The 66,349-nt window shown below is 43.5% G+C and overlaps 2 protein-coding genes across 3 annotated transcripts; one reads left to right on the forward strand and one right to left on the reverse strand.

Annotated features, from left to right (window-relative positions):
• The first annotated feature begins 32,327 nt into the window (after nucleotides 1-32,327).
• Nucleotides 32,328-47,906, forward strand: OSTN (osteocrin). Its single transcript, XM_083868660.1, has 5 exons — nucleotides 32,328-32,392; nucleotides 39,185-39,283; nucleotides 42,019-42,236; nucleotides 46,089-46,185; nucleotides 46,467-47,906. Exons 2-4 carry the CDS (start codon nucleotides 39,185-39,187, stop codon nucleotides 46,171-46,173), a joined length of 402 nt encoding a protein of 133 aa, XP_083724786.1. The 5' UTR covers nucleotides 32,328-32,392; the 3' UTR covers nucleotides 46,174-46,185; nucleotides 46,467-47,906.
• Nucleotides 47,907-51,066: 3,160 nt separating this feature from the next.
• On the reverse strand, nucleotides 51,067-60,322 carry UTS2B (urotensin 2B). 2 transcript variants are annotated; one of them, XR_014590836.1, is made up of 6 exons: nucleotides 60,120-60,322; nucleotides 57,829-57,930; nucleotides 54,905-54,942; nucleotides 53,409-53,502; nucleotides 51,605-51,685; nucleotides 51,067-51,456 (listed from the first exon to the last, which is right to left on the reverse strand). XR_014590836.1 is itself a non-coding variant. In XM_083869088.1 (5 exons), exons 1-5 carry the CDS (start codon nucleotides 60,241-60,243, stop codon nucleotides 51,660-51,662), a joined length of 384 nt encoding a protein of 127 aa, XP_083725214.1. In that variant the 5' UTR covers nucleotides 60,244-60,322; the 3' UTR covers nucleotides 51,067-51,659. The 2 variants fall into 2 exon arrangements, 1 of the variants encoding a protein (XP_083725214.1); XM_083869088.1 differs by having other exon boundaries at nucleotides 51,067-51,685.
• Nucleotides 60,323-66,349: the final 6,027 nt, after the last annotated feature.

Consider the following 66,349-nt stretch of genomic DNA (forward strand, 5'->3'; position numbering starts at 1 on the left):
GTAAATGGTTCAAAGTTGCTGATCTTTACTTGAGAAAGTAAGACAATTTCTGTGAACATGTGCTTTGATTGGTTTGCATTCTAAGCAAACCAATCAGGAGAATTTATCAAAAGACATTATATCCAGTATAGCCACTTACAGTTGGAGTTGACAAAAATGGGAAAATAGTGATTTCAGGTAATGCCAAAGCTGGTAAGTTTTCAGTTGCATTTCTGTCCATTTCAAGGTGATTAGCCAGAAATATAAAAAGTGAGCAAGAGAGACCTTAGCCACATAGGGAATTTGGGCCAAAATAGATAATCCCCATAAAAAATCCTTATTAAAATACGCCCAGTGTTGGAGGGTACTGCCAAGGAGTTGATTGGGCTAGTATGTACCATGCTGAGTACCAAGTTAGAGACCTGATCTAGCTCTGAACAAACACCTGTGTCACTCAGCACAGTGTCACACAGAGCATGGGGCTCTGCCACATTAGCCTGGCCAGCAGCAAATGGCTTCCCCATGTTTTTCCATGTACTGAATCTCCAGTACTGATTCACTGATGTGTTATTCACATTCATCTGCTGTGGAACTTCCACATGGAAGTTCCCTCAACATGACCATTTTTCTCTCTGATGTGGATGGGTGGTGGCTGGGAGAGTTTGGCTAGCAGAGATGAGTGTGAGCAGTGACAGGAGCTGGGCTTGTTTGGATGAAAGTCAACAAACAACACGTGGTGAGCTGAGCCCTGTGGAGATAAGTGGTCAAACTGTGAGGTCTTCAAGAACAAATTCTGTGCCCAGAGCCCAGAGCTGGGCAAGGTCCATGATCAGACTGGGGAACGGTCAGTAAGGTCAGATGGGATTGAGATTGCACCCCAATTTATAACAGCACAGAAGGGGCAAGAACACTGGGCAGCACCACCTGTGATCCAATATGATCTGTCCTTCACATCTCACCATCTTTGTGTTCTCCTGTTCCTTGTAGCTCCTCCTGCTCTCTTCCTGGTGCATGTATTAATCATCTCTTCATTGTGAGACTAATGAACCTATTACCAGAAATTCTGATAATGATTTGGGAAAATCAATGAAATAAAGACAGGCTGTTAGCACAATACCTTGGAAGGTCACTGCTAACAGGAGGAGTTATTTTCCTCTTGCCAATGGTAGGGCTGGAAGCTGTTAATGTTATGCAGCACTCTGCTGCATGAAATGAGTGATGTGGAACTTGCCAAGTTTTATTCCAAGGGCTGGAGTCTGTATCAGAAACCTTGCCACTCCAGTGAACTTACGGGAAGGAGTGGAAAAGGATGGGAAAAAAAAATATACAATATTTATGTGTGGTTGGTGTTTTAGCAAATTCTCTGGTTTTTTATATGAACTGCAACACCAATGGTGCAGCCTTGGGTGTTCAAACATTGGCTGTTCTCTGCCAATGTAAGTAAGTACAATCCAGGTAAGATTAGGCAGGTGACCTGTGGAGATAGGGATGTTTTCATGTTGCTGTACAAGGAACTGGCGAAATATCTGGAAACGGAGCTGCAGTGCACAGCAGTAAGGCTATGGAAACTATTTGAGTGCAGGCTGGCAGTGTTTGGGCAGTTCTGTAGGTCTGAGCAAGCAACTTGGACTGTAAGAGCAAACAGGCTCCCATGTTGTTTGTCACAAAGTGCTGGGAGACTCTCACCAGAGCAGCCCCTGCCGTGGCAGTGAGTGCTGCCCTCCATCCCCACCTCACCCTGGGGCCTTTGAAGCTGCCACAGACCATCTGGCAGGAGAGCCTGGAGATACTGCAGGAATGCCCCAGGGGCTCTCCTGCCAGCCTAGGGAAACAAGGGACAGGAGAGCCACCAAGATCAGAGCTGGGCTGAGCTGCTGAGTTCCCTAAGGCTACAGTTGCAGGACAACTGCCCTGGAACCTCAGCACTGGATTTGGGTAGTCTGCTGGGCTTCCTGTACACCTGTGTATTCTCACTGAGCATCATGAAAGCATTTTGGCAAGCACCACAGGTAAAAGTTCCCTTCTGTTACTAATATTCTTTTTCCTGCATTTTAATTTAATTTCCCCTATCATTCCTTCTTTTTCCACTGCGCGTTTCCCCTTGAAAGCTAAGATTGCATGAACGGATGGATATTTTTTCTTCCCAAGTGCATGTAGCCTTTTCTGGTGTTTGAAGAAATTAACATTTGAGTTGTAATGCACCTGTGATTCCCATTAATGTAGCAAAATGAAACCAATCCACTGGTGGAAGGAAATAAGCTCTGAACTCCCTTCCTCTGACAACAGATCTTGTGAGGAAAAGAAAAAGCCCCAGAAGATGGCAAAGAAATCTGCTTTCTGTGCCTGGGCAGTTTGTAGGGTGTATGGCTGCTGATGGAGCCTGCATGGCATCAGGAGCTTTGCTCTGGACAGGAATGCAGGGCAAACTCCCACGGTTCTTTTAAGTATTTAACTTGTACTGGTACCACCCATAGATATGTGACCCAGATGGATGAGCTAAAAACTTCTGCAAATGAAACTGTGTATGTGGAAGCTCTATAGGTTGGAGGAAAAGGAAAAATGAAGGGATGGGGTGAGGGAAGGGAAGTGCCTTCTTGAATTTAGTTCTGCTGCTGAGTGGTAGGAGGTTAGCAAGCAACTTTTCCTGTGTTTATGTCCTGATCAGCCATGTAGGGCACTTTATAGCTTACCCTACAGTTGCATTTTCGGATTTCTGTTTGGATAGAAATATGTTGCATACCAGCGAAGGAGTCTAAAACAAAGAGGAGGCACCCAAAGAGGAACAGTGGTAATTTTGCTGCTTAATAGTGCAGTGCTGGGGTGTAATTCTGCTTCAGTAAAAACGAGTTAAATTGTCACAGAATCTGTGCATGAGGAGCAAATGGAAAATAAAAGTTTTAGACAGTTTAAGTCCAATGTTCCAGTCAAATTATTCTTAGCAAAATGAGTCAAGTTATTTATTAAGAATGCATTTTGTGAGGAAACAACTCCTCTGTTTTGTCCTTGTCTATCTGTTCTTTCCCAATATACTTGTTTTTTGCCAGATAATTTGGACAAGCACAGATGTAGTGTGCTTCTGCTTTTGTTCATGTAAGCTGATCCTCATCCCATTTTTGTGGCATATCCAGATGATGGAGTATTTTCCTCCTTTCTGAAAGGAGTGACCCAAGTGCTGTGAAACTGCTGGTAAGGTTCACAGAAGAACAGTTTAATTGGTGTGAGGAATAAGATAAAGTCTCCAAATAAGACCATGGGTTCCAAGTGTTTTGCATATGTGTCCTGTTAGTTGATCAAGCCCTGAAAAGTTCCTGGGTACAGCAGGGGTGGAGGAAGGATGTCCATACTGTGCCATGTAATGTATATTAGGCTTTGCCTTCCAGTAAGGCTTGCCCTTCCTGCTCTCTTAGCACAAGATTGTGAAAATCCACCTGGTGTTTAGCTATCTTGCTGGCTCAGGTTACTAAAGACAAAACCAGTGTATAGGACAAGTTTTCTCTTACCCAAAAGGTGAATCTGTTTTGCTTCAGGTGCTGCAGGAACTGACTCATGGGGGAAAGATGAAAGAGTTCAGAAAGGAGATGGCACCAAACTGATTACAAAGTGGCCACAGAGTCTTTTGCAAGAATTGCAGGAAATAGGAATCTTCAGGCTCACCACCTATGCTATCTCATGTCTTGTTCTGAGAGCATGAGGGCTGTGTGTGTCCCTTCAGACCCTGGCAAAGTAGCTCGTGTTGATGAGATTCTGTGGAGGAGCTCATCTTCAGCCCTGGTTTATCCCAAACAATTATGTGCTTGCTACTTATTAAGATCTGTAATGTCCTGCTCCTGCTTTAGACATTCCCCTCAGACCTCTGCTGCTGACAATGCCTCGAGATTATTACATAAAAGGGCCTTGTCCTCAGCCCTTCTCCATGGTGGAGGCCTGTGAGATCCAAAATACTCTTCCAGCTCTCCTTTCTGTGCGCAGCTGGTAGAGAGTGCTGCCTCTTTGCCAGCTGGAGCAGATCATCATCTTTCACCTCACACCCTGTATCTTTTCCAAAGGATGGGTCTTGGTGCTTTGTGCTGGCACATCACTTGGGGATTGAATTCAAGGTAGGATTGCACATCTCCATGGTGGGCAGCAGCCTCAAGAACCAGCTGCTGCAGCACTTTCCCTTTTCTGTGCAGAATTGCAGTTGTACTTGCACGAGAGTCTTCACTGTGTCAGGCACCCAGAGGATTTTACTCTGATGTAGGAAGGGTGGGTAGGACAATATTGTACCAACACAGAACTTTGTGAGTGGTAGATATGATGCACATTTGTGTAGTTTGAATTTCAGCCTCTCAGCAGTTCATCTGAAAATAGGCAGAAGGAGCAGAGGAGGCTGCAGCATGGGAAGGAAAAAATGCAGAACAGAATTTCAGCCTGCAAGATAGCTGGATCCAAACTGTGTGTTTTTTCTTTTCTTTTTCTTCCTTTAGAATAGGAAATGAACCCTGATTCAAAACTGTGTTCCTCATATAAATCAGCAGTAGCTGTTGAAGCTGAAAGGCTGCAAACAGGAGCAAACCTGGACCTTTGAAGTTCAATGGGAATTGTGGCTAGTGAGCGCAGGCTGTTAAAGGCAGGATTCCTGGTATCTCAAATTGCTGCTCACTGTTGCATTGGCTCTCAGTTGCAGGGACTGATGCAGCAATGCAGTCTGGGTTTGCAGTTTCTAGATCAGGGCATTTGCAGACCCCAGCAAGCCAGAACACAGGATCTGAAAGGAGAACAAGGGAAAAGAAAATTGAGAAAGAAAAATAAATGGCATAGTCCAGCTGGCAAATATTCCCAGGCCACAATTGTCTTTGGCACCCCTCCGCCCCCCAAGGTCTCCAGTGGTTCTCTGGCCTCTACCACAAGAAAATCAAGGGTTTAAATATGCAATAATTAAAGAAAATCTTGATGTCATTAGGGTTTGGGAGTATTTGGACATTAGTGCTGTGTGAGCGTGTTTGCACGTGTACACCCTGCTTTGCTGAAGCCTGAGCTGTTCAATGGCTGAAAATGTCTACCCTGGGGGAGAGGGAGGATGTTCCCACCTGTTCTCATTCTGAGGATCTGGGAACTGGGGGGACGTTAAGGCACTTTTTGTGGAAGAACTTTTAAGGTGACAAGTCCCCCACCTTACTTTGTGCCAGCCCCACCCTACAGGGCCTTGGTTCCTTTGCAGAGGTGAATAAAATGTGTACTACACTCATGGCATGGTGGCACAGTCACCTTGATCCAGGTGAAGTTGGCTTGTGGTTCCCTCAAATGTGTACAGAAGCAGAAAGGTGATGGGAAGGGTTCTGTTTGTACATAACTTGTGGAGCAGACCCGTGGTGGTGGTGTTCACCAGTGCATGTGCTGGAATGAAATAGCTGAGTTTTCATTGGGAAGGTGTAGAGCCTTTTGCAGCTAATCCCTGACTGGCCCATCAGTATTTCTGCACTGACAGAGGGAGGGCCCTGGAGAAGAGGTGAGCTGTATGAAATACAGGAATTCCCTTTTTTCCCTCCATTACAGGTGATGTGTAAATGGGACCAGATCTCCACTTCTTTCATCTTGTGCTTTTATGAGCTTTAAAACTTTCTTGCCTTTTTTTTTTTTTTTTTTTTTTTGGTGAGGATATCATCTAGAGTAGTCACCTGCTGATAGTTTAAAACAGTCTTAAAGCATTGATTGCTGTAAAAAGCCAAAGTAGAGCCAGAAGATGACAAAGGAGATAACTGGGTGCAGCTCTGTCTCTTCCATGGTTCAGATGGGCACAAGCCACTGTCTCCCATGGCTGTGAGGAGCTGCCAGGCTGCTGGAGCAAACCTCTGGGAGAACCAGTTCAGCCTCTGTTGCTCCTGCTTATGGGTATAGGCAACTGTTCCCTCTGTGGAAGTGCCATAAATGTGAAAGAGCAATTTTACCATTTAAAATACTAAAATCTTCCATATGGAAGAAAGGGTTTGACTTTTTGTGTGTGTGTTTTGATTGCTATTTATTTTTCTCATTGTGCCCTAAATATACATAGCACCATCCAGCTGGCTGAACCACAGAGCAGAATTAAATATCTGCCCCATCCATAAAAGCACAAACCTATAAAGTGCAGATGACAGTCTGAAATTTCAAATCTTTGCTCTATTCATATATATGGAATTTTTACCATTGGCTTCAATGAGATCAGAACCAGGAATTGGCTTACATGAAAAGAGTGTTTGTCAAATGAGCACAAGCACATGAGTCAGAAGTTTTGGGTTGATTCCTGATGTTCCCACTGTTTGGCTGATTTCTTCACTGCTTTCAGCCTCAGTTTCCCCTACTAATCAGTGCATAACAGGCTGAGGATATCTCACCTATTTACTAATTTAATTAGAATAACAAAACTCACTTTACATCTACTACTGGTTTGTGAAAGGCTTTTGAAACTCCACAGAAGGTGCAATTTGGTTGGCGTAAAACATGTTTGCATCATAAGCATGATCACCTCTGCCATGAATTTGTTATTCCTACAGTTGTGTCTACAAAAAGACCATGGCATTGTTTATACTGCAGATGTTCAGGTTACAAAGAAGCTGCAGTTACTACTTGGAGTAAGTGTCTGATTTTCTAGAAACGGATGAGAGCAAGGAGCTTTCCATTTCCCCCACAGATTGTAGGTTGGTTTTGAGAGGTGTCCAGCTGCAGAGGCTCTGCAGCCACAGCTCCAAGTGAGATGAGGTCACCACTGCAGGGCTGTGGTCAGCACAGACACCACTGTGACCATCTGAGGGCTGAAATCCACATCCATGGCTTCCTAGAGAAAGCAAAGTGGAAGAAGCCACTCAGTGTGGTGTTATTGTTGGCAGATTTCAGCTTCTCTCTCAGATGCCATCTTTGTGCTTAGTGCATGGTTTATCTGAGTGTATTTCTGTGGTTAGAGTGCAATGCACAGGACAGCAGAGTTTGTGTTAATAAGGCAGTAATTTAGTAATTGTTATTCCTTGATTCAAGCGCAGCATCTCTACTGCTGAGATAGAAGCATTTTTTTTCTGCACTCCAGAGGCTTTGTGTCACACTTCAAAAGCATTATTTTCCTATTTTTTTAAGCTTTATTATTCAAGGTCCTCAGATCTCCTGCCAGGCTTAGATTATCTTTTTTTCTATATATATTTATTTGGCTCCCCATTTAAACCATCCATTCATTCAGTTTCCATAAAACCCCTAATAACTATTTTAAAGTTTTTGTTCTTGGCTCTTTCCAAACCTATAAATGCTGGTTTGAAAACCCAAGCTGAGTTCTGTGCAAATAATCCTCTCTACCATCTCTTTTCCTCTGGTTACAAGAGGGTCCTTTATTGTTTTCCTTCCCAGCACTTGTTAGCTATCAGTGGTCCACGTGCCTCTTGTTTGGGGGTGAAAAAGTAGATGTAGCATATAATCCACCTGACAGAGGAAATGTGAAATATGATGGTTGTGGCAAAAAAAGGAAAATAGCAGCAGTTAAAGTAGTTTAAAACACAGTTGCACTCCAAAGGTGCCTTTTCTTTCTGCCTTAGTGCAGCCCCACTTTTGCCATGTGCAAGCCGCTGAGTGAGGAGACAATTCTGCTTTGCAGCCGCTCTCAGCTTTTGTGTGGTAAACCCTAACCAAGCCCACACCTGTGCAGTGAGTGGGGAAAGCCCTGAGGGACTCTTGACCTGCCCTCAGAGATCTGAATTCAGTCTTGGGATGTGTTGGGTGTGTGTAGTGAGAGGAGACAGCCCTGCCATGCCCAGGAGCTGACCTGTGCTGCTGTGCAGCTTGGGGCTCAGCATGGAGGGAGGAGCAGTAAAGAAGTTCCATCAGAATATCAGTGCCTTGGAGACACGGGAGGGGCTTTTTGGATGAGAAGTTAGCCCTGTTATCTTTTTCCCTGAGATTAAGGCTTGGCTTTGATAGCTAAGATGATGTCTGCTTATTATGGGACAGTTTTTTGTTCTTGTCAAAGAGCAGAGCCTTTCCTGCAAAGCTCATCCCTTGGAGATTTCTCACTACACTTGTACCAGGGATGGTATCCTAAATCAGGATGCAGAGAGAACTGGCATGGATTTCATGACAAGTCTGTCAGGAGAAGATTAGAATCAGGCTCTTCCCTTTTCTTTGTGTTGTGTTGGCCCTTTGCATTGTGAAGGTGCTGGGATGTTGGCTCCTGATGGCAATGGAATTGCCTTTACAGAGTCATTTAGGCTGGAACAGACCTCTGAGACTGTGGAGTCCAACCTTGGATCCAACACCACCATGTCAACTAAACCACAGCACTAAGTGCCATGTCCAGTAATTTCTTGGACACCTTCAGGAATTGTGACTCCACTGCCTCCCTGAGCAGCCCATTCCAGTGTTTAACAACCCTTTTCATGAAGAAATTCTGCCTGTTCTTGCAGCCATGGACACTGGATTTACTGTAGCTGTCAGAGGCAGCTCTTCACTTAGCAAGTGCCTGAAGTGAGGTGGATCCACACATCCATTTCAGGCCCTCCACAGAGGCTCAGACTAACTGGTATCACAAGCAGGAGGCCAGACCTGGAGCTATGGAGCTCAGTGGAAAGAAATCCATATGTCTTCAGATCTTTGGATCTGTACCAGGCACTAAAAAAAAAAAAAAAAAAAAAAAAAAAGTCTTCCAATACACTTTTTCCGTGTAGAGACCAAGTGGGGCCTCAGGCCAACATCTCAAAAACCAGGGCCTAAAATTAGACCCCTAAAATACTAAGAGCAGTGTGTGGTTCCAACTGATACCAAGTTAGGAAAAAGGGCCTGAAATAAACAGATTCCTCAGTAACCAAGATCCTGTTTTTGAGACAAGTGTTCATTCTCACAAGTCAAAACAAGAAGAAACCAAAAAGAAAAAAAGAATGAAAACATCAAATCAAATCCCAGCAAACCAATGATATTATCAGCCAAAGCATGTCTTACTAGAATGTTTTCCAAAATTCCTCTGGGAGTACCAGTGAGCCATGAAGAGGATATTGCTCTTTTCTAAAGTATTAAATTTGGGGTCTTTTGGAACACACTGCATTTATGTGACAAATCCGTTCTTCTTTTAGATCCTGTATCTGCTCTATGATTTTTCTCCCGTGTGAAATTTCTTCCTTTTCCGGGCCTACGCTATTGTATAGATATTTAAACCTTTTTTCTTGTAGTCTTCCTGACTTTGTGATGGTTGGTGTGCTAATTTGTCTCTTTTGGCAGGTGAAGTGAGGAAGCACTTAGCTTCAATATATACTTTGTCAAGAGAATAAGGTTCCTGTCCAGGGACTATCTTGCTTTGAGAGGTGTGTGCAGACATTGTTCAGTGCAACCCTGTTCCCTGGCTAAAGCTGCTGGGAGTACTGGGATATGAACATCAGAAAATACTAATAGGGATGACAGCAGTCCTGAAAATATCTCTGACTCCTTTAGAAATAGCTGTTGAATCTGGTTTTCAGCCCTCTTCTAAGTTGGTGGTTTTGTTCGTTTCTGCATAGGATGAAACTGGCCATGGTACTGCATTTAGTATTATCTTTATGTCTCAATTAGGAATATCTATTTCATCAGTTCAGGATGAATGACCAAGCAATAAGGTATAGGAAGCCTTACAAAACTATTAACTCTCTTCCTGTTGTTGGTTTTTTTTTGTTTGGTTTTGCTTTTTTTTTTTTTTTTAAATTTTATACATAATGGTTTCAGTGGCTTGAGCATCTAGCATATATTTATTGTTGTACTTCAATTGCTGTATTGTCCCAGAACCCTGCTTGTAAGACAAGATCTCATGATTCAGTTGTACAACCAGAAGACAGCTCCTGATCCAGGAAATGAGGCTTGACTGTCCACCAAGGAAGGGAGGATTCACACCAGCCTCATTCATGCAGTTCCCCAGAGTGAGTGTATGGAACAGTGCAGGCAGCCTTGTGCATCAGCCTATTTTTGGTGTGAATCTGGAGAGAAATTGGGAGGCTGAGTGTGATTCCTGGCTTAGCCCTCAAGTTTTTTTTTTTTTTAAATATAGATTTATATAAGTGACATCTCTAAGAATATGCCCCATGAAATCCACATGTGAGGAAGCATGTTAAGGGCACCCTGAAAAAAGCAGCAAAGAAAAAAAGATGTCTCTGTGGCTGTTCAGTACCAGAAATACTAACTCTGCTCAGTTTTGCAATCTTTTGACATGGTAAGGCTGTGACCTGTTTTGGAACCACAGTGGGTGACTTAGCTTCTCATTGGCATCTTGCTCTTCTGCAAGCAAAATTGGCTTGTCACCTCCAGCTTCTGCACAAGAAATAAAATTTATGCTGTCCATCCAACTCCTTGTCCTTTAGTAGAGGCAGAGGCACCTGTTCTGCCTTGCAAGGACTATTCCTGAGAAGCACAGAGGCTTGAGTGTGAAATGCTAGGGCACCAACCAGCCCAGAGTTGGGTGTTGACCCCACACAGTGGCCATGGGTTAGGGTTTGCCAGCTGAACACACGGCAAAGAAGGGACACAGTAGGAGCCATTAATTTCTCGCCTGAGGGTGGAATAGCAAACATCCCCCTCTCACATCTGCTGAGCCAGCCCCTCTTCCAAAAGCCAGTGTGCTCATGTTACACAGGGCTCAAAAGCCCTCGCTGTTCCCAGAGTATTTCCTTAGCTCGTTTGTCCAGCGAGGGGCACAAGGGAAAGCAATTACTGCAGCAAAGGTGGAAAATGGAGGTAACGGTTCAGTCTAATCACCACCCCACCGTGGAGAAAGCTGCATCTCTCCTAACCACAGACGAGGTGTTTAGTGCTCAGGCTCAAGGCAAATATTTCCTCTTCGCTCAGCAGCAGTTAGATAGGATGTGCCAAAGCCAGCCGGGTCATGTGGCGTGAGGAAAATGAGCTGCATGGAACTGTCATCAGCAGCAAAGAGTCCCAGAGCTCAGTCAGCTCCTCATGGTGCTGAAACATGACAGCCACATTGCACAGATGCAGAGATTAAGCAGATCTGGGTGTAGAGCTATTGGCTGGTCTTGCATTTGACACTTTGAAGATGGCAAATGACACTTGCACCCTTCTAGCTAAAGTCTAAAAAACACCAACCAAGCATCCCTTCCAGTGGCAAATGGGCTGGTACAGAGGATCCCTTTTCCTCCAAATGCTTGCCTTTGTAAAGCATTACCAGGTTTGAGAAGGGCCAAGAGGGGTTTCTTAGGAGATGTGCTGTAGCCTGAAAGTGTTCTAACAAGGTGAATGTGTGGATGGCTCCAACGTGCTACAGCTGATCTGTGATCAAACTCTTACCCAGATCCAGCAGTGGGGATTTTGTGTACCACCAGAACTACATCGATATAACTGAGCAGGTTTTGACTAAAGTATTGTTCATTTTCTTCACAGCAGCTGGGGTGGGGCTGTGTTTTGGACCTGTGATGAGAAGTTCTGAAAATTCCAGGGATGTTTTAGAACCCTATTGCTGAGCAGCACTCACACAGAGCCAAGGCCTTTTCTGTCTCACCTCACCCCAGCAGAGTCTGGGGGTGCTGAAAAGCTGGGAGGGGACACAGCTGGGACAGGTGACCCCAACTGACCCAAGGGATATTCCAGACCAACTGACATCATGCTCAGCAAGAACCTGGAGAGAAGGTCAGGGTCAGGCAAGGCTGCTCAGGGACTGGCTGAGCATCTGTCTGTTGATGGTAAACTATTGTTTTCATTTGTATTGTTTGTCCTTCCTGAGGGTTATTTCTCTCATTTTGTCCACTTCCTTTTCATTAAAATTTATTATTGTTTTCCTATTTCAATTATGAAATTGATCTTAGCTCACTGATTTTTTTTACCTTTATCCTTGGAATTTTCTTTTCCCCCCTCTGGGGTCAGAGAGTGAGTGACTGTGGTGCTTTGTTTCCTGAGTGGGTTAAACCATGACAATGAGTAAAGTAAATGCACAGTAACAGCCTGGGTTCAGATCTGAGAATAAAGATACAGACCTGCATGTGCTTTAGACAAAGTATAGATTTTTTTCTTTGAAAATGTGGGTCTAAAGGTTAGGAAATCCTGCTTGCACTTTTGTAGACTATTGCATCATTTCAGACTGGTGTCCTGCATGTTGAACTCTTTCTGCTGGCCAGCAGTAGTTAGCTTCTTTACTTTCTCTCTGGATTAAGTCCCAGAGGTGGTATTTTATTCAGGAGTAAATTGCAACTCAAGTCCAATTTATGACAGAATATTTGATGTAGAGGGTGCTGAAAGAAAACCATCCAAGTGAACCTTCAAGAAACTTCAGTATAAAATATTGCTTCTCTGCAGATTGGTCTGCAGATTTATATACAGTGATGGCAGACTGCACTCACATACACTGACTGTTCATCAGGGAGGGATGCTGTATACCAGCTGTTGGTACCCCACAGGGAATTTTTAAAATTTGTAAGTCTCTAAATAGTTATTAAAAAGACCTCAGTAATTACAAAGGAATTGTATGAAGAGCGATTAAAGATGTCAGTTAGATATTTGCTATATCAAATGCCAAGCCACATAGTTTTGTTTAATGAAATCAGTTTCCAGTAGAGTTCCTAACATCATCAATGACCTAAGCAGTGCACCTGACAGCTCGGCTGCTTTCTCAAGCTGTAAATCTGGGTAACTAATGGTATATCAAAGAAGAAAAGGTCAATAAATGCAGAAATGTGTGGAGAATCTAATCTTTCCCTGGCACTTGTTATTCCTCCCTTCTCACTCCCCTTCTATAATCTGTCACATTAAACTAGTCACGCTTGGCCAGAGCCTGATCAGGACAAGTTCCTGATAAAGCTGCATCTGTTCTTGCCACACAGCATCTGATGGACAAAGGCAATACATGACTGCAGCCCTGGAATCCTCTCTTCTGGAAATGCATTTTAAGAAGGAGCCATTAATGTATGTATATAAATTAAATTTGAGAAAGAGAAGGGAGAGATTACAGATGTCATTCATCTCTTCATGCACAATTTCAAAAGTTTTTATGAGCTTGGTTTTGTTCTGAATAAAAGTGCTACTGTTGAAAACAGAAATGTCTTAGGCTTCTGAGCACTAGAGCTGGTAGTCTTTCTGTCTGCCAGCACATTTTTTCCTTGCTTCACCCAGTCCAGAAAGAAATGACTCAGTCAAAAGGACTTCCTTCCTGTCCCTTGGGTGATTATTCCACAGCCTATTAGGTCTCCCCATTAGGAAATATTTCCAGCATCATTTTCCCTGCACTTACTTTTAAAGCATCCTTCTATGACTAGAAATTATCCTAAACAGTTCCCTTCCATCATTAGTGTTTCCATTTCTCCTGTGCTTTCTGTGGTTATCACATGTCCTGTAGCATTTCACTGGAGTTTAGTTGGGCTGCAGATGTTTAATGTATTTAACCTTTCCCTGCATGCCAAGCACAGGACTGGCACCAGGACATTTATACACCATTAAACAAGGGAGGTGCCTGCTAAATGTAATGACTTTCTTCTGGTGCTTTCATGGTAGAGGTTGTGCCAGAGAACAAGGGCAGCTTCTATTCTAAACTGCATGGAAAAGGTGTAACTGCTGAAGAAGAATGACTTATAAACAGACTATATATAGAAATACATTATTTTAGCCTCCAGCCATGATTTAAGTCCACAGGGGAAGCAGTTAAATTTAATTCATGTTGGCCTCTCAAACAAAGATGTTGCATGTATATGTGCACACAAGAAATTCCAACCAAACTGAGGAATATTAGTAAGTTTACTAGGATTCTGTATTTTTACTGCAAAGGATACATCTAAAACCACCAGAGTCTTTTAGACTGTGGGAAACATTGCAAATGTCACCACACTATGTCTGGATGCATAATATGTATGTATTTTCATGTGTTGGTATATTTGAATTTCTTTAAATTTTAAGATTTTCTCTGAATTTCTTCAGCTCACTTCATGAGCAGTTATATAATTGCTGTATTGTGTATTACCCTGAATTGTTGATATGTCCTATCCATTTGGACTCCAATTAACTTTTTTAAAATTAAAGATAGGGCTAATAGCTCTGTCCCTTGTTGAACTTGTAAAAACGTAGCATTTCCCTTTCTTTGGTTGCTTATGAATTTACTAAATTTTAAGTCTTTGTGTTGAAATTTTCCGTGCCATCTCTGTCCATTGAACAAAATATGGGGCATGTGTGAACGTAAATGATCATTTCAGTGATTTATTTTTTTAGGTTTTTCTGAGAACAAGGCAACAGGAAAATGTGATACAAAAGTGTAGGAACAGTCATACCAGGTCAGCCCAGGCGTCTGTCTTGCTCAGAGTCCTCACTCTGACAGTGGCCAATCCTGCAGGCATATTTGACACTTCCTTCCAATATTCTCCCAGCCTCCAACAATTTGTGGCTTAGGGATTTTAGAACCAGACACAATATTTTGTGCTTAATAGTCCTTGAGGGATTTTCCTTTGGTGGCTTTGTTTTTGAATCTGTGTAAGCTTTTGGCATCTGGAATGTAATTTGGTGAGGAGTTCCACTGTTAAAATTCACTCTGGTTGAAAAGAGGTCCTTTCTGGTTTTTAAGTGTATTTCCTGTCATTTTCAATTCAAGATCCTGAGCTACATTGGAACCAATCATTCTGAGAGCCAGCCTCTGCCAAACCTCCTCTTGGTCCTCATTTTGGATCAGGAACAGTCAGCTCAAAGCCCTTTGCTATGCAGACCAAGTAGAAGTATTTAGGATTGTTTCTTCCTGTGTGGATCACTTCACATTTATTGACACTCAGTGTCATCTCTCCATTTTCTGGGCCAGACAAATCATCTTGTCACCTTCACCTAAAATTATCCATAATCATTCCTTAATACTTTGGAGTACCTAATTATTGGTAGCAAACTCTCTTCTAACTATTGTCTGTCTTTTCTAGATCATTGCACAAAGCTTGTTTTTTCAAGTTAAAAATGCCAAGAGGTTTTTTTTGAGCAGCTTTAGCCACTGCATATGATAAAAAACAGGAAGATGGGAGTCAGGACTGTCAGGAATATGCATATTGCTATGCCCATGAGCATCCCAAAATTTCATGAGCCATGTAAAAGGGAATGTAAATTCATGAGTCATGTAAAAGATTCTTGACAGCAATGGTTGAGCAAATCTGCAGCTGTTCTGTTTCAATGAAAGATAAGTACCTTTTATTTATGTAACTTTAAAGGGATGACTTGAGATACCAAAGACCAATAGTTTTGGTTAAAAAATTAAGTAGCAGACCCAGAGCTGACTGAAATTGAGATTAAAACTTGCTTAGAAATCAGTAGGGTGCTCTATCAAATGTAAAAATAATGTTCCTGTTGAGAATGAATAGGAACTAGTCCAGGACAAAGTTAAACGAACCTTCAACTGTACATGCTTGAGTAAATCTTTTCAGTGGGGACACATATTTTGAAATTGAAAATCATACCTAAATCCTCTACTGGACTCTTTGAGGAGTTGTATAGCTGTCTGCAAATATTGAATTTAGGTGAATTGTTTGAAATGTATAACCAATTTGAAAATAACTCCTTTCTCAGGGGGCTTCTGACTGATTATCGGTTGTTTGTTTGCTTTTCATGGATCTCTCCCAGGTTTCCTGTGAACTGCAAACTTTGAGAGTCTTCTCAGGGGTCTGGTTTGGGCCCTATGGAGGTTAAAAAGTGGCAAAGTTCACCAAAACAGTATCAATAATAGGATTTTATTTTTTTCCTTCAAAAGGAAGTTTTCTAATCTTCTCCATTCCTTCCCCCTGTTCCTCTCCAGGAGATCCATTCCACACAGCCCATTGTGGAATTTTGGCCTCTGGTTTATATGCGGAAGAAAAGCAAATTTCAGAATGTTGGAACTTCCCACAGATCAGAAATTCCCTTTTCCAGACAGTTCGTCATGAAAGTGTCCTGGTGGCTTCTGTGGCACTTGGCTTCCTTATATAGGATTGTCAGGCAGATGTAGGAATACCTGAACGGGGGAGAAGGAATTTTAAGGTTACAAACCCATCACCTTGCAGGAGGTGAAGCTCCCTCTGCCCCTGTGTTGAAACTGGGGACTCCCAAGCCTCCAAGCCTTTGTGAAATCTGTTCCAGACTCTGCTGAGTCAGTTTAACCTCTCCAGCTCTAAAGGAAGTGAATGTTTTCTTAAGAGATGGGATTCTCAGAAGTTCTGAGCAGGGCAGCTGTCACCTCTGAGCAGCTTTCACAGGGACTTTTCAGTCCTAGGCTGCCAGTGAGAGGGAATTTTGGAGTGTACCAGGAGGCATTGCTCCTTCTTCACATGACAGTTTTTCCCCAGCATAGAAGAAAAGAAATAACAACAGAAGCAGGAGATTTTAGTAGTTAGTAGAAAAGGAATTAAAATTATTCTAGTGTCTCCCTTTACATTGTCCCTGCTGCTTATATTTTTGTCTTCCAGTGTATTATTTTTGCTATTCACTCTCCAGACTTCTCTGTTAAATTTCTTGTAGGAATCTAAGAAAGTAAAATTTCACTGAAATGCAGTAGAAACAGAGATAAGGGGAGACAGGAAGCTCATTTTATGTATAAAAAAGGTAGAATTCAAATCATCTAAGAAATGTGTCTGGTGGCAAGGCATGGACAGTGTGAGGGAGATCCTGAAGGGGTTCTGCTCCTCTGCTGCCACATCCTTTCCACAACAATTGTGACTCTGCACACGCAGTACTTGAGTGTAGGGGACACTGCTCCTCATTCTCTGTAGTCATTTCCATGAGTAGGAGAATGGGTAAAAAGCTACAATTTCACTGTTTTTGATTTCTCTGTTTTCCATAGAAGAGGGCAGTTAAAGTTCACACTTATACAGATGACAAAGGCACCAGAGCAAATTTTAAAGCGCTTTCTTTCACAAATGAAAATGATTGGCCTTTTCTGTGCTGGAAAATAATAATTAGAGGAGGTCAAGCTGGCCTCATTTTGTTTGCAGCACCCTTAGTCTATGACAAAGTCCATCATGAAATGTTCTTACAGAAGTAGAGCAGTGAGGAAGGAATAATGAAATATTGACTAATGGAGAAAAAAAGAAATAAAATTATTTCCAATGTGTCTTAAGGAACAACAGCAGATACCTCTGGCCTCCCTGGGTTTTCTACCTTGCACTTAGGGAACATAAATATTTTGACCTTCATGAGCATCTTTGTGAAAGACTTATCACCAGTGGTTGAAGGACCTTGCACAGTTCTAGAAGGGAAAAGGAATTCAATCCCCCACAGTAGCAACTTCATGAGCATTTAGTCTAACTTTAAAAATGTTCAGAGAGGAGAGATAAAGACAAAACCAAGGAAATTAATCAAATTCCCAGAGGGAGGATATGAGGGATGGTGGGATGAAGGTACGTGCCCTTCAGAGCCTTTAAACAAGGATCAGAAGAGATTCTTTGGATATGCCTTTCAGATCACTGCCTGGCACTGTAAACTCTGATTGTGATACCCCAAAACCTGGCTGGCTGCACTTTTAATAGAACTGCCTCAGAGCTGTCCCTGAGGACATGATATTGGAAAGGGAGACAGAAAATGGTTGTCTCCATCTATTCTAGTGCAGATTATCCATGGAAAATGCCACTGTTGTAAGGCAGAAGCTGCTTTATATGGCTCAGTTCAGGCTTCAGTCTGCTTTTATCCAGGGCTAACTCCTTGAATTTCAGAAATTTTTGTTTTTCTAATCTACACCAGTATGAAGAGAAGAAAATCAAGTGATAAAAATCTCTTCCAGTAAGTGATCCTGGAGCTGTCTTTGCCATTAAAGTCTCTCTTCACAGCAGGATCTTAAGCAAGTTCAAGGCAGGGATGTCTGTCAATTCAGGAACAGGCACAAGAAGTGCCTTCCTGAACCACTGTCTTAAAATAACTCCCCCAATGGCCCTTGTGCAGTGACATTTTGGAAATATGCACCACCTTATTAGAAAATCTGACTGTGAGTACCAGGCACTCCACTGAGGTTCCTGGGATGTCAGCCCAGGATCTCAGCAGCCTTCTCACTTCAGCATAGCTCAGAGAGGCAGGTTTAAAACTAAAATCTTTGTGTAAAATAATAGACATTGTGACATGGGAAGCCTCATAAATTGAAAAATGTCAGTTGGTTTTGCAGAGGTTGCTTACTAATTTTCACCTCATAAAGAATTCTGAAGGGATTCTAGCACTCTGTTAAACTGCTGCAGTGAAGTCTTCCATGTTTATTCATACACACCTAGTAAACTCCCTGAAGTAGCCAAAGGGCCTGATTTCATCAACAACAGCTGGGGACTTCTCTTGTTTTTCTTGTGCTGAATTAATGTTCTCAAATGTGAGCAAAGTGTGTACATTAAATGCAGATGTTTGTTCCCAGAGGAGGTGTGAGAGCCCAGCTCACCTCTCTAGTGCAGGTGCTCTTGTCCAAAGAGGGCTGGTGGTTAAATGCCCTCCTTTGTGTATCCTTACTTTTGCAGCTGCAGCCAAATCTGTTTTCTCTTTGGAGCTATTGGCTTGATTTCAGCCCCTGTCCCCTCAGCATCTTCCCTGTCACACTCAGCACAGGTGGGTCTACACTCTGCTCAAGAACTTAGAGGGCAGGATCCCAGCCTAGCACAGTTTGGCTCAGCTCCAGCCAAGTCTATGGCCCAAAATCTCATCTGTTGGGAAGTTCAGCTGATTCAACATCACTGAGAAAATCTCTGCAGTGATTTGTTTCCCCTTTCAGGATACATGCCCCATGGAAAGCTGCTTAAGCTGGTGGAGTAAAGTAGTGTTTTCTCTGTTTTCAGCTGGTCTCAGAGTCCTCCAACCCTCCTGAGCCATGTTTTCATTTCAGTTACACCAAAGTAAATGCTACCGAGGACAGAGGAGCTACAACACCAAAATAATACTGTGAGAGACAAGAAACCTTAGACTTATTTTGCTAGTTTATTCTTCACCCTCTGCTTGTGTGTCCCTCACCCTTGTCCAGCAGGATCTCCTCAGTGTTCCTGCCCCAAGCCTCCCCTGGCAGTGATCCTTCTCAGCCAGACAAGGGTTTGCTCTGGGGTCACTCACAGGAGCACTCAGGGTGCCCCTCCTGAACACCCCCAAATGCATTTTTAAGGTAATTTCAGTGGTTAAGCTTTCCCCCAGTGCAAGTAAGCAGGAGCCAGCAAAGTGAGCAGTTTGGGGCCAGTGACAGGGAGAGAAGTGTCAGGGTTAAGCTGCAGTGCAGGAGGTTTTTGCATGGGTGTTAAGGGCTGTACTCCTGGCAGACTCAGCCAGGGTAGCTTAACTGTCTGGACAACATCTCCTGCATCTGTGAGGATTTTCTGCTTCATTTTTTCTGTTGAGCCATATACCTCCCTCATCTGGAATGCCTCCATTGATTTTCGTGAATTTCTCAGGATTTTCATCCCCTCTAAAGAACATTTAGTTCATTGCTCACAGTACTAACACTACCTCAACCATGCAACAACTGTGGCAGATGGGCCAAAGGCAGAGTTGGGGTAGGCAAGAATATCCTCCACTGGAAATTTTGGGGCAGACTTTGCAATCGTCTTTGTGCAAGTTGGACCAAGTCAATGTGTAAGCTGGCCAGAAAAAAGTATCTAAACAAAGCTGGTATGAAGTGGGTGTGCAAAATGAGTGGGACTTCCATTTCACTGGGGCCAAGGGGAGGTATTGAACAGCATGAAAGGAGAAATATAATGCAGACATATGTCTGGGCATTTAGCTGCATGAAGAACAAGGGAAATTAAAACCTTGTATAGAATTATTCTATTGGTGGATCTAGCTGCTGGTATTTTGGTGAATTATTGTTGCTATTACAGCCATCTGGAGCACGGAAAAGGGATGAAACTTGTCCTTTTTTAAATTTTTTTTTAAGGGCATTTAGGACAATTTTCTTAGTTGCCAGCTCTTTGGAGGGCAGTACCCAAAGCATTTCCCTGCCCACTGTGGCAGGGAAGGGGCAGGTGACCCTGGAGGAGTCTGCTGGTGACTCCTGGGGGTGCAGCTCTGGCTGCACTCCTGGGCTCCCCAGAAAGCTGCAATGTCTGCCTGGGTGCCAGTGCTCAGTGTGCTCAGGGGCTGTTCCCAGCAAGGTACATCGGTCCTGCCAGCCCTGAAATCCATCTCTGCCACTCAAGTTTGACGCTGGTCCTTGTGCTGTGCTGAGGACTGACTGTGGAGCAGGTAAGGAACATTCCCTCTCTCCCCTACTCCAGAGGGTGTGACCTCTGCTGCCCCGGTGGAAGGGGAAGGGAATGTGTTAATGGCTCTGCGTGCAGAAGGATGATTTTTTCCTGGCAGCATTTTTAGGTTTGCTTCCAGAATATGTACAGTTATCATTTATGTGCCTTTAAATTCTTTCCTTTGCTCAGAAGAGGTCAGTGCATAGAAAGAGAATTTGGATTATTAGGCTGCTGGCACTGACTTGCATTTTCCACTCTGTGTACTTGGAATACAGGTTGGTGCTTCACCTCATTTGTTTCCTTTTTCCCTTCCCCTCTTTCTGCTCCCCCCCCCTCAATAAGATGCTGGATTTCTCTTTTAATGATACATATTTTAAAATTTTAAGTGACCCATTAAATCACTTCTTTAATTTCTCTGGGAAACTTTAAGGTTGTGCATTGGATGTCCTGAAATGTGAAGAGCCCTGTGAAATGACTGAGGCATATTAGTGCTTCAGTCCTCAGTGTGTTCAGAAGACACCAAATTTGTGTCCTTGCTACTGGAACAAGAGCTTTGAAAATGTGGGATCTAATCCTGTGAGGTGCCATAGCTGTCACTCTGAGCTGGTCATTTTGCAGATGGGGAATCTGCTGGTGGGTCTCTGGGAAGGGAGAACTCCTGGTCTTGTAGTTTTGAACCACTTTTAATGTCATGATAAAGGCCACCTTGGTCTATGTGATATTTCTGCTACTTGGAATCAATTTTTTTCAGAAAGTAGTTTTATTTAAAGGTAGGAAAGTTATTTTTTATCATGAAGATAGATATAACTAGGGAATCTCTGTGGTGCAATCCATCAGCACGTTCAGCTCATAACTGAAAACCTGAGATTTGAGCCCATGCTCAAAAGATGAGTTTTCCCTTTCCTCTGCCCATGTCAGGAAGGTTGGAATTAGATCACCTTTAAGGCCCTGTTCAGCCCAACCCATTCTATGATTTTGGGCTACAGGGGTTTGTCTATACAAGGCTGTCTGTTGTAAAGTGGGATCTGTGTTTCTGATGGCAGTTCCCAGTACAGAGGAGAAAAGGAGTTGCCCCTATACCCCCACAGTGTTCTCAGGGCTTGGGAGTGGGGAGACAGTGGATATTCTGCCATATGAAATGACCAGAGATGCCTATGATGGGATGATAATAAGTTGTGGTTCCTATGAACCAGTCCTATTTCAGAGCACACAATGGAAATAATACTGCTGCTGCTACTGTTTTGCTCTAAAAGAGATATTAATGTAAAAATTAGAGTAATTTAGAAATAACTGTCTTCTCCCAGCTGGCTGTCATGACAGGAAAAGCCCCATAACAGAGCCATTCCCTGAGCCAAGGTTATTTCTAAACTGCTTTTAGTTCGTGGAAAACAATTTGCAAAATTTTCAGTGGTTTGGGAAGAAGAAAAGTCATTTTACAAATCATTGTCTGCTGCAGGAAAAGCAATTGTCATGGACATAAAAACACAATATGGGTGTTTTTAGTGTAGCAGGTCACGTGCCAAATCAGAGGCTACCAGAGAACATAATTTCAGCTCTGTCAAACAGCTTCTGCTCTGCCTGTGCAATGATTATCCTCTCAGTTTCCACAGATCTTTGCATTCCTGTGGTGCTTTAACAACATCACTGTAACCCCCTGACATTTGGGTAATGTGAGGAGCAGGGAACTCTCGCAGCACCTACAGTCATCAGTCACTGTCAGCCCTGGGCTGAGGTTTCTTCTCTCTAACCATGGGGTTGCAGGGCTCAGAGAGCTCTTTCTGACATTGCTTCCCATGGCCCCCAGGAAACAACCTGGAGAGTTTCTGGATGATGTGCCTGGCTGTCCACAGGTAGCAGGGGAAGGGGAAGGCTTCAGTTCATGAACCCTGGCTGCTCCTCAGGGTAACTGACACTGGTCATATCCAGTTGTTTGTGTGGCAGGAGAGTGAGGGACCTGCTTGGGATGGAGGGGAGGGGGGGAAACCCCCTTTGGTCCAAGGAACTTACAGGACCAAGTGGAAAAAAGAGATGAAAGAAGGGCAGGATTGAGGTGCTTCAGATAGCGACTGTGTGGATAAATACCTTGAAGAAAAGGGGTTTGACTTTTTCTCCATTCAGTCTCTGCAGCCAGGCTCTGGCCTTGTTTGTACAAGGTGTCAGTCACAGTGCCTCTGCTGACCGCAGGGCAATGGCAGCATCCTCTGCTATCAAGGTACTCACTTGAGAGCAGTTATTCCACTTCTCATGAATAGAATAAAAGCCTGAATAGAAGCCAGTCCCTTGTCTGGGCTGGGAAGAGCCAGGGATGGTTAGTAGCTGGCTGGTTTTTCTGCCTCTTTGTTGTGTATTTGGTCTACTGTGAACTAAATTAATTTGTTCACAAATCAGGCACTCCCTGCTCCTGAGAGCATTGGAACTCCCCAAGCATTTTGTATGAGCAGGACTGACACCAATGGCATTGCTGTGTGCCCAGACATGGCTCCACCCAGGGCAGGGTTCCTGCCCCATGGGATGAGCAGAGATGAGTTATCTGTGGCAGTGTGCCAGGTCTGTCACTCTCTCAGTAGCAGCCTTAGTACCCTGCCTCACTTTTTTTGTTGTTGTTGTTTAATATGCTCCTTGTGTTATTTATTGTGTATTTTTATTATCTGTTATTTTATTGCAGATTTTGGAAAAAAAAAAAAAAAAAAAAAAATCAGCCACTTCTTCTTTGTTTACCTTAAGCACATCTGATGTTCACAGTTTCCATGCTCTCCCAATGCCATTTTTTTCTCGAAGACAACCAGGCTTTGCTGTGGCAAGGCTGGGCTGTGGTGAGTGCAGATGCTTCACATCCCAGAAGGATCCTTTCATAATGCAACATCCCAGTCTGTGTTACATAATTTAGCTCATAACCCAGCTCCAGATCCTCTCTGACTGGTCACTGCAGTGGTGTGCTTGGTGGCAATGTGCTTGATCTGGGGCTGTGAGACAGGGACTGGGGTGCTTAGTCAGTAGTATCTGTTCTGCCTCACTCCTCTGGTTGGTTAGTTCCAAATGTAGTTTGGATACCTAATGATTCCAGAAGAAATTTCTAGAAGAACCTCAGAAAAACCGTCCCCAGTGTATAAATTGCTGTGTTAATGTGACTGAGCTCCTGTGGCTGAGATTGAAAATCATTTTCAGATGCTGTCAGCATCTTTTTTTTGTGCTTTGTCCCTGTCCTCCCGTGACCATTGCTTGGAGAGCCGTGTACACACTCAAAGGAATTGCTTTGAGGGGAGAGCTCAAATATCAAAGTGGAAAAAAAGCATTCAAACCTAAAAGCTGACCATAAAGCCCAGCACATCATTTTCAGGAGTGGAACATTATTGTTACTCTGCTGACAAACTTCTTTTGAGGGCAGCAGCACGGTCCAGCACCATTTTAGATTTGTCTCGAAGCCGCACGTAACCAAAATAAATATATGGTTACATAAGAAACTATATTATATTCTTGCTCCATGATTCCAAGTGTAATTGTAAAGTAAGCACAAATGCAGTGTGTCTGCCCTTGTGGAGGTTGAGGGCAAACCTCCTTCCACACACAGTTCTGTGGATTCACACCTGGGAATAATGAGCCAAGCAGTGCAAGGGAGGGGGGTTTGTCCCCTCTTTTTAGGTCTTTGTATAAGATGTGGAGGCCTCCTCTGGAGGTGAAGACAAGTTAGGGAGAGGCACCAAACAGGCTCCAGAGAGCAGCCACGTTGCAGGGAGGGCACTGTGTGGATTTTGGACATCGCTCAGCTTGGTGTGAATAACTGAAGCCCAGAGGATTGCAAGGCTCACATGAATCTCTGGTGATTTATGCAGCTGGTTCACATGCCAGCAGCAATGCCTGTAGTTCCAGGGACTTGCTGCTGGATGGTACAAGCCTGCTCCTCACTGTGTGTGACCAGGGGAAGAGTTATGCTGAGGAATTGTGGCAAACCTGCTTTTCTAGAGCTGGGCTTTGAAATTTGGCACGGGATCATTGTGCTTCTTTGCCCCTGAAGGTGTTGTGAAAATATATGAATCATTGTTTATTTTCAAAGGACTTGGACACTATAAATTTGAACAGGATAACACTATAAATTTGAACAGGATAGAAAAACCCATGAAGGAGCCATGAAAGACAAACCTTGGCCTGCAGAGAGGAAAGGTCTGACTGTGGCTGGCACAGGGCAGAGGTGGACAAGGAAACACACAGCAGGAGTAAGCAGGCAATTTAGAACCTTGAGTTTTCTGAAGCTGTTTTCTGAACTGAGAAGTCTCTCAGTTTTAATCAAACATGAATTGTTCAGTTCCATGCAGCAGGAATTGCACAATGTTCACTGCCCTGTACTCCCTATGGGATTAAAACTGGGGTTTCTCCCTCACTTTTTGTCTAGAATACAGCAGCCAGAGAGGGGAAAAAATCTGGTAGGATGAAAGGGCATTTTTCATGTCATAATGTTCTGAACAGGACTTTATAGCCCTTGGCCATAGGATATTATACAGTGCTCAGTCTTCTGTTCCAGTCTCTAGACTTCTAGTGTGGTATAATAACATGTGCGTAAGCACCTAAAGAAAACATAAATTAAATACACTCTGAGGCAGCTGAGCAGGACAGTGACTCCTATAAAAGCCCACATGGAAGTGAATGTTGTTAATATGAGGAGCCACACATTAAAGGAAGATGATATTTACCTATGAAAGACAAATGAAATAAAAACTACTTCAGATAAACAAAGTTTGGAATTGCTTTACAAAAGAGATCACTGGTATCAACACTGTGGAAAGCAAGGCCCAGAGAACTGAATCCAAGGGCAGCTGGTCAAGGCAGAAGTGAAGCTGAAACTAACCCTGTGCACCTACACAAGCTGAGGGCTGAATATCTGGAAAAGAGCTTTTAGAAAAGACCTGGGGGTCCTGGTATGTGCATTGACCATGAGCCAGCAGTGACCTTGCAGCAAAGAAGGCCAACAGCACCCTGGGCTGGGTGAGTGTGTGCACACCTGGCATGCTGGGATTCCCCAGTGTAAGAGAGGTGTGGGCATACTGGGAGGGCCACATCTTGGAGCATTTGTCATGTGTGAGCAGAGGGTGAGAGAGCTGGGGTTGTATAGCAGAGGTGATCTTATCAATGCATATAAACACCTCATGGGGAGGAAAATACAGAGCCAGAGTCTTTTCAGTGGTGTGCACTAAAAGAGGCAAAGGGCACAAACTGAGTACAAGAAATTACATTTAAACATCAGATTTTTTTTTTTTTTTTTTTTTTTTTTTTTTTTTTTTTTTTTTTTTTTTTTTTTTTTTTTTTTTTTTTTTTTTTTTACTGTGGCAGTGACTGAAAAATGAACAGGCTGCCCAGAGAGGTTGTGGAGAGCACTGGCAAAAAGCTGCTTTTGTTGACCCTGCTTTGAGGAGTGGTGTTGCACTAATCAATCTCCAGAGGTCCCTGCCAAGCTCCACCACACTGTGATTCTGTAACAGAACACAGCTCTCCTGAATCCCAGGGTAATGCTTGAAATGAAATGTTTGCTGGATCCTGGGCATCTCCTCTATTTTGATTAAATACTGCACACAGGAGTATGTGATCAGTTATGGGGCTGCACATGCACAGGTGGTCAGTGTATATGCATGGTTACCTCCATATGCAGGCAAACCAGCACATCCAGCCAGGCTGTCAGAAGAAAACGTAAAAGACTGCTAAATTCCACCTAGACAGAATTTCCAGCTGGAAAAAAAAGAGGAAGGATGTGTCTGGGGAAACCAGGCCATGTGCTATTCCTGCCTCCGGGATCTTGTGTTAAGTCTCTGTACAGAGCAGTTTCTCCTTAAATACTCACCTAATCAAAGAGAGTCTTTGCACACCAGGAGCAGTACATTCATCACTTGATTATGTGGTGGGTTACTTACTATTCATCACTCCTTGTATTCTTCTCTTTAAAACTTCCAAGCTGTTCCAGACAAGGGAAAGTAATGTGAGTGTGTAGTTATAGAGAAAGGCTTGCTGCTTTTCTCATACCAGCACACACAGCTCATGCAGCTGTGCCACTGCTTTAGTTTATGCATGTTGCTTGAGAAAAAAAATAAGCTGTAACAAGAGTTTAGTCTGGCAGTTATTTTTACTGTGTTTTATTGCAGTTGTGTCTTACAGTTCTCTGTCATTTTATGTTTCACTCCTCTCTGCAGTAGCACGGCTGCAAAATGCGTGAAGGCAAAATGCTGCCAAGCTGGGTGAGCTCAAAGGTGGAGAGGGAAGGAATAACGGAGGAGCTGGGAACCGGCACCCAGCCCTTTGTACCCATGAGCGTACCTGGATCTATTCAAGCCATCCAACACCTTTCTCCCGCTCCCTGCAGGAATGCCGGGGCTGTGGGATGGCCAGATTGCAGCAAACCCCGCTCAGCCCCACGCTCCTCTAGAGGGCGGTGATGGCCTGACGGACGTTCTGCTGTAACGGGATGATGCCCGAAATATCCCGCACTGATCAGCTGGGGAGCCGCAGCTGTTTGGGGAATTGCAGCTTCCCTGCAGAAAGGAGCAGTCTAGCAGAGACAGGTCTCTGTCCAGCTGAAGTGATAGAGGAGGTGAAGCGGACACGTTATGTACCAGAATTTGACTCAAGTGTTAGGACAAGTTTACAAACTGTTGTGAGATAGTTAACTCCCAGAAACAACAGAGACCCTCATTTCTGTAACAGCATTGGTTTGCTTTTTCCCTTGTTTGCTGGTTCCCTTGAAAGAACCAATCCATAAGCACATGTATGCTAGAGAAAAGCAGGGAAAAAATCAAATCAGCCAGCACAAAATCCTCTGAACTCCTGGGTTTACACTAACAGCATGCTCTGTTTGGATTCCAGCACAGCACAATCCTGCCCTGCAAGTCATCATCCCAGGGGTGGACTTACCAGGAATGAGGGGACTGAACCTCCCTTATTAATACCATTTGGTTCAGGAATTATTTCCATGGAGAAACAGCTTCCCAGCCCTACCTTTCACATGTCTTCCTTTACCTGCATGTAAGGTAGGAAATGAGTGGTGAGATTTCCTGCAGCATCCTGTGATGCTGTGAGTGTGCACATGGCTCTGCCCAGCTTCCACACCTTGATTGAAGAATATCACTATCCTTCCTCTTTTCCCCCAGTCAGTTGTCATCATTGTGCTGATTAGCTGCTTTCTTTACTTCTGCATCTCTTGTCCTAGTGCCAATAAACAAAACTCCACTGTACTCAGTTCTGCAAGAAAATGATGAAAGTTGTTTGAAATAAAGTGTGAGGTGAGGACAGTGTTTCAGGGCAGACACATCTTTTCTTCTTTGAGCATTTCTAAATTTGAGCTGCTGCTGCACATTCAGTGCTGTGCTGCATGGCCACATTTGTGCCTGGCTCTGGAGCTGAAGTGTGTGCTCTGCACACTTTGCTGTTCTGTGCTCTGTGTGCTGTGGCACCAGGGTTCATGGGCCACAAAGAGTTTGTTTCAGTGGCAGGGGCCATCAGCACACACGCCTTTGACAAGGCAGGCAGTGTGACAACATCAAGACCCTTCCCTCCCAGCACAGAAAGATGGGGCTGGTTCCCAGCTTGTTATCTTTATATTTAGCATCAACCCCAAGGAGTGTAGTTACAGGGGATGGAAACACAATCTACTCATTTTCATTTCTGTGTTGCCAGTTGGACCAGGCTGACACTGGCCCAGAACAATTACCATTTGCTTGGTACATTGAGAGATCTGTGTGTTTTTGTTACCCCTTGTCCATTAGCTCATGGACCACTGTGTCCACAGCACAAAAGGTCCTGTTGCTTTTCTTGGCCATCTTCACTCCTCACGTCCATCTTGGGCTGGGAGCCAATGGTGTGGGCACCAGAGATAAAACATCTTGTATTTCCAAACACAAACGCCTGCATCAGAGCATGCCTTGCCTTTCAAGAAGCTGTCCTTTTTGGGACTTTTGCTTTGTTTTTTTAAGAGCTTTTTATGGATTCATAGATGTCATGACCCAGCACCTATCACAAGCACATAATTCCAGCACAAAGGATTTTTAAAAGGTACATATATAGAAATTGCTAGTAGGAAGCCTAACATTCCTAAAGATTGTTACTGTCTTCAGTGCTATTTTCTACCTTCACTTTATGGGTTTTGTTTCTCCCACTCTATCTAGCTGCAAGGATTCATCTTAAATGGAAGTGACACAGCAAAACCTACTTTGATAGTTTACAGATTTAAAAACAACTGTCTTAAATAGGTTTTCCTTCCAAGGTAGAATGTACCTTCTATTGGAAAACATTCATGCACATTGTTAATATAGGGTCTCTTTTCCACAGTCTGTCTTACAGTGAGTCATCTGCTCTCTGGCTCTGTGTATCTACATGCAAATAAGTGAGAATTACCTTGATTTCTGAAATTCTCTCTTTTGTATTGACTGAAAATCTGGGGTGGTTATTTTTAAATGTTTCCCATTCTCCAGACCAGATATGAATGTAACAGCAACAAAAGTAATGTTGGATGTTCTCCCTGTACCAATAATGTAGCTGTAAAATCCTGTGTTTTGATTAATCTGGTGGAATGCTATTCCTCTTTCAGACTGGTGTCAGATTTGGGCCAATTTTTTCTGAAGAGTTTATTGTCTCAAGAGATAAAAATAAATTAAAGTCACTGTAATTTGGGATGTCTCAGTTTTTTATCTCAGAGCTATATGAATCAGTATCAGCTGAGCACCTGGCTCGTGGAAATCCTCTCTATATTTTGAAGAATATAGTTTTTAGTCTAAAAAGAAAAGAAAAAAGCACTTGGATTATTTCTTAGAATATTTCTTAGAATTCTGGCGCAAACCTTGCAAACCTGGACAAAATGTCCACTTTTGCTAACTTCACTGTGGTGCTGTTCTCCCATGTTAAACCGAGAACTGGACTGTTCCTGATGACATACTCAGTGTTTAATAAAAATATGTCTAATCCCAGTAATCAGAATGGCTCAGGTCACAAGCCTTTACTCCATGCCATATGAATCAAAAATTCCTGAGGAAAGTTCTTTTGCTTTGGCCATAACACCTGCTGGACCCTGCCCTGTTCATGTTGATTTGTGAGTGACAGATGTGTGATGCTGTGTGAGGAATCAGTGGTTGCTGGAGAGGGTTACACACTTGGAAGAGCCTGGAAGGTGAAGTTCCCATGGGATAACTTAGTGACAGAAGGAGGAGGCTCCTGTGGCTTGGATCACAGGGAGGGAACAGCACTGCTGCATGTTTTAGTGGGAGAAGGGAAGGACTAAAAGTGCAAAAATATCAAGTATGGTGTATTCATGTGCCATTCCTAAGCCTTTACAAACAAGGTCTGACAACCCCAAATATAGTTTCCACAGGCAAGGGTGCTGAAGAGCAGGATTGCTCAACCCCTACACAAGTGAACCCCTGCTAACTCCAGCTCTCTGAATCAGAACCTGTCTACTTAAGGAAAACAGCCAGCTCGACTGATTTGAAAACAAGTGTTGAAAGATTTATGGAAGTTCTTGTCAGACCATGAGGGCAGCAGGGAGGTGAGTTTGTCTTTCTCTTGGATGGTAACAAAAAGAGCTTCATGTCTTGTGTCCTTACCTCCTCCAATTTCCTTTTTTTTTTTTTTTTTTTTTCTTCATAGTTGAGAAAAATTACATTATATTTGTTTATTTATTCATGGGTAAGACAATAATGACTCCTTCCAAACTCTTGGTTGCCCTAATTTAATTATATTGTAAGTATAATTAAACCACAGTGTTGTTGAGGATATCTGTTCCTCAGATGCTCTGCCAGCAGAGTAACCACCATATAGCTTTTTCATTGTCTGGGAAGTTTCCTTGGCAGTCTTCACTAGACGGTGTCAAAAAGGTGTTAATAAATCAAAGTCAATTTAGAGCAGGAAATTAAATGTTAACACTCTAACACACTATTCATTTTATTAGTAATATTTTGGGGGTTTTGTTTGCTTATTTATGTGCTTTGTTGGAGTTTCTTTTTACCCAGAGAGAAAACCCACATGTGTGCTGGTAAAATATCTTATGCTAAGGCCAGAAGCAGCCCATGAAGATGACAAATTATCCAGATCTGAGTCTCTCACACCTCCTAGTCAGAGCTGATGATAGTTGTGGGTATCAGCAACCATTTCTGAAACGTTTTAGATTTTGTAGGAAGGATACAGTGATAAATTGTGAAATAGAAAATAACTTTTCTTGAAGGAAGAGCCTCAACCTCAGAGTAGGTCCAATAAGAACAAAAGTGGCTGGAGCTTTGCTATAGCATCATTGATCTATAGAGAGCATAAGACAGTAGACATCCTCTTGGAGCCAAAGGAGGTGACACTATGGCTGCACTTCTGCTGTTTTCTCTGCAATCCTCTCACCTCTCCCCCACTCTTGTGAGGTGCTGAGTTGTAGATGGCTGAATCTCAGCTGTTCTCCAGACTTTCCCCTGTGTTGTGAAACATCAAAACACCTTTGCTGCCAGCACTCAGCTCTCTGTCATCACTGACTCACAGTGTCACAGCCCAGGTCTCCCACCAGCCACATCAACACCAAGCATGGTGGCAGAATGGAGTCCTGCAGAGATTCTGCTTGAAGACCTCAAGATAGGACCTGTAAAATTCTCAAGAGGAGTAAATGCCTGTGAGTGCCACCTTGTGTCTTTCCAACAGAAGAAAGAAGAAGAAAGTGAGTGCCTGGAACAGCAGTAGCTGGTCAGGAGCACCTTGTGGTCATATGTCACTAAGGTACCCCATGAACTAATAATACCTCATTGTTAGATTGTTGTTATCTTCCCCCCCCACCACTTTTTTTTTTTTTTTTTTTTTTTTTTTTTACTAAATGCAGTAAAATGGACCTCAGTCCAGTTCTCTGTGCAGCAGCATTTTCAGCTGTGTTTCAGCAGTCTGGTGATGTTTGGCTCTGCTCTTTTGGCTCTCTTGCTCCTCCAGTACCCACAGAGCTCATTTGAACTTGTGCAGCTGCCATCACTACTCTGTTACACCCTGCAGTGGGGAAGAGTCTCAACCTGCCTGACACTGATGTGGCTGCTTCTGTGGCCAACACATTTGTGTATTTCTGCACTATTTCTGCACTATTTCTGCAGATCTGCTCTGGGCCACATTCCCATATCAGCCTGTACTGAGAGGTGCTGTAGAAACACAGAACCTCTTGGGCTGGAAGGGACCTTAAATATCACCCAGTGCCACCCCTCCTTGCTGTGGGTAGGGGCACCTTCCCCCAGACCAGGTTGCTCAGAGCCCCATCCAGCCTTGCCTGGAACATGTTCAGGGATGGGGCAGAAGTCCTTGCTTTGCCTCAATATGACTAAACTCTTATTTTTCTCTAATCAGTTTGATCAAGACAAATGAAATCAAAGCATTTCCTTCCTGGCTGGCATTTTTTCCCATATACTGCAGATTTCCTTTTATTGTCCATGGCTGGTAGGAACAGCTTTTGGCGAGTCAGAGTAAAAACTACTGTGAAAGTACTGTGCCTATCTATTTAGGGAATAAAATTACTGTGAATTAACTCTGAAGGAGTGAGTCTGCCCTGGTTAGAATTTTAAACCCCAAAACAGGTCTAAAAATCTATTAAAACCTGAGATTTTTAAAAAGGGGCAAAAAAGAAGATAGACTTATTCTAGGGAGGCAAACAGGGAAATAAATAAGTCCTCTGGTACTGCCTAGGAAGGAGAGGCACCTCCACAGCTCATGCTTTACAATTCAATAACTTAACATTTCAATAACAGAAATGAAGTGTCTGAAAGACTTCAGTTATTGTCACTTGCTTTACAAAGCACACTCCTTTTCTAATGCTTAGCTTACAGTGGTGTTTGGTCTGCTAAAAACACACTAATTTCTTTCTGAAGCTAACACAGTCCTTCTGATGCCCCCAAGAAACAAAGCTTTAAAAAACCCCTCAATAATAACTCAGGACATCATGTTTCTGTGCTGCAGTTTACAAGAGTGAGAGTTTAGAGGAATGGTGATGCTGCTGAAAATCTTTCTACTCCCATGACTGTCTGAATCTTGAAATTAAATTTTAAAAAAAAGAAAAAAAAAACCCAGAACAAACCTCTAGACCTTTAATTATAATCTAATCATTTTGATCACAGCAATAAATATATCAAATGTGAGGCAAGTATGTGTGTGAGAGTGCAGGACAGAGAAAGGTTTAGGGCAAGGATCAGTGGAAAATCTTTAGAAATGATGTAAGAGAAAGCAAAGGCAGGGATTGGAGTTTGTAGCCTACACCAGAGACTATAAAAACTCTGAAAGAAAGCTGAACATTAAGGATAAGTTAGGAGGAAGAACATAGCAGGACCATTAAGGTTGGAATTGATTGCATCCAATGCAAGGTAAGAGGAGTGAGGGCAGAATGTGTTTGGGATGTTTTGTGTCTTCTGCTCTCTTTACAGAAGCTTTCTTCCCTTCTGTGTTTTCCTCTTTTTGATGTTTTCTTCAATTTCTTTTTTATTAACAGACATGGAAAAGGTATAAAGATGCCCAGATCTGATGGGAAAAGCACAACTACTTTTTCCAGTTTGGAATTAAGATAATAAGGTGCCTATCACCTAGGATTTTTGGTAGTAAAACTGAGCTAATATTCAGTGGAAACTTATTTCCTTCAGTTAATCAGCCAATATTTAAACAGGATGTGTCAGTGCATTTTACAACAGTGACAAATTACTTTCATGCCCTTGCAGTGCTTTGCAGTAAACTGCTGTCTGTGAATATTGTTATGGATTTTCCTTTTGTGTAAGTTATTGTCAAATGCATATTACTTCCTAAAATAATCTGAAGAGCTGTGACAGAATAATTCTTTTGCATTACTAAATATCATGTGTGGTAGACAAGTTTGCTACATCTAACATATTGGAAAACATGAGATAAATGATTTAGGAAAAGTCTTTAATTTATGGATCTGCAAAAGGGTTTTACTATATCCCATATTAGACAAATGTTGATCCAGAATCTGCTGCATTCCTGCAATAGTAGAATAACTGCAAAAACATTCCTACACTAACTGAGTAATTATCATTATCCAGTGATCTGACTAGTTCAGTTTTGTACCGCTGTAAGTGAGGGCAGATTCTGATTCTGTGATAGTCATTGTAATTTCTCCACTCTGAGCTCAAAACTATTTCACTGGTTTTTTTCCTCCCACACTGAAGTTGTACAAGTAAATACATGCAAATAACGTTCAGTTCAGATATCCAGAGGCTACAGTAAAGTTCAGAATCCACTAATTTTTGAAGCACTAGCATGCAGTGCCCTTAGCTTTCCTTACTTGCTTTTTCAATTTGAAATGATTGTTCTCTCATGGGGAGTGCAAAGCTGAAAGCTGAGGAACTAAGAGGACATTTTGTGCCTCTGCCCACTGCTTAACCCAGGAAACTTATTATTGCATTTATCTGTCTCTGCTCACCTGTATTCAAAATGCAGCTCAATCTACTTTTCCTGTAAAATACTTTGAACATTATGAGGAAGAACAGGCAAAACCCCTCAGCTCAAACCAAGCAAAGCTATAATGTAAATTATGGGAAAATAGCAAAATATATCTGACTGGACCAGGCATTCTTCATTTGTTAGAAATACCTGCCAATCTGATTTCAGCAGATTAGGACTTTGTTTTCACTCTTTGAATGAATTACAAGTCCCTTTCTGGGCTTCTTGAACAGCCAATTAAAACATACAAAATTTTAAGAGCTCTGTTAGACCCTGACAAAGATTGCAAGTGTTTGCAGCTTTCCTTTTCTTCTTATTTAACTCAGAGAGATGGGTTACTCTCCAATTTACATTTGCAGTGCATTTCCCCCAAGACTTTTCTTCTTCAAGTAATATCCTTGATTAGAATGTTTAAGTTTTATCCAGTAAATCAGTATTTGTGTTTGAATCTTGTTAAGAAATTCCAGTGCTATTCTTATCTCTTAAAATCTTATCTTGAGGGATATTTTTATTATACTTTAAATGATCTGGTTTTTATTGATAACCTATTTTGCTAATTATACTCTTTATACCTGGTGTGAAGATCTACTTGTCACTCCAATGCTTTTAGGAAAGAAAATTATTTTTCTAATACAGAAAACCACAATCTATTTCTTGATTTTTCTTGATGGAAAGATTTCTTATTTTTTGCTTCAAATGCTGAAGATGGCACTCTAACAATGAAAAGTTTTTGGGCCTTGTGGTAAAGAAGAAAAAAAGCTGAATGTCAAATTGTTAGAAATGTTAAGAGAAGCTGGCATGTTTAGTCAGTACATATATAAATAGTGTGGGGTTGAGAGCTTGTGGGCAATGAAGAATAGTCTAATAATGTTTTGTTTTCCATTGTACACACCAGTAATACTGCAGCTCACTCAATTATCTTTTGAGAAAAGGTGCAAATAGGTTTTTCTCACTAAGAGATACTTTCTTGCTCTTCATAGCATCCTTCTTTTTTAATAGCCCCTCAGCTTCTAGATGGGCTTCATCACTTCTGTTTGCCTGTTTCTTCATGGTCTCCTACTTTTATGGTATATATATGAGATTGGGGTTTTTAATTTTTGAAATCTGTTGCTAAAAATGGATTTATTACACAGTGTAATAGTGTAGAAGTGTAGGCAGCTTTGCAAGATGTCCAACCTGTGTCCTTCCTGCCTATTGTAAAGAAAATTGTCCCCATTTGTTCTGTCTGACCATTTGGTTTCATGCCCTGTTTTCAAAGGAAGAGATGAGAACCATGACTGACTAGTCTTTCACCAGTGTTCTCACACCTCTGTCAGTTAATTTGTTCCTGAATGATTTTTTTTCTGCTCAAAGGTGCCCTGGCAGGGCTGTGTTCATTTGTGCACTGCTTGAACTCCTCATGGGAATTAGAGGGTCGCCTCTCCATCCTTTTGTCACATGATGCCAGTGCTGCTCTCACACATGTTGTGTCCCTTGGGCACAGTCCAGCTGAGCCCTGCAGCAACTAAACCATGACTGAAACCATGACATAAAACTCTGTTTCATCTTAGTACAAGTGGTAGGAACAGCTCAAGCATCTTCTGAGCCAAAGCACAGCTGCCAAAGAGGCAAAGGTGACTAACGTGGTGATATGAGAACATGCCAGGACCAAACACTGCAAATCATCTTACAGGGAATGCAATGATTGAAATGAAGACTTTGGAAATCAATCAACAGACTTTGACTGCCTTGAGAAATCTTGAAGGAACTTCATTTTCAGGAAGTGGAACATGCTTGGCCTTGAAATGTTGTCTGACAAAAAGTTTGGTTTGGGACACAAAATACCTAGTTATCTCAAAATAACTGATCATAGGCCTCTTGCATAAGTTCATTAATTTAAAATTTTCGCTAGTTCCACTAGATAAAACCTGCCTGCCTCTATTTATCTATATAGTCAGGGAACAGAAAATAGAAGGAAATATACATTGTAGAAGTTGTCAGTGTCTGTGCTACATATAACAAAATATATGGCATTGTTTAAAAATCTACGTCTACTCCAGAAAACACATTATTAATAACATAAAGGTCCTGACACTGGCAGCTTACATTTCATTTTGTCACAAAAGTCCCATCTTGCAGTGTGTGGCCTCAGTATGTTTTAGAAAGCAATATGTGAGAAATGCTCCATATTTCATCTGTGGGATGAGGACAAAAACACCACTCTAACCTATTTTTAAGCTCTGCTTTTTTTTCTGAGGGTGGGATTAATTTTGATTTTTCTCCCTTTTCCTTGACATTTACATAACTACAGGACTGCACCTGAGAAGCACAGGGTCCCTCAGCAGTTCTGCAATCACTAGAACTGGTGGTAGGGGCAGTATTTTTGGCTTTGTGGTCATATACATGATCAGAGGACACCTTTTAAAACTGTTAAAAGTACGTCAAATTTGTTCCAGCAGGAGCAGCCAGAGCTTCACACAAGCCATTTTCAAGTTGTTCTTTTGGTGAGATAATCATCCATCATAATTTTTTTGGGCAAGGTATATTCCCATCAAGTGGGAAACATGAACACAGCAAGGCCAGTGTGAGTACCTGATTTGATTAATCAATTCAATTAATATAGGTTAATAGCAGCAGTTAATATTCTGTGTTGTGGTGCTGGAGTAAGTAAATAGCTCAGTAAGTGGCTTGCAGACACAGCTCTGATTTCCCCCAGCTGGCTGGAATCTGCACAGTCCCAGAGACCTTCCTGACCAAAGGGTGAAGAAGACTTCCCAGTGCCATCCTAGTGTTACAAGAGGAGCACTGGAGGCCAAAGAGGCACTGCCAGGAGATTCCCAATGCCTGTGGGACAGCCAAGCCTTGGCACCAGGTAATTTTGGCAGCGAGGGCAACCCCTCAGGTGTTTCTGGGCTTGGCCACAAGGTGCTCATTGCAGGACCAGGGTCCTCATTTGCAGTGACTTGGGCACATCCTGTGCTGGTGTCACAGCACCAAGCAGAGCACAGCCATCAATACAGACTGGCAGCTGGAGTGAAGGATTGCAGGGCAAGGCATGATGTCTTGCCTCAGTTCTCTTGCTAACAGGCCAGTAAGAAAAATAAGTCCCTTGTGATTTATGCTTGCAGAGTAATCTCCGCAGTAATGTGAAATATCGTAGTTCAAATGGGTAAGAACAATGATGGCTGTTACCATTTCTGACAGGCAATGGGTTTGGAGCTTGGTGATGAATTGCATTCTGTCTGGGGTTTGTTCAGCCCACTTATCTTCAGGATGTCATTTTGGCTTTTGTTTTTTTCTTTGTAAGAAAAACATCTTTTAAGTCCTTTGGTTTGATGTTGGAGACTTAACAGTTTCTGTTTGGTAAAGGGTTTTGCTTTCTTGTGATCTTTTCTTGGAAAATGGATCTGCACAGGTTCCCAAGTAAAAGTTTTGTATATTTATCCTCCTTTGATAAGGTAGAATACTGTTCCTTCTTTTATCTTTAATTTTATTTTAATTGGACCTGAAACAAAGATACCTAATTATATGAGGAATTTTAGTTTTGACACATTTCAAACTAAAGTATCACTAAGACACATAAATACGTCTGAATTTCAGACTTGCAATTACATTTAGAGAAGGGAAAAACATATTTTATGTCAGATAACACAAGACTCTGAGATACTACAGACATGGAATTACACACCAAACCCTTGACCTAGGTCTGTGAAGTTGGTGGTGGAGAATTTTCTGGAAGGATGGAATTTCAATACATATAGTAAGAGTGCATCTTGAAAAGCTTGTCAGAGTTTTGCTTATTCTCCTTCAGTAACAAATACTGTCCAGCCTCTCTTAAATCCTCTCTTGGAATGTGTCAAGGTAAAATATGGATGGGGTGAAGCAACAGCCATTGCGTGGCTGGGAAAACCCCTTTTTGGCCAGAGGGCTCTGCTTGGCCAACTGCAACAAATGAGCTCAAGGAGAAATACCAATAACTTCTTTAATAACTAAGGTCCTATGACACGGTTGAAAGTGGTATAACTAAGTGCCAGACTGGCAGAAGAAAGTGTGAATTTAATTGTATTTACATAGTCCTCACTGCATCATTAATTTTGCAATTGCTTTTCTAAAGACAAACTGTTCCACTACCATAACCCTGCCTTTTTCTCCTGCCTTAGTCCCATTGCTGAATGAAAATCAGTACAACAGGGTCTTGCTGGACTTAAATTTTTCTCCCTTTTCAGTCAGTGACCCCACCTCTTTAGCTGCTTATTTCTTTGGGAAGTAGAGCCAAGCTTTAAGTCCTCACAATTTCCTCCACTTCTAATTTCACTGGCATTGAGTTCTGACCAGTTAATCAAATGTCTCTTGTGTTGCAGGTGCCTTACTGTTTATTTTCATTAGTGTACCAGTTGCTATTTTTAGCTCTTTAGTCTTTGAGTTGGATGAATACCAGCACAGATCTTAAACCATAATAAACATATGTTTTTAACCTTGCCTTTTATTTTTACATCTCTATATCCAAATAATCAGGATGTGGTTACCTGTGAAGGTAGTAGACTGCTACTTCAAATTTCAATGCACACCCACATACAAAAATATACATTGTAGAGGGTTACAGCTTTAAAAACACCCAGACAGACCCCTGTGTTTATGTCAAGCAATGGCTGTTGCTGTCAGACTGAGCGACAGTGGTGCCACTTGGCTTAGTGCTCTGACTTTGTCCTTTGATTCCAGTGAACAGTCTGCCTCACCCCTGCAGAGTAACCAGCAGCTTTCTTCCTAACTGCCTGTCCCTTATGGACAATAGAAATAATAATTATATATGTATGTATATATTCATACACTCTCTGTGCTTTTGCCAAGTGGAGAGTCAGCAAAGAATGGCCGAATCAGACTTGAATTATACTCTGGGGCAGGACCCGGAGACAGAGAAATCAGCAAATTAGCAGATGCCTTTGGCAAAAGGCCTCAGCCCAGCTCTTCCTAACATCATCTGAAACATTCCCACCTGGGAAATTGGAGGCACTTCAGGTTTTAAGATCTGGATTCAAACAAGGACTTAAAATATGTAGGCTAAACCCATGTCCAGAGGCAACCAAGCCCATTCCCCATCCTGAGCCTCCCAAAACTCCCTGCATTATTTAAAGGCTCGGTGGACATCCATAGTTCTGCAGCTGTGACACATGCTCAGACCACCCCCACTCTCAGCAACACATCCCTTTGCAAGTTTATTACAAATAATTTTATTGCAGGATGCCATTGGAAGTTGTGGCTCTCACTAGATCGTGTTGAGAACTAGGAAAATGCAGCCTTGTCTTCAAAATCCTACTGGAGGGATATGTGACTTTTATCACATATGGGAAGGCCAGGGTCAGCCTGGGCTATGAGCCAAAGTCTCCCAGCTTACAGGTGAGCATCCAGTTCATCTGGTTTTAAGGCAAGTTTGCATTCCTCACTGCTGCTGCTGCAAGGATTGCACCACTGTGCAGAAAGGAATCAAAACTTGCCAGGGCTGTACAGGAAGGAGCAGAGAGGGGAGCTGATTCTGCATGCAAGGGTGAAGAGCATTCAGCTGGCATTATCTGGTTGCTGGGTTTTATGCAGTGACTCTGAGAGATAAAACTTATTAACAGCCATGGGGAGAGTCTCCCTTTGTTTTTACTTCTTCAGGACCTGTGGAGCAAGATTCCTCAGGGGATGCAGCTGTGGAGTCATTTACAGATTGATCTCCTTTGCAGATGCTGCAGTTCCAGCTCGTGGTGGTGCATTTGGCCCTTGTGATTGCCCTGCTGTGGTGGAACTCCAGCTCTGTGCTCCTTGCAGAGGCAGCTCCAGAGGTAGGTGAAGGTTTCTGGTGGCTGTTACATAACTGCCCTTCCTTGGGCGTTTTTAGCCACAGAGTGAGGAGGACACTGGAGTATCCAAACACTGCTGGGAGGTGAAGGCTCAGTATTGACTCAGTAAGGGCCAAGGAGGGGCCTCAAGAAGAGAGAGATGCAAATTGCATGGCTCTGGGGACACAGACTGAATGAGGCCTCACCTAAATTCTCACAGCCTCCCAAAACACCTGGGGATTTCCTGTGTGTTAAAACATTGTTCAGTGGATAGAGAACTTCCTGAAGAGGGAAAGGAGGTGATGGCAGGGGGCAAAGTAAAGTTGTCTGGCAGTGAAAAGAAAGTTTAATTCTTCTTCTTAAAGACAAATAATAGCATGAGAAAGATGCAGCTATCAGAAGCCATAAGGAGATCCCTGGGAGAAGATCAGCTGCACAAAAAATACAGATTAAAGGAGATGGACTAAACCAGGAGGGGGAAGGAGCAAAGTCACTTGCCTAAACTTGCAAAGAAAAGCAGCAGATGAAATGGATGAGTTGTTTCATGTTTCACCCAGGATGATGTGCAGGGGTTGCACCTGAAAATACTTCTACTGCATTCCTTATTTTTATGTAATCTTGACATAAGGCAGATTTGGCAGAAAAGGTATTTATGTAATCGTTTCATACCTTTAAAAAAAATCAAATATCTAAAAATTTACTCAAAGTAGTACTGTTAGCCTCTAGGGTTTTTACATAGGTTTTAAGATCAACTTAAACATTAGATGGCTACTGAAGAATACTGATGGATGCTTCTACTTTGCTCTCTGTCTTCACATAAGCATTACCTAATTCTTCAAAAGTGCTGTAGCAGCTGCTGTTCTGGTGCCGCAGACACCTGGTATCCTGCCTCCATCAGCAATAGATTTCTGTGAAAAGAATTCAAGAACAGAACATCTTTGCAGACTTCTGGATCTAGAGACCTGCTCTGGATCAGGGCATATTTCTGTCTTGCATTTGTCTTTGAACTAGTTAAAAATCTCAGTATCCACAACATCCTTTGGCAATGCATCCCCCTTCATCTGTGTGCTGTGTTTAAAAAGTAACTCCTTGTATTTATTTTAAATCCACTGTCTGGTGACTTCACTGGGTGGACTGGGAAGCTCTTTCTCTTGAGGAAAAAATCACTAGTTTTTATTCATTTCATTGCTGTTCCTAAGTTTGCAAACCCTCCACCACACCACCTACACCCACTCTCATCTCTGCTTACCTGTGAAATTGTACTTTGTTAAGTGGTTCACCAGAAGAAAACTGTTTTCTACTTCTGATTATCATTTTAGCTGTCACTTTACTTCTTAGATTTCCATTTCATCTTCTGAAGACAAAACAAGTGGACTTACAAGGTATTCAAGAGCAGAGGCTCTTTTTGCCCTTCTAGTTTCAACTGTTATATTTATCCCCACTAACCAGAAGGAGGAGTTCAGTCTTTTTCAAAGGAATCATTTGGTTGTAAACCTCTATGAAAGTTTTATAACCCTAAAAGAGAACAGAAAGGACTGTTCTGTGTGCTTGAGGCTCACAAAAAGCAGAGTCAGGGTACAATGTGAGATCCTTTTTAAAGGTTTCAACAGTGCTGCACCATTGTGTGTGGTCATTGTGGTCGTGTGCTCCTCCTCATATAAAGGTCACAGTTTTATACTCTCCATCACTGTCTGCCACCCATCAGTAGTGGGGAACATCCCCAGCACAACTGGAGTAGACAAGGATATTGCATCATCCATGTGCTGCCTCCCTGTGCACGTGTGCTAAACCCGCCATGTGTGAATAACAATGATAGTAGTGTCTTCTAAAGACAGAATAAAACCTGTTTGATGCTGTCTGTTGTAATGTTTCTGTCTAATTCTGTGAAGATCAAGTGAACAGAAGGTGCATTTCATGCAAAGAGACAATGATTTGGGTTTTCTTTCGTAGACTAACTGCTACCCTGCATTTTTCTGTTACATGCAAAGCAACTATTTCACTTTGATTCATTTTATTTCTGTCTCAATAGACCCCAGTATTCTCAGCTGTTCTTATTGCAAAGTTTGGTTTTGAAATGGTGTTAAGCCTAATGTTGTAATTAAGGTTCAAACTGCTGTGTCAATTTGAGTGCTCTTTCCTTTCCCCCTCCCCATGTAGTGTTACTGCATAGTTTCTTTGAATATCAGTGCTCAGCAAGTTATTTTGGGGACATTTTTTGCATAACAATTAATTAATCAGTCAGATATAGATGGAAACTTCTGTAGAAATTTTCATTACTACTTATTAGCATTCATTTAAAAAGCAAAAATTAGTTTCCTGAAAACTATCAGAATGGATATTGGAGTTGGGCAACGGTGATTGTATTTTTCAGAAGGACTAAATTACTCAGCTCATGCTGTAAGTGATACTAATCACAGTGTTGAGATAGGAATAGTGGGATGACCTGCAGAAATAGGCTTTGTGAAGTAACAAATTTTAATATTTATTCCAATAATTATGAAAGCAAGTTCAGTTCTATTAAAAAAAAAAACAAAACAACAAAACAAACAGACTTTGACAGCAAAATTCTGTCAGTGGAAAAAGGCCACATTTCAGAGAAGGAACTTGGTTTTAAAACATTGTTCCAATTTCAGTGTTAGTTCTGCATTTACAGGACTGCTCCTATGAACCTGGTTGGATTCTTTTTTTCTGGGACTTGAGCAGCCAGCAAACTGAAATTTTACTGCTTTTTTCTGCAGCCTCTAAAGCCTCCTTCTGCTCCGGGCATGGAAGACCATCCCCTGGTCAGTGAAGAGCAGTCAGGCACCAACCTGGCAGCCAAACTGTTCCTTCTTGATGACTTGGTGTCTCTGGAGAACGAGGTGACTGAGACCAAGAAGAAAAGAAGCTTCCCAGGATTTGGCTCCCCAATTGACAGAATTTCTTCATCCTCTGTGGATACTAAAGGCAAACAGAGGTAAACTCTTAAATGCTCCTGCCACTGATAAAGTTGGAGGCAGGCTGTTGCTGGGTGTTCTGGGCACAGATGGGTTAGCTTTCACCCCCAGCAGGTTTGCTGGTCAGTTGTGAGGTGCCTCAGACCAGAAACCATTCACAGTGTGTCACCCTTCAGCTGTGATGTAAAACGTGTGCGCTAGTTCATTTTCACTATTTATCCCTACAGTGCTGCACAGCTACCAGACAACATTCCAGTATATATGATTTGCCAGTACACTTCTTTCCACTGGTGTGAACTAACATTCAGTTTAAAATTACATTTCTGACCATGAGCTCATTTAAAGCAAAAAACTGTGCCTGAGGTTCACAAGCAGAGGGGCAGGGCTGGGTGCTCCTGAGACTGGGATGGAAAGAAGGTGTGGTGGAGTGGAGGTTTTGACGAGAAAGATGAAGGACACATCATGAAAATGGGCAGGCAGACAGTAAAATGAGCTTCACAACTTCCATCAGCTTTGGATAAGTCAGGTTTTAATTAATATAGCAAATTGTGTTTGAAGATAAATTTGTTTATAACAGGGCTAAGCAGTGAATGATGCTCGATGTGGCTGGGGAGAGACAGTGAGTTTGGGGCAGAGACTTAGGGGCTGCTCCCTGTATCTTCCCTGTCTTGTTCTGCTCTTCTGGTAACTGTCTTCTCTTGGATGGAATCCCTAATGCCACAAAGTATTTAATAACATGCTTAAAGCTTAATCTGGAAATGGAAAGTATTCATGAGAGCCAGTCCATATTACAAGTACTTTTTCCAAACAAAGTTTTGCAATATTTTCTTGTTGTTTTTCCATTTATCCACCCAGTCTGCCACTAGGACTGTCTGGCTGCAGCCAAAAGTGATAAAATAGAAAATGCTTAAAACCCTAAATATAATTATTCTGTTCTGTCCACCTCTTCAAGATATCAAAATCATCTCACTCTTCATTTGCTTTTTAGCATGTTTTCCTTTTCCAGGCAAAGGAAAAAAAAAAAAAAAAAAGACATTTTTGAAGCTATGCCTTTTTTCCAAAGGTACATGGTATTCAAATTTTTCTCATGTCTTTTTGGATGGAAATCTTCCATTTTATGTGCAGTACAAGGGAAAAACTAAACAAAGAACCAAACAAAAAAAAATCCCCAAAACAATTACAGAAAGCAAACAAAAAACCAAAAGGGAAATAGTGGTGAAAAACAGCTTATCTCTGAATAATGAGCTGATGAAAATGAGTTACACGCTGCACAAAATTCCCTCTTTCCCAGCAGCATCAGCATGATTTGCAGTTTTGAGTCGGGATTATCACTTTGGGGAAGCTGTTTAGCTTTTAAGTTTGGGGTTGAGCCATTTATTAGAACCACCTGAGCTGCTTTGATCACTGCAGTGATAGTCTGATACCATCACCAGCAGGGACCGCAGATCAGACGGATGCTGTGAAAGAGTAATAGGGCTCTTGATAGAAACGGGCAGAGGCTGCTGCACTAAGAGGAGTAAAACTGAGGGCTGAGCACTGTTGCTTTATTGGACACACAAAGGACAAGGCAGACAGCAGAAAGTGAGTCAGGAAAGCTCTATTTTAATATTTCTGACTCCATTTATACACACTTTTTACAGAAGTCAAAAGATTGCTATACAGGTTGGTACTCCTTCGACCTCATAGGTCATCACTATCAATCATACTTCTTCTCCCAGAGGAGAAATACGTAAACAAAGTAGATAATTCTAAATATATACACAGTTTACATGAAGTTGCATGAGAATCTCAACTACAGAATTGCAAACACTCACAAGGCAAGAAAACTTAGGGTGACAGAGCACCCTGTCATGATCCCTCAGCCAGGAGGTTACAGCTCATTCCTGCACCAGCTGAGCCGGTCATCTTTAGAGTTCATGAAACTGATTTGTGAGAGCTGATAAATAGATGGAGCCCCCCGAATCAATGCAGTGTGCACCGTGCCTGGCACAAAGCAGAAACTTTGGAAAAGAGCAGATCAAATGTTAGTGCCCTTAACAGCTTGTTCTGATGCGCAGCGACTACAGGAGAGCCCAGATCCCGGCCTGGCATCAACAGCGGTTTGTAACGCCCTGAAAAGCATGGGAAAGGCAGGACAGATAGAAAGATCCTCAGGCAGACTGAGAGAAAGAACCCCCAGGAATCCTAGACAAGGCTGTTTGAAATAGAAAAAGCCACTTTGTCCCTCGTAGGCGACGACACGGGGACACCGCGGAGTGGAGGCGCTGCCGTGCCGGGCGCAGCAGGGGACGCTCACACGGCACCGCTGAACATCGCTCCGCATCCCTTATCATCCCTCCACACCCCTCCACATCCCTCCGCACCCCTCCGCATCCCTCCTCCGAGCACAGAGCATGGCAGGGCGCAGCTCCCGGGACACAATCACCGCCCTGCCCCACCCTCGCCATCCAGTTCCAGCCTGGGAAGTTAATTCCCTTTTCCCCAGGCAGGCTCGGGATGGCTCTGACAGCCCAAGTGTCCCGCCAGTGCCTCCCCACCTGCGGGGAAAGCAGCTCTTCCCTTGGGGGAACAGGCTGAGCATCCTGGCCTGCCGTCCCTCTGCCTCCCCAGGGCTCGGTGCCTGAGGAAGGGACAGGCCGAACTAAAGGCTCCCCTTCCTTTGGGATGTTCTGTAACGCTGATGTGGCGCTCCCCTCACACGGGACACACCAATTCCCATTCCCTGACCTCATCTGAAGAGCAGATGGAAAAGAGTCAGCGGGTCTGGAATGACGGATCTGGACTGCAGCCCGTGCCCGGGAGGTGTGAGGGAAGGAGCCTGCTCAGATGAGACCGGGGGCTGCACAGCTCTGGGTGGGGTGTGCACAGCCCCAGAGCCCCAGGGGGAGGCAACTCAACAGTGCTGGTGCAAAGTTAGGCTTGAGTGCACCACAGCATTCCCTCCTGCTTGATGCTTTGCAATTGCCAACTTACAGGAAAAAAAAAATCTATTTGTAGTTATGTTCCTCAGCAAGGACCGATAAAGAGTTAATTTTCCAGGGCTTCTCTTGGACTTGTGTTTCATTGGCAAGTATTTCTGAGGGCAAAAGTTGAGGTTATTCTCAGCTGCAGGAATTCTTGTCATTTCCAAAACTAATTAAAATAAAACTTCTGCTGGTGGAAAAAAATGCTCCAAAAATGCTGAATTAAGATAGGAAAACTTATTATTTTGTATAAAAAGAACTGCAAAAAATATTGCTGTGTAGAAATGCTTTCACACGTTCCTCATGCCTTCATTCATCAAATTGTCAGGAAATTTACCATATATAGGGAAAAAATCAACCACAAAATCTTCCCATTTTCGATCTCATCAAAGGACTGCTCCTATACAATTTTGATGAACACTACATTGACAGAGAACCTATATAAAAACTCTACTAGAGGATCTCTGTCTTGTTCTCTCTACTGGTGTGCAATACCTTCTACCTCCTTGCTTATCTTAGCCCCAGCTGGCCCTAGAGCCTTCAAAGACCTGGGTAATGGTCACCTACAGTATGTGACACTGTGCAGGAAATGATTCCCCTTTATAAATGCAGTGTATCACCTTTCTTTTATGAATAGCAGTTAACTAGTTTGCTGCCAAATAAAATAGGGATAGTGGATCAAGCTCAGCCAGTCTGTAAAACAGCTGCAGCTTCAGCCTTTTGTTAGACAGGTGCAGCATCTTATTTTTAAACACTCACATCTTTGGCTGTTCCTGCACACTGTTCTATCTGAACAATAAGGTGTCAGTGGGATGAATGGAGGAATCAAACATGTAGTGACATTTTGATTATTCATAGATATCTTTTCCCATTTGTTTCCCTCCATCTCTGCCTATTTTCATCATGCAGGAAAGTGCTTGAGTTGCCCAAGAGAAGGTTTGGGGTTCCTCTGGACAGGATTGGAGTGAGCCACCTCGGCAACGCCAGGGGTTAGCAGCTCCTGCAGGTAAGCCAAAGTATTCCAGGCATGGGCAGGCTTGGAGAATCCAGCTGCTCTCTGTTGCTGGAGGTTCTTAATCATGTCAGCAGGCTCAGGAGGAATGGCCTAAGAAATTATGGCTTCTTGTAACATGGGATGCCTTAATTTCCCACTGAGTACTTCTCTACAAGCAAACAAGTATTCCTAACATTTCAATGTCCTCTAGTCTACCTTACAGTGTGTTTGCCCAAGCCTTGCATTTCTGACATTGGAAAATATAATGTTTACTGCTTGTTTTTTGCCTACAGATACTTCTATTCTGAATGAGTGATGCTGTATTGGAAACCTTACAGAGATATGGAAGATGCCTCACAGCATGTCTTGTCTTTGCCTAATGATATGGCACTCGAGGAATTGACCTCCTGCAAAATCTGTTTCAAGCTGCATTTTACAAATGTTGCATTTACAAATAATAACATACTCAGTCCATCAGGTCAGAATGCTCTCACAGCTGTGCACAGTGTCACTGGTAGGAGGGAACAGAGAATATGTATATATTTTTATTGCATGGCATTTATCTGTTAAACTTGTAGAATTTTATTATCCTAGTCAGGACTGAGATATTTTCGATTGAAAATAAAATTTCCAGAGATGCCAACAGCAGCCCATGACAAGCAGAGAGTTTGCTTCGCACATTTCTTTCTGGAGGGGGGCTGTTTGGTAGGTGAAAGGAGGATGTAACAGTTATGGGACAAAGCTAGAGTAGATTTGAACTGCTGTTTGGGAGGAGATGTTTTCTGCCTTCACGAGGAGTTAGTCTGAATAAGAACAGCGACAAGACCTTAGTATTTGTCCTTATGTTTTGAGTAGTCTCTCTCTTATCTCTATACCATTTTTAGATGTATTTTCATCATATGGCAGATCCTGAAATGTGGGGAGACTTCTGGTTGATGAATATATTTCACTCCTCCCTATGTGTAACATAGGATGGTATCCAAATATTAAGTAATCCATTTCCAAGGTCATCTGTATCATTTGCCTTATTTTAGCCTCTAGATGTGTGCACAGGGCATGGTCAGAATCCAGCTCTAAAAGTTCAAGTATTTCTCATTCTGGCAAAATGTAAACATGTCCTCTCCACTTCATTTCAGAGTAAAACAGGTTATCTTAAATCCTCTTTCATCCTTTTCACTTCTTTCCAGATTATAAAATAGAGCTGAAAAGAGCTGTCTGCTGACACCTCAATGCTCAGATTCCTAGCTGATGTTTTCTGATGTTTTCTAAACCTCACATTCTCTCTCCTTCTTGGACTCGGGTCCATGTCAGCTAAATTCCTCGGATTGCTATTCTTGGGTATAAATCATCCCTTAGCATTGCAAAAGAAGATCCATTGAGAAAGGAATTATGTAGGATTAGGGGGAAAAAAGTTATTCTTGCCAAACACCTTGTGTTGGGCAGGAAGTTATGCTGGAGATGGGAATTAAGTGTTAATTTCCTGATTTTGTATGAGGCACAAAGCACCTGGCCATCAGTTAGCAAAATGGGAGAAAATAGAGTCAGCTAAAAAAAAAACCCAAACAACAAACACACATACACAAAAAAACCCCCCAAAAACAAAACAAAACAAAACAAAAAACAAATCAAATAAAAAAAATTAAAAAAAAACCCAACAAAACAACAACAACAACAACAACTACAAAAAAAAAAAAAAAAAAAAAAAAAAAAAAAAAAAAAAAAAAAAAAAACAACCAAAAAAAACCAACCCACCCACCTTGGGAAATCAATGAGACTTAAAAGTTTTTTTGAGGGTTGGGACTTTGGGGCAATGGCCCTGGTTCAGCTGTGGTGGGAGATGAAACTCCCACTCAGAAGGGCAGGTAACATGGTAATATCTAATTCATGTGCTCAGATAAAGCAGGGGCCTTTCCCAATTTCCTCCTTGCCTACAGCCCTGCCAAGAGACCAAGACTGGTCCAGATACAGAAAATTTGCAAGGAACTTCCTTTTTATTGATATTTCTAATATAGGCTGATGCTGCTGAGAGCAGCAGTACAAACCGTGACTCACATCAAGAGGTGTCCTTATCTTTGCCATCTGCCAGAGTACTGCAGCTGAGTTAGGAGATCATTCCCCCTTTGGCAGGTGAGCTGTCAGTGCTTGTGTGTGAGGTGAAGCACTGCAGATGCTTTCCAGAACAAGCTCTCAAAAGTCAGAGATAAAAAGAAGGCCTGTAAGTCCATATGTGATGATCTTGGGTTTTTGCTTCCTGCTTTTCTCCTGCTAATTTTCTGCCTTTAGGCTTCCAGGTCTGAGAACTGGACACTCAGTGGTTGCATCTAGACTGACTGACTCAAGAGTTTCAGTCCATGCTAGAAACGAGCCTGCAAATGCAACCCCAGGCAGTCCTGTGCAGTGCATTGCCACTATCCATCCTGAGCCTGCCCTGCAGTTTAGGGAACATTTATCTTCTTGCACTGAGCTCATCCAGACAGGCTGCAGATAATCTGCTTGCAGGGCAGCTCTATGTATGGGGCATGGGCAGATTATGGAAGTGGTGACCTGACCACTCAAACAGCTGCCAGTCAAAAGAACCATGGACAGAGTCAGTGTGTGGCATATTTTTGGAGACTGAGACCAGAGAAATCTCGTGCTAACAGCAGCTTTGCAAAGACACTGCTGGATGACAGAAGTATTTAATAATTGACAGGTATTAACTGGGGCTTCCAAAAGAAAGCAGGGTTTTAAAGGCTGAAAATTGTGTGCAGAAATGGCCTTCATCTGAAGGGAAATGTGAAAGCAAAGCAGGACAGAGGGGTGTCTGGTGGTGTTGATAGAACTGGGAGCAGGAAGCTTCAGTCCTGCTCCCCCTGCACTGTGTGGATTATCTGGGAGAAAGCCACAGTCTTTCTGTTCTGCCTCGTCCATCAATGAGCACACTGAGACTTCCTGTGGCTCAAGAAGCACTCTTTAAAATCTGCAAATTGGCAAGTGCTGTTTCAAATAGGATGATGTCTGAAAGGCCAAAAACCACAATTTGTTTTTGTAGACAATGTTGGATGGCTCCAGCCATTGTGCACAGCATGGAGATCAGCAAATGTGAAATGAGGATAAACTGCAGCATCCATTGCACACCAGACTTACCCTGTGCTGCCTGGATTTGCAAATCCATTCAGATGTCTGTGAGGATTCTCTTCTAATAAATCCACATGATCTACTAGAATGTCTCAGGGAAATCCCTTTAATTATTGCCTGTGGGTCATTAACTTTAGCAAGAGTGACTGCCCAAGCATGGGTAGGGTGTGAGCAGCCACTGTGTGGAGGAGAAGGGTTCCTGTTCTGTCTGTTCAGGAGAAAGGACAGGACCCCCACAGTGCCATGTAGGGGCTAAGCCTAGGGGGAACAGTACATCTCTGCTTCTAATTAGTTAATAAATTGCATTCAATACATGCTGATCTCTGCAGCACAAGCAGCTAATACACCAGCATAGAGTGCCTGTCAGGAAATAGGGAGTAGTTTGGGTACCACAAGCACTTAAATAACTGCACTGATAGGATGTAGCAGAAAATCACTACTAAGCAGCATGATGCATTGCACTCCAGGGAATTCCTGTCCAGGGTCAGAGCAAGCTGCTAAATATCCTCAGACCTGGTATTTGTTTTCCTGACTTGCTGATGAGTTGTCACACCGGGTCAGGAAGGCATGGCTACAGCAAACAGGTGACAGATGGAGCCTGCTGCTCTGGCCTTTCCTTGCACTGGGATTTCCTGCAAGCTGAAATCATCTGAGCTCAACAGCAGCTTGGGGCACTCAGTGCAACTCTTGGAACACACCTCCCTTTCAGCTGGAGCACCAAACCTTTAAAGGAAGAGAGAGACAATTCTTGTCCACAGGGTATATTTTTTTTCCTGGATTTGGTGCCAACATGAGGATATGTGAAAGTGTGCTCCCACATACCTTTTCACTCACACAAAAGCAACAGAAAATGGGAAATGTCTTCTGAACCACCACCAAAGAAATAACAAACAACTAATGGTAACAGGAAACTGTATTTGCATGGCATTAGACTTCACTGATACAATCAGGCAAGCTGGCTTTATTCCCTAGGTGCTGGCTTTGGCCTCCACCAGGATGAATAGGTCTCCTGTTAATGAACTACGTGCAAGGTACTGCTGTGGTAAGCTTGTGCTTCTTGCCAGAGCCCAAGGCAATGAGTGTAGGATGGCAATTACAGCTTTGGGAGAGGTAATGTATGGAAGAATATGCAATATGCAAGCTACAGTTAAATCACATGGCTCAACAGAGCTGGAGAGACAGTTCAGTGCTAGTCAAAATCATTCCACACATTCACAGTGGCTACCAGATCCGGCTCTCATTTACATTGTTGGAAACCTCAAAGTGAACATCAAGATTTGAGTTTACATTTTCGGGAATGAGGTCCTTTGCTTTTGCAAATAAATGTGGGTAAGGTGACTTGAGATGAATATATGTAGGAGTCACTAATGGATTGTGATCTTTTCCTTTTGAGCAGAACCAGATATAATTCTGCAGTAGAAAAGGCCAAGCTAGCACCTGCATTGACCAGCCAGATGAACCAAAAATCCCTGCTCAAAACATCTCTTTGGGGTGAGTAGGTAGAAACCAGTGGATCTGATCCAGTCCAATGAGGACAGTATCCCATAAATATCTGTGAAAAAGACCCAGCTCTCATTTCTGATCCTGGCCAAAAGGAAAGGTCTGTTTCTCAGGCACATTAAAACCCCGAGGTGTTTAATGTGACCCTTTCTTCCATTGTGAACTCCACATGAACCATCAAGGTAACGAGAGCTGACATCAAGGGAAATGTGCTGCCCTTTGAGTCCCTGCAGGGGCTGAGAAAGCAAATAACACGTGCTTCTGTGCAACAGAAAATCTTTATTGGAATGGTATCCAAAGGATCCAGAGCTCTCTGCCTGCCTTCCCCTGTGCACACTGTGAGACATGGCGAGGAGCAGCTCTGGCCCTGCAACCCAGCCCTGAGCCCTTCACCTCACACCCAGCCTGCCTTCCTGCGCCAACAGCAGCCACCAGGGCAGCTCAGACCTGCTCAGGAGGCGACAGGAGATCCAGACACTGCTGAGAGACACGTCTGCAGGGCTGGGCAGAGCCCTGAGCCCGAGGAAGCTGAGTTAGTGCTCAGTGCCTCAGGGGACCTGGTGAGGAGGGGGAGAGTGTACAGTGGCAGCAGCCTGAATGGCACACACAGGACAGCACAGAAAGTTAGGAAGCATCTTCTGTGTAGAAGATCACGGTAGGTTAAACCTGGAAGAAAGGAACAGCAGAGAGTGGCAGTGGGCTGCCAGCTCCTGTCGTGGCCCCTGTTAGACTTGGCTGTGGTGCAGTGGTGGAGGATGGCTTCCAAATTAGCAGCACGATGAGGGAACAGAACAAACTCTTAACATGTTAATACCCAGCAAGGCAGTTTGGGGAAGGGCTCATCTTCGTCCTCCAGTCCTGACAAGCCTTCAGATGCAGTATTTCCAAAAGCAGGCTGTGGAGGGATACGAAAGAAAGATGTCAGCATATAAGGGACTTTCTCCAGCTTCCCACTCTAGCCCTGGAGAAGGTTTCCAAACGCCCGTGTCTTCAGAGAGCTGGAGCACGCAGCCAGCATTGTGCTTTCATGACACATCTCAACAACCAGCTTTGAGTTCACATAACACTTTTAGAAGGTGTTTCTTTTAGGTGCTCATAGTGTTAACATGAGGTCTAAAAGTTGTCTGCATGTTACTTGATTTAAAAGGTTTCTTTTTGTTCTACTTCAGGAATCTCAGGAACCAGTTTTTTCTTTCCTGTCTACTGGTCAGCAGTTTTGCTGCTTCAGAGGTGTGTGCAGGGGTTTTCACCTGTGGTTGACTGGAAGAGCAGGATACTGACTTGGAGAGATTGGATCTGGTTCTTACTTTATTTTTAAACCCAGTCATTACCACTCTGCTACTAAACATCCTTCAAACAACACTGATTCCTGTAGAATCTTCTAAGGAGACTAAATTAGGGGAGGATGTATATTTTGGTGTTGGAAAAAGTAGCTGTATCACAACCAGCATGAATCCCATGTGAGTTTCCTCTTATCAAGTATGAGAAGAGATTTATACCTGGTTTTGAAAGCAGGATCTTGGAAGAAAGCTCCTACTGAATCAGCAGTGCTCATGCTGAGACATGAGCTCCTCCCAGACTGGGAGGACTTTAGATGAAGACAAAAGATTCCCTGCTTTCATTTCTGTCAGAATCTGATTTAAACCTGGCAACGGGAAGTAGTTTTATCTACATTAAACCTTCCAGACTGGTGGGGGCATGAATTACATTAGCCAAATTAATGACAGCCTCCAGGGGCGCTTATAAATTGCATATTGCCTAAGGATCATCTAAGCATCTAAGCAAGCCTTGCACAAAGGGATTTTCTCTTGGCTGTCTGGCAGTTGTCACTTCCACGTGCACAGAGCATGTGGGCTAAGGGCAGAACCAGCTCTTTTGTTTATAGGCCAGATCTGTCATCAGTGGCTTCTGGTTCACAGCTGCTACTGCTTTGTGGAGGAATTCATTGAAAGCCAGTGTGAGCAGCATTGTCCATGTGTTTGTCAGGGGCAGTTTCACAGGAGCACTGGGGCAATATTCTCCTGAGGCCACTGCATACAGACTGGACAAAGCTTGGAGACCAACTGAGGGACATGCCAGATCTTAGTTCCTTGCATTCTTGGTTGATTTCCACATCCTTTTTAGCTGTTTTTCAGCAGCAGACAAGTGCTCCTTTTTTCTCTGTGGGGAGGCACTGACCTTGGCAGAGGGGAATGCCTGCAGTCCACATGCCTCATTATGCCTGCAGCAGTTGCTTTGAGGCCAGAGCAAAGCGAGGGGTGCACTGTGGGGACGTGTTCATACAGAACCTCCCCCCTCCAGGGCAGGCACTCATGGCTCATATAACCCCCTGTTCCTCTGTGAAAAGCAGGATGTGACACTGCCTGCCTCCCTGAGGTCCTGGGTGTGCAGACCTGGTATATCTGCTTGACAACAGACAGGGCTGGGGGACACAATCCTTCTCACCAGCTGCTAAAGCAGCCAGCCATAAGAGAGGGCCAGCACTGCTCGAAAAGCTGCCAACCAGCTGTTCTTCAGCATATTTGGGGCATGTTTACTGTGACTGTCTTTGTTGCACAAAGGAAGCCCAGGAAATGAGAGTGGACAGGATGGCTGCAAGGCTCAAATTCAAAACCTACCGCGTTTTTTGGGCTGGGATGCTGAGAGGCTTTCCAAAGCATAGGCCACCTCTGACCCGTCCTCAGCTGAGAGCTGATCCTTCAACTTCTCCAGCTGTTTAAACAAAAAAACAGCAGTAAACAAGGGTCCCATCATGAGGAGCTCCACAGAGTGCTGGGAAATGCAAGGCAAAGGAGCTGTAGATGGGTTACAAACATACAGATTGGCTGGCAGCATCACTTGGAAGAATAGAGTGTTCCCTGGAGCAGGACCATTCCTAGAGGATCTGCCTTTGGAGCACTCATACCTCCTCATGTCCTCCTTCATTAAGCTCCTTGTTTGGTAGCAGTGGTGTGAGCACTCTCTGCTCTTTCCCTCCAGCTAAAGAATGTTTTTGCTGGGCCCCACTAGCAAGCCAAAAAAACAGCCCTGGTTGTAAGTCCCTGTGGAGAGGGGGCTGTGTAGAAGGACATGGCAGCACTAAGAGTCAGGACAGTGCTGGGGCAGGAAGTCTCCAGGCATCCAGACACTGCAGCAGAGGGCATCCATTCTCCATTGCCCTGGGCTGTCCCTCCTCTCTCTCCTTCACAGTCCTTGCTATCTTCCCTTGATTATAATGTGGACACTCTGCTGCATTTCTTCAGCTGTAGCTACTCTTTTCTTGTGGACTGGGAGCATCTACAGCCATCACCCCGACTTTTGCTCTGGCAGAGATGCTCTCAAACAGTCAGAGCTCATGTCCCTCAGCACTGGAGAGAGAGGCTAGTGGAGGACCTGGCAGCCTCTTGTCTGGCATGATGCGCTGGGATTTTTCACTCTGAAATAAAAAGTGCCATGTGGAACTCCAGCACTCATACAAACAGCTGGAACAGCTGGACCTGGCCTGAGAAGGAGAAAAACAGCACTTCCACTGCTTGCAGGGTTTGGGCCTCAGTGGGAGCCATGCCAAGGTTGCTGCAGACCTTTCTCTGTTCCTGGGCAGTGGGTGTAGGATGGGATTTGTGTATGTGTGCTCTGATCAGCCCAGCAGGGCTCTGATCTTGAGTAGGGCCACTCTCACAAGCAGAGTCCAGAAAAATTCTGTTGCAGGCAGGCAGTGGCTTTCCCTCCAACCTGTTACCTGATGCAGCCAGCCATACAATGCCTAGGAAGGCAGCATTACCTCCTCTTCCCACTCCCTTTTCTCCTATGGAGATTTCCTTTGGTGCTTAATTCTTTCCTGGCTTGGCCTTCACTGGCCTTTCACTGATGACAGAGGCAGGAGCTGCTCAGCTTTTATTGCACCAGCCTATAGGCCTGTTCTCTTTCCACCTTTTCCAGCTTGTGCCCAGGTTTAGCCCAGGTTCTGCTTTTCCCTTTTCTCAATCCATGCTTAAATTATAGCAGCAGGGGGAAGGGTAGCAGGGTGCAAAGATGGAAGGACAGGACATAAAGACAGCCAGCTTACACAATTGTTTAACTACAACTACCCATGCAAGAACATGCATCTATGTGTCTGTGCATTTGCTCCTCTCACCTCTTCAAGCTCCTCAAATTTCTTTGCCATCTCCCAGTCTGCAAGAAGGGAGAGAGTAACATCAGTATCTGCATTGCTTCCTGAAGCTTAAATTAAAAACCATTTCTTCATTTGCCCTCTCCAGAGGTCAACAAGCAAAGACCTAGTTATCATTTAACTCCTGTTAGTGATTTTCAAATGAATAACAGCAGAAATAGACAGAAAAGCAGGTTTTCTCTGCTGAATCCTATGGGATCTTATCCTAATTCTCCATTATGAGGGAGGCTTCTTTTCTGCTCACCAGGCCATAGGGGAATTGGCCCAATGAGGTCACTTACTGTGTGATACTAATTCAGGTGAAACTCTTTGCTGCTTTCTAATTTTTATCCTGCTAACTGCAAATCTCTGCAAAACTGCTGCCTTTTCTGTCACTGGCTTTTATATGAAATCCCACTGCTCCCTTTAAGAATTGTTTATCCTCACATCACCCATGCAGGCAGAAGTCAGAAGGCACAAATTTAGCCTAGCATAACTTACTGATTTATAAGCCAGCAAAGATCCAGGCAGGCAGAGTGGAGCAACAGGAAAAGTCACATAGCAGTAAGTGCATGGGTTCCACACTTCCAAACGTTAGGGAGGCACGAGGAGTTGGGGCCCAGCCTCACTGATCAGGCTTAGAGATCTCAAGGCTAATCAGTACTGTACTACTGTCAAAGAACTATGCAGGTGGATGAATGAACTGCCCGTGCCGAAAGAGGGGAGAGTTGGGTGCCTAAGAACAGGATCTGAAACATTCAGCTGAACTGAGAAGAGCCTGGAATACCAACAGGCAAAGCTGCAGGGGTGGGGAATTTCAGTCTCACTGCTCTTGAGGACTGAGGTACCTTATTTCAGACCCAAACTGATGTCACAACCAGTTAATTTTTTAATAAGACAGATGAGCTCAGTCAAAGCTGAGTGACTGGCTATGGTAGTTCTCCTGGGAGGGGAGTGCAAAATGAGCTGGTTTTAAGTGCTAGTTTGGGAAAAAATGCACTGAAGTAAGCAGAAGAGCCAGGAAAGAGCTAAAGAACGTTTTTGCTGGGCCCCGCAAGCAAACCAAAAAACAGCCCTGGAGCTGGTTCTTTTCTCTGCTCCTAATGTGGCAGCAGGCATTGGTCTGGATCATCAGGGGAATTTAAGACATAATTCCCCTTGATTTCAGATTTCAGATAAGACTTCAGCACATAGCACATGTTGCCAGACTTGGGCTTTTTCTTTTTAAATGTTTGAAACTGAACAGGAGGATGCCAAGAAAGAGCTGATTGCTCTCTTGGTTTCTCCTTCAAGAAAGGAACAGTTTTATTGAAAAATCATGAATATTTTCTGATATTCATCCAATAGTAAAAGCAGCAGTTCCTAAGCAAATTCATCACATTAGGATTTGATTTGAGAAATGATATGGGGATGGGGGTGGGGATAGAATCAGGTGTGGCCTCTGTTCCTGGGACTATCAGCAATGACCTCAGGCAGAGTCCTCCTAAGTATGTCTTTACATACCCATAAGGTAGAGACAGACAGACCCTGGCATATCTATAAGTCAAAAGTGTCACTTAAGAATTATTATTATTATTATTATTATTAACATTTTTACCTCTTTCAAAGTTTCAAGTGCCTGTTTTGACTTGACTATTTTCAAACTGTAAGTTTGGCCAATGGCTGCTATGAATAGAAAATGAACAGCGGTTGAAATTTGGAACAGATTATCTCAGACAGAGAGAAGTAAGTTAATTTATGGATGAAGCCTTGAGAAAATGTCTGCTGTAAATCCTCTGTCTGTGCTCTGCTCAGAGATTCATTATATTCAATTGTCTGGCAAAAAATGCAGCCTTTCCTCTAGGAGTAATAAGTGCAATAATCCATAAACTTATCATAAGAATGTTATTTCTTGAATGCATCCCTTTTGCAAGAAGAATGCCTTTGTTAGTATAAGGGCTTGATTTATTTATGTTTATTTCTTTGTCCCAGGCTTGTTTAACCACTGCCTTGCTGCATTAACAAGGGTCTGGGGAAGAGTACTGAGTTTGATAAATGGATTTTGATAACAAGGTTTTTGCTGGGCCCCTCTCAGCTGTTTTCACAGGGAAGGGCAGGTTCCTACTCTGAGGCCACCACATCCAGCCCAAGCCCTGCCCTGCTGCAGTGGCCATAGGAATAGCTGATCTCTGTAATCCATTTGGTGCTTGTGATCACTGCCCCTCATATCAGGGACAGCCCCAAGTTTCTCTTCAGCAGGTCTGAGTTTAGCCACTGGCAGGTGTGGCTTTTAAATTTGGTGTCTGTTGACAGAGCATAGACAGGAAGAGCCTCTCCCTGGCCCATCTTTGGTGGCTGTGTGGAAAAAGCCAGTTGTCTCAATCTCTTCCAGCAGCAGTAGGGGCTTTAGGCCCAGGCAGGAGCTCCCCCTGCACAACTACAAACCTGCCCCAAACTACACCTGACCTCAAGGGATCTCACTGGAGACTCTTGGTGAAATGCCCCTGCCCCAAATGATAACAAGATGCTGCTGTGTCTCAAAAGCACACGGGGCTGTGTGGGGTGTGGGCAGAGAGGTGACTCCCAAAGCTGGTTCATGCACCAGGCAATGCACACAACATCTGAGGGATGGCAGGGCCACAGGGACTCAGCAGAAAATTTTCTTGTTTTTACTTATGTACACACACCCAGCAAAACCTTGAGTGTCTGAGGATTTAGGGTACATGGGTTTTGGCAGCTTTACTTTGCATTGCAAAAGCAGGTCCCAGAGCCCCATGGCAGAGAACATCTGACATTAATCACATGTAGGCACCATACCAGGTGCTGCTTCCACTTTCTGAGCAGCTGGTATTTCTGAAGAACCTGAGAAGCGGGTTCCTTGCATCTGTGCAAACACAGATTCAAGAAGCAGAGATCTCTCCTTCACTTACCAATATTTTCTGGCCTCCGCCATGCGAATTTCTTATTAAGGAGCAGAGTCAGCAATGTGTCCTCATGATTTGTGTCCTCTCTCTCTGGAAGCACTCGGTTCTCTGCAGCACATAAACCACATCTTTCTCAATCTCATCAAATTAGGAATCAATTAATCAATTGATGCCACTAATCTCTTAATCAAATTAAGAAGGATAAGAAGCAGAAGGAAAATGTCTCCTGCCAGCACTCATCAGGGTGGAAGGAGCTCGGTGGAAAAGGAAGGTGTGTAAGCACAGAATAAAATGTCCAGGCAGTGAGGGCTGCGCAGTGGAAGGGTGTGGGATGGAGAGCCCTCCCTGCCAGCCCTGGGCTGCTGGCCAGTTCCTCTGCAGCCTCATCAGCACGACTGGCTGCAGAGAGCTGGAGACACCACCTTGATTTACACAGTCCCCAGCTCTTCTGCAGGGCAGGGTGGAGTGGGTGCCTCTGCAAAACCAAACAGGAACACACAACATCCTCTCTTCTCAAAACTGTAGGAGTTCCCCCGCTCACTCCATGCACCTTCCCAGGGCTGACAGAGGTGGGAAGTCCCTCCTCACTGAGCTGAGGTGTGCGTATCACAACTGAAAAGCCCTGCAGCCCCACAGCCCTTTCTTGAGCTCACTCAGGCATGGGGCTGCTCTGTGTGGTTGCCAGAGGTACTGAAGAATTCCTCCTGAAGAGAGTTCAAGAGTGGAGGAACTGAAAGCAAGACTATGCAGAATTTTTCCAGGAAAAGCCTCCCCAAGCTGCTCTCTTTAAGCAATTTGGAGCTCTCTAAGAGGCTCCTTTGGGGCACTTTCTCAGTGGTTTTGCTTTAGTGGTTGTGGCTATGCCCTCAAATGAATGGTTGTGAAGGTCAAGGGTTCAGCAGAAACCAACAGACACAGGGGATAGGGCTGCTTAGTGCCCTGAAGGCTCTGAGACCCTCCCAACCCTGCTCAACAGATTTCCAGGCTCATCTGAGACTACAATGTTGCATTAATTTTTGAGAATGACAGAACAGGAGCCAGACCTTATAGGGAGAGTGGCCATTCAAAAAATCTTTGGTCTGAACAACCCTACCCCACACCCAGATCCTACAGAGTCCTAGAAGATGCCTACAGAATTCCATGGAAAATACTAAGAAATTATACAGAAAGACTTTTTTTCTCTTATTCCAGAATCTTTAGGACTTCTGCTCAATGCAGTCTCACACGGCTATCAGCCCCTCTGAGGGGATGAACGCAACTATTCTTGGTACACACGAAACAAAACGTTGTGCCAGATGAGCCTGAAGGATGCTCAAGAAGAGTATGTGGGAATCAGCTCCATTAGCTAACGTCACATAAATCTGCAGAAGCTGAGGGACTCTGGCCAAAGGATGCTCCAAGCATTTGGCCAGACTCAACCCTGCCTCACACTGCGGCTGAAGCCGCTGGTCCCGATTGCGATCTCTGGAAATAAACCCAGGGGAGCGAGCACAGCGACCTGCAGTTAGCGTGGAGTGCCATAAACCTCATTCCTAACTATGAAGGACAGCTATAATTTTAAAATAGCTACTTTTAGTTTTTCAGGGGATTTGCTACAGGGAAAAAAAACAACAACCCAACGTTATAAACACTCTAGTAAAAACTAAACAGAAGCAGGATTTAGATAGAGTGGCCTGGGGAATGTTTTGGTTGTAATTACAAAAATAAATAGGTGATATAAGAGGAAAAATCATTTGAAAAGCTATGTTATTTTCAAGTCTATATTTAGTGGCTCTTTCTTTTTTTCCACTGCCAAGCCTCTTTAAGAAAGAGCACTAATGATTGACATTTCCCTGCAATATAAATTCAAGTTAAGGTTAATTTAAATTATGGGAGAAGTACGTATAAAAAGAAGTTCTGTGAAGAAAAAAAAGTTCAGCATCACCATACTACTGACATTTATGAGCTGTCAAATCTCATATGGTACATACTGGAATTGCTACTCTCTGATATTTTAATTTTTAAATTTTTTAAATTTTCTTATGGGAGAGAAAGAGCTACCCTTACCAGATTTTACCAGATCTGGTATTTTCACTGGTTAGCAGAAGGTGTCATACAGCCAGCTGCAGAGCAGAAGGACAGCTTTAGCTCATGATAATATGAACAAGCACTAGCACCCATGTTAACAGATTGTTCAGTATAGCTTGAGGTTCATTTCATTTCCTTTCTCAGACAAGTGAGTGTTGCATTGGCCATGGCAAGCAGCAAACAAAAAGATCACCACCTACCTGTGTCATGTAGCCTGTATCCCAGCTTACCTTGGAGTAAAAAAGGGTCTCCATGCGTGGATGGGACACACAGAGCCATGGTCAGGATGATTAGCACTGCCAGACACAGCTGGGCAGACCACATCTTCTCCACGCTCCCAGCACCCAAAAGCATCCTTCCTTCAGGCACGGTGGAGGACTTCAATGCAACCAGCGCCAGATGAGCTCACTTTTAAGAGGCAGTGGATGTGCTGTGATTGCAAATGGCCTTTGGAGGAGGGGAGAAAAATATCTCTTGAGATATAATTCAACCTGTCAATATGATTCACTCCGTTGGGAGTGGACAGAACAACCCAGTAACATATGTCAGATGGAACCTGTTCAGTATATCTCATATCAGACTGATCTAATGAATTCTGATGTTCCCACAGGCATGCACTGTTCACGCACGTTGATATACATTCCATACATACACACATTAAAAATACTTTTTTTAGGGCTGCTGCTTTAACAGAGTTCAGGCATGAGGACTCCCACGTTAGCATGGAAGATTTGTCTAATGTAAGATTTGTCAATTTGTCTAATGCTGCCATATTTTGCCAGTTTGGACAGAATCAGGTTAATGGGGTTTTGTAATTTATCATCTCACTTCCTAGTGCCTGTATTAATTAATGCGAGATATAATGAGTGCTGAAGTGGTGGGAAACAGAGGGGGAGAGCTCTTTTCATTTAACTGATTGGAGAATGTTGAGTGTGTCTTGCTCACTGTGACTTATGGCTTTGTCAACGGGAAAGGCATCACACCCTATTTTGGGATTATGTCTGAGTGGGGGAGTGCAGATTTGGCAGTAGGTATGGAATACGTCAAGGATGGGCAAGAGTCTTCAGTTTTTTTCTTGGGGAAAAAAAAGAAGTGGAAGGTCAGATGCTGGTTCTGGCTACACAGCCTTGTTTTATAATTTTAGAGCAAAGTACTGAGACACATTGCAGAAATTCCATGTCTTGTCAGGCCATGACTACATTTTGGTTTGACTTCCACTTGTTGCCTATCCATCACTATTGATCAAGGAGCTGTTACTACTTTTCCACAACAACCTTACCAAGAAAAATACTGTAATCATAACAGTGCTAGGCTTTGTTCTTCACTTCTCTTCCTGCAGAACTGAATCATCTGTATTTGTTGTGGTTTAAGCCCAGCCAGGAACCAAGCACCACAGAGCTGCCAGCTCACTCCCCCCGTGGTGGGACAGGGGAGAGGATCAGGGCAAGCTCTGATTTGTACATACACTCCTAGTGACTCACTGTGTGTGCTTTTTTGACACCACGTCATGCCAGATTACCCAAGATAGCTTCATCTGATGATACCTGCACTTCATCTCAGCTAAAAGACAGTATCATTTCCATGTTTGGGCTTTTGGCTTCAGGTCCCCAGCTCTCACTACAACTCATTCTGTTGTACGTTCTGCCTTGGATAAGTATTGACAAGCCTTTTAATAACCCTTGTAATATTTTATTATTTGATATATTATTAATAAAAATGGAGAGGGAGAGGCTCAGATTTTTTGCTGGATATGCCTATAAAAGTGAATGCGATTCTTCCATTAACAAAGAGTTCTCTACAGAGAAAATATTCCAAAATTTTCCCTGGAGATATAATATGTACAAATTAACCAAACTCATAGTTTCCCTCAGACTTGTGAACTAGTGAACAGCTATCGGAAGTGCTCACCTTCTTCACAAATTTCTGTTGAGGGACACCAATGTCCTACTGGAACATTTTTCCAGCCACCCCCATCTCCCTAAGGTGCCAGTTTCACACTGGTCAGAGGTGAGCAGCCCCCATGAAGCAGAGGCCATAACTTGATGAGCACCAATTTGCACAGGAGACCAGTCTGAAAAATAGCAGCTCTGACTCAAAACTATATCCCTAAGGGAAGTTCAAGTCTATCTTAATTTAGTGCTAAATGGCTAAATCTCAGTCCTTCTTGGGATCTGCTGTGAAATCAACTTTGCCTGGATACAGAAGGTGAGTTTCTCCATCTCATCTAAGTTTGTGCAAAATCCACAGATCTCTGACTGTTTTTCCCTACCTCTGGATACAAGATCTCATGGGCTATTGGCAGACTCTTTCAGGAAGTTGAGCTATTCCTGGGATTTCCTCTCTCACTGCAGAGGAACTTCAGTTCTGGATTATTGCAACTGTTCAGCCCCCAAAGCAACTCATGTAGAGAGGGTGCCAGACCTTTCAAGTGATGGGCTCTGGTGAAGGTGGGGAACTGCGATGCTACATTTACATATGAGAAGGAAGATGACTGGATGCTGAGAGGAGTGGATGCTTTCAGGGAATGGGTTGGTGGAGAGAAGCCTGGCAGTTGGTGCCAGGTACTAGTGAAATTTTTTATTTTTCGAATTTAGGAGATAATTGATTTGCACTTTTGGGCTTCTCTAAGCTCTCACCTGGAAAATTCCTTTGCTTTTACCCCATTAATCCAGGTGCTGAAAATAATATTGCATTTTATTGTTCTTATTTGTTTTATTCTCCATAGGGAAACAACGCAGTCTCCACATTCCTTCTATTACTTCACTCAGTGATCATGTCTGATAACTGATAATGTCATTGACAATCATCCATTTGCGTCTGGAGTTCAAGGATAATGCGAACATGAAGATGTGAGCTCCATTCTACCTCTCACAATCCCAGTCTGTCCCTTACTGTAGAAGTTTCTCTTTTCACAAAGCTGTGGAGACTTCAGGTAACCCAACACAACCAAACTGGAAAATTGACAAGGGTCAACAGCCAGACGGCAGGAGTAGAGAAGATTTGATTCAAGCAGTGCCACCCAATCCAGCTGCACCAGCTCTCAGTGTGAGAGAGATGAATTGGAGTGTTGGTGCCTGGAGGGTGTTAATGGTCCTGAGCATCCACAGGCGGGGCCTCACCACCCTCTCTGCCCATCAGCTCAGAAGACCCATTTAATCAGCCTGGTCTCCTGTTTATCCCAGAGCTATGCTGGAGGAATTCTGGTCAGGAGTTCAGCTATGTCTTTGCCTGACCATGGTCCCTATTGATCTGGACCCAGACCTGCAAGTGGACTTCCCTGCTTGACTGGGGACATGTCCCCTCTCTGTGGACCTGTCTGGTGCTCACTGAGCTGTGTTTATCTCTGCTCTTATCAAGCCTGGTGCTGACCATTGACTTCCATCATGACCTGAGATCAGCTTCATCATCATGGGCTTGTGTGAGCTGGGCTCTTGACTGAACCTGGCTGCAGTCTCTGATCCTGCCCTGCTTTCCCCTCTCAGGATGGGTCCCTGTCCTGCTGTCAACATCACTGCACTTGGCTCCCTGTTCCTTAGGGAACAGCTGGCCCTTGCTTCTTCCTGACATCATCTTCCTCAAAATGTTCATAGACTCCTCTTCCCTGCCAGGTGGATTGGTAGATCTTGCAGCAATTAAGATTTTCGGGTAGGTTATATAAAATTCCATTTTCTCCGAAGTTGTTTTGGTCTTTGCAGTTTTCTCTAATGAAGGTAGGATTGCAGCCTCCAAATAACCTAATCTGAGTTTAATGCTAAAGCAGCTACCCTTGCTGTTCCACAGACAGGTGGAATTCACTGAAGGGGAGTGAGTGACTTGATGCAGGCGGCAGTGTTGAGCTGCTGAAAACAGGAGAGCATAAAAGGGCTACTTTCCAGAGCCAGCTTGGAGTGGCAGGTTTCCAGACCACTTTGTATGCTGTACATTTGGGGTTTGGAGTAAAAAACCCACAATATTCTTTGTTTTTCAGAATTCCTTGAGAACACATGAAACATCACATGCACCATTTATTTCAGCTGAACCTCATCAGCACCCACAGACTTTGTCAAGGTCTTGTGGACTCCACTTAACCATAGCTTGTTTTGTTCCAAAGCAAACAACCTGCTGAGGGAGGACCTGTCAGGGAAGTGCCTTTGCTTAAGGTGCTTAAGAAAGCACATAAGAACAGTGCCACAAGCTCTGCACTGGGTGTGGGACTTGGCTGCAGGTAGGTAGCCTCAGCTGGTAGAGACAGGGCTTCAGTCTGCATAGTACATATGGGGAGATTCATGTGTCACTGTTTTCCTGCCTAGAATGATCCTAAGAATAAGATGAGGGAGAGGAACAACAAAGAAATTTGGAAATGGGGAGTGGACATGCCTTGTAGAGGGGAATACAAAATGGGGGATTGACAGTGCCAACAAATCAGGGAGAAGTTGTTGAGCATTTAGCAGGCAAGAAAAGAGAGCTGCCCTTATGGCAGGGGTGAAGTGAGCTTTGTACACAATGTCAGAAAGACAGGAGTCATCCTGCTCTCCATCCTGGGCAGTGGCTTAGTGTTCCCAGCTGTCCCACCATACGCCTCTATCCCCTCTGTCTATTCACATGCACAACAAACAGTTTCCATCTTCTAGAAAAGTCCTTCCTTTCTCCCATGGTGTCTGCCTTTCCTGCCTGTATCACCAGTGTACACTTATTACTATTTATCCCTTCTGTCTACATTCCTATTGCATGTCTGCTCCTCTGGGTCTCCAACTGTGCTTTATCTGGTAGGAATTAGAGGAAAAGGTACTGAAATGCACCCTGTGCTCTTCAGCCTTCATCTCTTATGCTTTTAATGTCTGGTTTCTCCTCTAACCAAGTCACTTCTATGCTGGAGTCAACTTGAGAGAACAAAGCCCACTCCAGAATGTTTATAACTGAGCACTGGAAGGTGCTCAGATACCCTGCTGATGTGTGGTGCAAAGTCCCAGCCAGAGGAACTTGACTGCAGAAAAGAATTAAAATATTGTCCTCATAAGCCAGGAGAGTAACTCCCCTTGCAGCTTCCTGAGAGGAGGGAGTGCATAATGGGGAGGGAGATGTAGTTATAAAATGAGATTCTCTGATCCTTAGGGGACTGTTAAAACCAGCCAATATTTATGAAGCTTTTAGTCTGAGTCACGCAATTTGTTCCCCCTTCTATGTGCTTGTCTTTGGGGCTCAGCTGTTGCTTGGCCTGTTACTGATATAAAATCAGATGCTGTGGTTCTATTGTATCCTTGCCCAGAGAAAGAAAAGGGAAAGGTCCAAGGCAGTGTGTAGAGCAGCTCAGCTGCCACCTCACTGCAGGCAGCCAAGGATCACACACAGAGGGAAGCATCACCAGCTCACATCCCATGGGCATCATACTGAAGAGAACCAGTTCCTCGAGGTTGAGGCTGTGGAGGGAAAAGAGTGAAGCTGGGCTGCCTGTCTGGCTTTCACTTCCAGTCCAGGGTTTGCCAGGAAACCATTCAACTTCTCAGAGAGCAAGCCAGCTCCAAAGTGCTGCCCTGGAGTGAGGGGCTGAAAGAGTAAATCTGGAATCTAAAGCTGTTGGATGTGGGAGGAGGCAGCCTGTGGAGAAAATAGGGAGCAGAGACAGTCATGCCCCAGTTCTCACTTCTGCCTCTTAATCCTGAACTGAAACGCCTCCTCCAGTCTCAGCCTCCCTGCTGTCTGGGGTGACTTGGCTGAGGTTCCTGGTGAGGAGAGGAAGACATTATGGAAACCTCTTCTGCTTTGAAATGTGTCATGACCTGCTGCTCTCAAAGACACTTCCAGTGATGCCCCTGAATGGTAAATATTGGTGTGCCTGTGCAGGACTAATCTGACCTCCATGCCAGGACAGTATCCTGAAGAGGCATGATCTGGAATGACCTGGTTAAACCACCAGATTTACCCTGAGCTTGACCCCTCTCTTTTATGCCTTGCTTTCTCCAAGCCCCAAGTTCATCCTGGATGTTGAATGTAGCTTGTGCATGTATTACTTTGAGCAAAGACAAGGTTGGGTAATTTCCTGCTAAAAATAACAGTAAGGGCAGTTTTAAGGTGGTGGAGGTCAAATCTATCTGCTAACAGTGCCAACTTTCACTGTCATTCCCCTTTCCCTCTCTTCCTGCTCTCAGTTACCATCTGGTGCTTTGGTTTATTGAGAAATGTTGCCCATTTTTTTTTTTGGAAAACTGTCACTACAAGTCACCCAAGGGAGGGCTTGGAGCATACACAGAGCTGTAGTGTTTTGGTGAAACGTGTGCAGGTAACCATAAATTTTGCCTTTTGGAGAGCCTGTCTTCTTACTCAGCTTTTCATTTGCACCCTGATCTACTGAGACTCTGTGAGAGTTCTGCACATGCAAAAGGGTGTTTTGTTGAATTAACACCAATATTTTATGGCTGTAGACTTGCACATACAAAGTGACTTGAAATGAGGGCTCCAACTGAGGCTGTAAGGCATATTCATG

This window comes from Zosterops lateralis (assembly GCF_965231275.1).
Source record: "Zosterops lateralis genome assembly, chromosome: 10".
NCBI lineage: Eukaryota > Metazoa > Chordata > Aves > Passeriformes > Zosteropidae > Zosterops > Zosterops lateralis.

Bases quoted from the DNA above. Each gene is read 5' to 3' on its own strand.
- OSTN (XM_083868660.1), top strand. From the start codon at position 39,185: ATGCTGCAGTTCCAGCTCGTGGTGGTGCATTTGGCCCTTGTGATTGCC. The intron at 39,284-42,018 runs GTAGGTGAAGGT...TTTTTTCTGCAG, and splicing joins TTGCAGAGGCAGCTCCAGAG to CCTCTAAAGCCTCCTTCTGC. The intron at 42,237-46,088 runs GTAAACTCTTAA...TTCATCATGCAG, and splicing joins GATACTAAAGGCAAACAGAG to GAAAGTGCTTGAGTTGCCCA.
- UTS2B (XM_083869088.1), bottom strand. From the start codon at position 60,243: ATGCTTTTGGGTGCTGGGAGCGTGGAGAAGATGTGGTCTGCCCAGCTG. The intron at 54,943-57,828 runs GTAAGTGAAGGA...CCCTTCTTGCAG, and splicing joins GCGGAGGCCAGAAAATATTG to ACTGGGAGATGGCAAAGAAA. The intron at 53,503-54,904 runs GTGAGAGGAGCA...TTGTTTAAACAG, and splicing joins AATTTGAGGAGCTTGAAGAG to CTGGAGAAGTTGAAGGATCA.